The sequence below is a fragment of the Symphalangus syndactylus genome, chromosome 16, assembly GCF_028878055.3.
Source record: "Symphalangus syndactylus isolate Jambi chromosome 16, NHGRI_mSymSyn1-v2.1_pri, whole genome shotgun sequence".
NCBI classification, from domain to species: Eukaryota; Metazoa; Chordata; class Mammalia; order Primates; family Hylobatidae; genus Symphalangus; species Symphalangus syndactylus.
Genome location: NC_072438.2, coordinates 13,390,203 through 13,454,804, shown reverse-complemented (window position 1 = coordinate 13,454,804; position 64,602 = coordinate 13,390,203). Strand labels below are relative to the sequence as shown.

Genomic DNA, 64,602 nt, shown 5'->3' with positions numbered 1-64,602 from the left:
GAGGCTGGTAGCTTTTCATCTTGTAGCCATCTGATTCAGGAACTAAAAGATGGAGGCAGGTTTGTGTGACCCAGTTCCCAGCTTGACTCTTCCTTTTGGCTAAAGGAGCTTGGGGGTCCCAAAATTTAATTTCCTTTCACAGGGGAAACTGAAGTTACAGGCAGATGTCAGTCAATACATAGAAGGTATACATTGGTTCAGTCTGGAAAGGCAGGAGCACTGGAAGTGGGGGCTTCCAGATCCTAGATGGATTCAGAGATTTTCTGATTGGCAATTGGTTTAAACAGTTAGGATTATGATTTAAAGATCTAGAATCAATAGAAAGGAGTGTCTGTGTTAAGCTAAGGGTTGTGGAGACCAAGGTATTTTTATGGTGCAGATGAAGCCTCCAGGTAGCAGGCTCCAGAGCTCTGATCAGACACGAAAATGTGCCAGACTCTTAGCTAATTCTCTCCTGGATCAGGGAAAAGATCTGGGAAGGGAGGGGATTCTCTGCAGGATGCAGATTTTCTCCACCAGAGACAGCTTTGTAGGGCCATTTCAAAATATGTCAAAGGAATGTATTTTGTGGTAAAATACTTCAGTTTCTTCCAGGGCCTGCTATTTCTCATGTGATGCCAGGCTAGAGTCAGGTTGAAATTTGGTATCTTATTGCTATAAAGAGTCTGTTTTGTCATCCTTAAGTCTCTGTTTTAATGTTAACTCTGGTTAGCAGTGCTTGAATTCCAAAGGGAGGAGAGTATTATGAGGCATGTCCAACCTGCTTTTCATCATGGCCTGTGCTAGTTTTTCAGGTTTCTTTGGAATGCCCTTCACTGACTAGGGGTCGGGGGTCCATCAGCTGGGGGGCTTAGAATTTTATTTTTGGTTTATGAGCAACATGCAATAAAAATTGAACTTTTGGGTTAAAAATTAAAATCTCTTGCAATTTTATTAAGAATAAATCAATACTTTAAGAAAATTTTGTTCTAGCCAATTCTTTAGTGTATTGGTGCATTTTTTTATTTTCTGAGACAGAGTTTTGCTCTTGGCATCCAGGCTGGAGTGAAGTGACAGGATCTTAGCTCACTGTAACCTCTGCCTCCCAGGTTCAAGCAGTTCTCCTGCCTCAGCGTCCTGAGTAGCTGGGATTACAGGGGCCTGCCACCATACTCGGCTAATTTTTGTATTTTTAGTAGAGACGGGGTTTCACCACATTGGCCAGGCTGTATTAGTGCATTTTTAATATCAAGGCCTAATCTGTAGAAAGACTATTGTACATAATCTTTTAATTATAGCCATTTTAATCACATAAAGTTGATATATATATACGTACACACACACACACATATATATATAAATTCTCCTTTTATAAACCTTATTAGGACTTGCATAAACCACTTATGACATGCTTAGATCTCCCATTTTATCCTAAACATTCTTTTTCTTAAACAGTCATTTTATTTCAGGACAAAAATTTATCATACAAAATGTTTTTCTCATATAAAATTATTTTTCTTTTAACCTTTCTTGCCAAAAATGCCTCCGTATATGTATAACTTTCTTTACATCTCTCTTTTTTACTGGTTATTTTTACTTCATTTCATAAATAACCTTTGAATTAAACAAAAATTATTTTCCTTTTAATAACACTTTTTTTGAAAAATGTTTTACTGTAATATAATTTTTTTAAAACTTTAATGAATAATATGACTTTAGATTCTTAATTATATATAAATTTATTTATAAGTTTTTTTTTTTTTTTTTTTTTTTTTTTTTTTTTTTTTTTTTTTTTTTTGGAGACCCAGTCTCACCCTGTTGCCCAGGCTGGAGAGCAGTGGCACATTCTTGGCTCACTGCAACCTCTTCCTCCCTGGTTCAAGCGATTCTCCTGCCTCAGTCTCCCAAGTAGCTGGATTACAGGCATGCACCACCACGCCTGACTAATTTTTTGCATTTTTAGTAGAGACGGTGTTTCAGCATGTTGGTCAGGCTGGTCTCAAACTCCTGCTCTCAGGTGATCCACCCACCTCAGCCTCCCAAAGTGCTGGGATTGTAAGCATGAGCCACCATACCCAGCTTACTTATAGGTATTTATTCTATTACATTTACCTAATTAGTTATTATTTTTATTTTTAATAGTTTACTTAGATTACTTATGAAAACTGGGATAGTCATTATTTAAAGTTATTTTCCTGTTTCAACCATTTTTATAGACTGTGAATATCAGGTGTTTACTTAAATGAGAAACTTAAGGTTAAATAAATGGGATTTTTGCCAATAACTCAGGATTTAGCTGTTTTCATTAAATAAACAATATTAAATACTTATCAACAATTATTCAAGGGTCATTTGGCTTCAGGCTGGATTTATAGTTTTATAAACTTCATGCCAAACCTTGACACCTTATAATATCTAGCAGAGATAAATATAAAATTGATCAATAAATTTAAACAATAAGATATGCTGATAATTATGAAGACATCTCTAATTTTATTTTACTAATAATTTTAAAGCCAGCTTATTTATAAAAGATTTGCTTAAGTCACATTAACTTGAAAAGCACTAGAGCTTATTACTTAATTTTTGAGTACTTTTATCTTTAAGCCAATGTGGTAGCTTGTGGCCATAACACATACGTACACGTAAACACATCTAAGCATAAGCATACATGTATACAAAGATCCTGTAGTTTTTACTTCAGAACTCTAGCCATGAGATATCAATACAAACTCACCAGTATGCAAAAAAAAAAAAAAAAAGATGCCAACTGGTTGTTATCTCAACACCAGTAGAAAGGAAACAGCAGATTTAAAGCGGGCGGGAAAGAAAATAGAGCAGTAGGCAGAGAACTTAGGAACCCTATAGACGCAGGTCCAGCTTTGTGCTCTGAATTTTTCTTGATGAAATTTGCCTATCAGTTTAAAGTCTGCACAAGAACAGACCATCATATGTAACCAGCTGGAGTACTAGAAAACCTGGCATGCTTCTGACTTTCCCATTTTTTAAACCTTAATTATCCTCATGTTTTCTTAGGATCTGAAAGAAAGCTGCAACAACATTTAAAAAAATTATCTTTTGTAGAGACAGGGTTTCACCATGTTGTCCAGGCTGGTCTTGAACTCCTGACCTCAAGTGGTCCAACCGCCTTGGCCTCCCAAAGTGCTGGGATTACAGGTGTGATCCACCACACCTGGCTCTACAACAACAAATTTGAGAGAACTTCTTAAATTGTTGTTTGATTCTGCAGGAGTAATGTCACTTGGGGTGCCCACATAGAAGGGACCCCCTTAACCACAGCATTTACCATGACCTGGGTAATGGGTATATTCTATGGGTGAATATACTGGTCATCATAAAGCCAGTCCTACATGGCTTGCATACGAAGCGTATCAGTTGCTTCATCTGGGGTGTTCCACTTGGCGTTTATAGGAAGAGTTGGGCAGTCCCCTTCTCAGGGGAAACAGACTCCGTGGTGGCTTTCATCTCTTTGGACAGGCTGGCCGTTCCCTCGGGCATAACCTCCTGTGCAGCTGGATCACATATACTGATCAGGGAGTGTTCAATAGTGAGCTGTGAGTCCTGCATCCACCCAAACGTGCCCTTTCATTCTGTAGCATTTAAAATTAAAGATACTGTCCATGAGTAGTTACTCTCACAACCCATTTTAGTAGAAGTTTCACAGGAAGCTGATGATACCACTCTGTAAAACGGAACAATTCCTTGACACCACACCCTCTGGGTTTCATAGTTAGTTGGTTTTTCCCTTTCTCCACATGGACTGTCTTCTTGGTACCCACAGGTCTCAGAGGTACTTTCTGCTGCCCTGGCTTAATTTTTCCTTTTGTGGATAGCTTTGAGGCTGGTGATCTGAGCCCAGACAGACCACATCTGAGTTTGGTCCAGCCTCAAGGCTCCCCACCCCAGGCCCAACATTTCATTTGACTTTTAGTTTAGCTATTACAGATAACAGTAGCCAAGGGGCTGAGTATGTTGCTTTATGCATCCAGTGAACCAACTCAGCGGTGTGACCCATCTCCAAATTCCACTGGTGACTTTGACCTTCAGTGGCTGAGGCAGCCCAGCTGCAGCTCCATACCATGGGGCACTTAGTAAGCACCTGCTGTATGCTTAGCCCGGGCTGCTTCCAACTTATTTTATCTCTTCCTGCCACCCCCGACAATCTAAGCAGATGGCTCCTGCTGTCTTCCAGAAGAGGAAACTGAGCTGCAGAGAGATGAAGTGACTTGTCCAAGGTCATGCAGTGACCCAGTGTCTGAGCCAGGGTTGGGATCGCTTTGCCAGATGCTGGCTACAGAAGCTGGTGCTCTGCCTCCCATAGGCACCCCTGAGTCACCAGCCACAGTGCAGAGTGTAATTAGGCCTGACTCATGCAGTCATTATACTCCAGGTTTTAATTATCCGCCTTCTCATCCTGGTGTCCTCTTTGGGCCAGTTATGGAGGCCATGGGACAGGCCTTCTGGCTGAGGTGTCTCCTTGTATCTGTTAGGCAAAGAATTGAAAAACTGTGGGGGACATGCCCAACAGTGGCTGAAATAGAAATAATGGGTGCTGTGCAGAGTGACAGGGAGAGCTTGAGTTCTCTCCAGGAAACTTAGCTGCAATTCAGCAACTGGAATTCCCAGTTTGGCCACCAGCATGGAGGGTGGGCAGGGCCCACCTAATGACTGCTTGGATTCCAGCTGGCGCCAGAGGGCAGGGTCCAGGGCTTGGAGTCCGACAGTGGGGGTGGTTCAGGCTCCTTTCAGCTCTGTGGCCCCAGGCCAGCCCCCTGGTCTCTCTGGGGGCAAGTTTCTCCAGTGGCAAATTGAGAGGAAAAAAACCTACCTCATTGTTTGGGTGCTTATTAGATGGGGTTAAGCAGGTGAAATGTCCAATGCTCTCTAAGAGCCGTTGACAATGTTTGCCTTGCATCTTTATCCGGTCATTGCATATAAGCCGTGGTGAGTAGATACGGCTCACAGGAACTGGGCAGGTGGAATCTACACCTCACCGGGTTGCTGGGAAGATGGAGGAGGTGAGGCATGGGAAGACCTCCTCAGTAAGTGTTGGCTGCTCCCAGTATCACGAGAATGATTCCTGGTGGAGGTCATAACTGTGTTACCGTTACCTGTGATGTCTGGAAACATTTTTGCCAAAGGTGGCACTGCCTGTGCCCAGGCTGTGTGTCCTGTCCGGACCAGGTGTGTGATGGGCTCCTCAGAGGTGCATTTCACATGTTTATGTCATGTGACAAGCCCTGGTTTTATCCATCTTGTCCTCAGACCTACAACCAACATTTCCTGAATGAACAAATGAACAATTTGACTGTTTATTTAAAATTTTATTCCCATAAAGACTAAACTCAAGTTGAAGGCTTCCTGGGAAGCTTCACACATCCTCTCCCCAGCCTCTTTCTTCACATTTTCAACCAAGTTTCTTTTCTTTCTTTTTTTCTTTCTTTTTGAGCCACAGTCTCACTCTGTCTCCCAGGCTAGAGTGCAGAGGTGCAATCATAGCTCACTGCAGCCTTGAACTCTTGGGCTCAAGCGATCCTCCTGCCTTCCAGAGTAGCTGGGACCACAGGTATATGCCGCCTAGGTCCACCATCCAGCTTCTTCCCTGGAACCATGACGCAGGTGGCTTCTGCTCTGACAGGGCCTGCCATGTCCTAGGTGGAGGGGCTGCACCTTGCGGGGACCCACAGCCTCAGTCCCAAGCAAGCGGTGGGCCCTTGTGGCCATGGAGGGCCCCCTCTGTCTCTTGATTCCTACTTAAAGACACACCATGGTTTCCCTTACCTTCCACCTAGTGAGAATCCTAACTGTTCTCATGGTAAATGTCACACTTACCCTGCCTGGGGGTCCCTAAGAGACAGGAGAAGTTTCTTCCCACACTAAAGATAATAAGATGGCAGAAAGATGGTCACCTTCCCTGCCTGAGGCCACTCACGTCCAGGAGGCAGCGGGGGAGGGGAAGAGGGGAAGGATTTGAACCCAGGGGAGAGCCTGCCTCTTAGGCCGTTCTGACTGCCCAGTGAGAGCTGATGGCCTCTCCTCTGTGGCCTGCTGCGCCTTACCTGCACCCCTCTCTCCAGGCCCCTGCTCCACCATCGACCTCCAGGTTCCTGGCTCAGCCCTGGTGCATAAGAGGGGCAAGCACTTGTGGAATAAGTGGATGAAAGGATGCCTGTGGGTCTCCTTTGTCCTGGCTGCAGCCCCTCTGTGAGTGCACCGTGGGTGGCATCGTCTGATCATCGGCGTTTCTGGGTGACCGCTGTGGGGGTGGTTGTGACATTCATGAGGTGGTGACACTTATGCCTCTTTTATTTATTAAAAAAATGTTTTGGGGGGCCAGGTGCAGTGGCTTATGCCTGTAATCCCAGCACTTTGGGAGGCCGAGGCGGGCGGATCACCTTAAGTCAGGAGTTCGAGACCAGCCTGACCAACATAGCGAAACCCCGTCTCTGCTAAAAATACAAAAATTAGCGAGACGTGGTGGTGCACGCCTGTAATCCCAGCTACTCAGGAGGCTGAGGCAGGAGAATTGCTTGAACCCGGGAGGCAGAGGTTGCAGTGAGCCAACATCATGCCACTACACTCTAGCCTGGGTGAAAGAGAGAGACAGGATCTTGCTCAGTCGCACAGGCTGGAGTGTAGTGGTGTGATCTTGGCTCACTGTGGCCTCTACCTCCTGGGCTCAAGTGATTCTCCCACCTCACTCCCCTGAGTAGCTGGGATTACAGCTGTGCACTACCATGCCTGGCTAATTTTTATATGATTTCTGGAGATGGAGTTTCATCATGTTGCCCAGGCTGGTCTGAAATTGCTGGGCTCAAGTGATCCGCCCACCTCAGCCTCCCGAAGTGCTGGGATTGCAGGCGTGAGCACTGTGCCCAGCAACTCATGCCTCTTTTAATCCTCATACCAACTCTGTGGGGAAGCTCCTGGGTTCCCACGCTGTAGATGAGGAAACCGAGGCTCAGGGAGGATGAGGCCATACTGCTCAGAAGAGAAGGTGCAGAATCAACCCAGGCCTGAATGGCTCCTCAGCCGGAACCCTTTTCCTTCCGAGTGCCAGGGTTTTCGTCCAAGCATTAGGAGACACTCTTACCTTGGCTGCGGATTCTTTCCATCCTGATGTCCTCCGTCTGATTGAGGCTGGGGCCTCCCTCCTCAGCCTCCTGTTGCAGGAGGCCTGCCAGGGTGGGCCACCCCTGGGGCTGGAGCAGCCCAAGGGTCCCAGCCGGCTCCCTGCACTGGGGCTGCCTCTGGGCACAGCTTTCCAGAGTTGCAGGTGCTTCATGAGGAGAGGAGGCCAGGTGAGTGGCCCAGCATGATGCCCTGGCTGCAGGGTTGTCTCTGAGGATAAAGGGACCCCGTGCAGGTGGTCAGGTAGGCAGGGCTCCGGGCGGCTTTGTGACCTTCAGCTGAGACTCTAGGACCAGCCCCCACAAACCCCTTTCTCCTCTGGAGGGTTCTTCACACAGGGTGGGGCTGGTGCAGAGCTGGTCCTTCCCAGCTAAGAGCTTCTTAGCAGCAGGAGCTCGGGCTGCACAGACCAAGACCCCAAAGGCCTCCAGGGCTGCCGGACTGAAAGATCGGGACACAGCCCCTGCCAGGAGCCTTTGCTGACGTCCCACAGCCTCTGGGACAAATCCCAACTCACTTAGCCTGGCATTCCAGGTTTTTTAGGGGTTGCCCTGCCCATAGTCCATAACCTTGAACTTTGCTTCCCGCCGACCCCTTCCTCCTTCTTACCATCTGATAATCTCTTACTCGTCCCTTCTTGTCAAACTCTGCTGTCCTTCAAAATTCTCTTGCTCTGGGCAGACCCAGGCTGGGTCAGGTGCCACCCAAGGGTCCCCCAGAGCCTGGAGCCTCCCCCAGCCTCAGTCATACCTGGGGGAGTCATGCCCAGTTTCTGGCCTGCCCTCGGCCCCCAGCCCGTGAACCCCCAGAAGACAGGGACAGATCTGATTTGCCCTGCAGTCACAGGTCCCAGCTCCATGGCACTGAGGGACTCTTCTGCGTTTCACTGAGGAATTAGTGGGAATGTGTTGCTGCTGAGGGCGTGTGTGGTTTCTAAGGGTGTGGATAATATTGCCAGCTGTAATACTTTCCTACCTCTCTGCTATTCTAAGGAATTCCATGCTCGTGATCTCTCTCTCTCTCCCCCTCTCCCTCTCCCTCCCCTTCTCTCTCTCTCCTTTTCTCTGTCTCTGTCTTCCCCCCTCCACTGTTCCTCCCTCCTCCTGGGAAGTTAATTTCTACTGGGATTTTACAAAACTAAGATGCTCCAAGGCAGGAAAATAAAATTAAATCTGGTCATGATGGTGAGGCCTCCAGATGGAGCGCTTGATCTGGGCTTTTCTTGCTGAGTGATTTTCTGATTTTCAAAGCATTTCATGCTCTCACAGAAAATGTAAAAGTGACGGGAAAGTGTAAAGACACAGAAAAACAACCAACCACTCCTAGCTCCATCGGCCATTGGTGACCATGACTGGTGGCCTGGCATCAGCATCCGGTGCTTCCACGCCTTGATCAGAGAGTTGAGGTCCCAGTATTCTCAGTGGTTTCTGATAAACAATCCACAGTGGGATTTGTCCTCGGGACATCTGCTTTTCTCTCTCTCTCCCTTTCTCTCTCTCTCTCTCCCTTTCTCTCTCTCTCTCTCTTTCTCTCCCTCTCTCCCCCTCTCTCTCCCCCTCTCTCTCCCCCTCTCTCTCCCCGTCTCTCTCCCCCTCTCTCTCCCCCTCTCTCTCCCCATCTCTCTCTCCCCCCTCTCCCCATCTCTCTCTCCCCCCTCTCTCCCCATCTCTCTCCCCCCATCTCTCTCTCCCCCCTCTCTCCCCATTTCTCTCTCCCGCTCTCTCTCTCCCCCTCCCTCCCTCCCTCCCTCTTTTTTCCCTCCTCTCCTCTCCCCTCCCCTCCCCCTTCTCTTCTCTTCTTAGATGGAATCTCGCTCTGTCACCCAGGCTGGAGTACAGTAGCACAATCTCAGCTCACTGCAACCTCTGCCTCCCGGGTTCAAGTCATTCTCCTGTCTCAGCCTCCCAAATAGCTGGGACTACAGGTGCACACCACCACGCCTGGCTAATTTTTGCATTTTATTTATTTATTTATTTTAGTAGAGATGGGGTTTTGCCATATTGGTCAGGCTGGTCTCAAACTCCTGATCCACCTGCCTTGGCCTCCCAAAGTGCTGGGATTCCAGGCATGAGCCACCACGCCCAGCCGACACCTGCTTTTTAATGGCCACACAGCGCTATGCTGTAGGGGAATAGAATCACACACTTTCCGCCTTCCTGTTGCTGGGAGTTTCATTCATTTCCCTGTCTTTCCATCTTCCTCCTTTCCCTTTTCCGCCTGTCTATGAGCAATCATATTTGTTAACATGCCATATTATTCCTTCCCGATACTTGCCTGCAGTCAGGGCTTGATAGCTGGGGGTTCCCCCAGCCCCTCCAAGGCTTCTAAGAGACCATGTGTGTGCAGCTCTGGGGAGTGGTGGAGGTGTCAGGTGGCTTCACGAGGAGACTTTGGTGTAGCCACTCAGCAGTCCCTGTCACCTGTCAGTGACTCCACGGGGAGACGATTTCACTTGCAGGGGAGCAGAGAGCATCTCTTCTGAGACATGAGCGCAGGGAAGCTTCGCCAGCCTGTATTACGGAAAGGCAGGCCATTCACTCAGCTGCAAGGATGTACTGGGCACCCAGCGTGTACGAGAGAACGTGCTGGATACAGCAGACTGTGGTGATCACACGAGGCTTGATTCCTTCACTTTGTTGAGCAGAGAGAAGATGTGGACAAAGTCAGATCTGATCAACACAACCACCCTGGCCCTCCAAGAGAAATAGCAAGCTTATTTTGTGAGATAAGTGAATTGTATCAATTATATCATATTGAAGTGCTATCACTAATGGCAAATTCATTTCCACAGATATACACCGACAGCTTGTTACATGCAACTGGGGAGGAAAAACGGGAAAAGAGGGAAAAGAATAATGGTTAACTGAGCTCATTTGATTTTATTTAAACTTGTTTTAGTACTAAGCTTATTTCTTTTACACCTATTGAATGTAACCTTATTTAATTCTCACTGCACCCCCTGAAGATGGGTCTTCCTGCCCCTATTTTTCAGACGAGGAAACAAGCCATTCACTTTGATTAAGCAGCAGTGGCATCTCAGCCTCTGCACTTCATCTCAGCCCAGCACTTCTGTTGGGGCTGAGATGAAAGTCTCAGAAGGTGCTCTGAGGAGGTGTGACTCTCCCTGGCTGACAGGGGAAGGTTTAGCAGAGCTTTGTCTTAGAGGAGGAGTAGATGAAAAGGAAAGTACAGAGAGGGCATTCAGGCCAAGTCAGCAACACAAAGTCAGGTAATGTGGGTTAAGTGCATGGGTGATGAGTAATGGAGATGTGGCTAAATGGTGTGAGCGTGCATGTGTGCGTGTGTGTGCGTGTGTGCATGTGAGCATGTGTGCATGTGTGCGTGTGTGCATGTGAGCGTGTGTACATGTGTGCGTGTGTGCATGTCTCTGTGTGTGTGAGTGACAGCAACAGCAAAGGGCCCAGCATGAGTGGCTGAGACCAGATTTAGGTAGACTTGGAGGGGCTGCTAAGGAATTTCATAGGCAATGGGGAACCATGAACTATCACTAGGCAGGGGAGGAGCCTTCGGGAAGTAATCCTGAGCTTTATCGTTGCAATGCGTATCTCAGCAAGAATGGGCAGGACTGCATAGTTAGGGTACTGCCTTACTTTTTAAAGAAGTGGTGAAAATATTTAATATTTTAATATACTTTTTCTTTTTGGAAGATAAAAGGATTAGGTCCAGCATTTCACCCTACAGAGGATTTAAATTTTTCACCTGGAATGAGATTTGAGTGTAAGACGATTAAACGATATTATATTGATAAGACCACAGGGTTCAAAACCACCCCCTACAACCCAGGGAAGGGGGGCAGCCAGGCTGGCAAGATCTGAGGCCAGAATCGCTGGGGCTTTGGGGAAAGCAGCAAACAGAACAGATCTAGACCTATCAAGGTGCCCTAACCAGAGTCCAGAGATCTCACCACACACATTTTCTCATTCATGCAGTTTCCCAGTACATCCTTGCAGATGAGCGAATGGCCTGCCTTTCGTAATACAGGCTGGTGGAGCTTCCCTGCGCTCATGTCTCAGAAGAGATGCTCTCTGCTCCCCTGCAAGTGGAATTGTCTCCCTTTGGAGTAGTTGAGAGGTGACAGAAGCTGCTGTGAGTGGTTAGATCAAAGTTTCCCCATGAAGCCACGTGACGCCTCCACCGCTCCCCAGAGCTGCATACGGAGGGATTGGGTGAGGCCCCTGCTCTCAAGCCCCCACTATCACAATCACTTTGTCCAAGCTATTCCCCTGCGAACTTGCCTGACCTGCAGAAGCTACAGAGTGGCCCACCCTTCCTGGGCATGTCAGGAAAACTTTGACGTGGCTGCTCTGGCTTCAGGCAAGGTCTAATTTGGTGAAAATTTGAAAGCAGGTTTGTGGGGGTGCCAGGGAGAAGTGGGGAGAGAGAAAGCTGCTGCATGTGATGGATGGCAATAGCTTGGAGCTGGTGTGATGGCCTCTCTGGATGACAACGACATTGGAGTTAAAGCCAGAAGGACTGAGGTTTTCCTGGTTTGTAGTTATGGGGACTTGGCACAGACACTTGAATGAAACTTCCTTTGTCCAGCTATCAGACGGACCCCCTAATAAAGGTTGACTTTGTTCTGATCCCTCACTGCCTGCTGGGATGTTCTCAGCATTTTGTGCTTGTTGGCCAATTTAACCCTAACAGCAACCACCAGAGGCAGATGCTATTGCTGGCTATTGATATCCCCATGTGACAGATCAGAATGTGAGGCCCAAGGGGTTTAAGTAATGTGCCCAAGGGGTTTAAGTAATGTGCCCAAGGCATAGAGCCGGGGGTGCCCCAGCAGGCCAGTTGTGCACCTGTGGCTTTTCCCTTGGCCACTTTGCAGCACCGGCACAAGAGAGGCCCACGGGGTGAGCCTCCACACCACCAGCCACCCTTTGTCCCTCAGAAAGGGCTGGCAGAGCCTGCAGGTGAGGGTGGATGTGGGGAGGGGTGGGCAATGGTCTGCCCTTCATTTCTGTCATGTTGTGGCTGCCATTGGGGAGAAAATGCCAAAAAGCTTCCTGGAAGAAGCAGCTTCACCATATCCTTGTCCTGCCAACTGGCCACGAATGGATTGGAAGATTCCCACTGGATGAGAAGGCTCAGAAGCCACCACGGGGATGGCGGAGGTGGGAGAGGCATGCACCTCGCACCGCGGGGCTCCAGGAGCCAGGCGAAGGACAGGCATTTCTGTACGGCACCCCGTTCTGGGTGGGTCCTCCCAAGGTGCCCCTTTCTTTGTCTCTTCCTCTGTTGCTTTTCTCTCCTCTTCCCTCTTCTTCCCCCCACTTCCTCTTCACTTTTTCTTCTTCCTCTCTTTCGTTCCCCCATGCCTTTCTCAACCTTGTTTCCACTTGTCGCTCTTGCTTCAGCAAACGTCGGTGCAGTCACAGTTCCTGGGCTGAGGCTGGGGGATGGGAGGAAGTCCTGAGGGCAGCGCCCGCCCCGTCACTCCCTCTGCCCCGCCTGCACAGCTTCTCGCCACTTCATTCCCGCCCCCACCGCCCCTACCGCCCCTATAAGCCACCAGGTCGCTCCAGTTTGGTGCTAGCGCCTGGAGGGAGAGGCGTGGCGAGGGCTGTGCAGCCTAGGATCCACTGAGGAGCTCTCGCTGGCGTCTCAACTGCGCAGGAACCAGCGCTGGGAGGCTCGGCTGGAGGTGTGACCAGGGCAGGGACCGACCTGGCCCGGAACAGAAGCGCGCAGAGTCCCATCCTGCCACGCCACGAGGAGAGAAGAAGGAAAGATACAGGGTTAGCAAAGAGGCCTCCCTCGCCCCTACGACCCGCGCCCCCGCGCCTCGCTTCAGCCTCAGGACAGTCCCGCCGGGACGGTGAGAGCATTCAGCACCCTGGACAGCACCGCGGTTGCGCTGCCTCCAGGGCGGCCCCGGGCTGCTCCGGCTCCGCAGAGGGACGCCCTCCCCGCGGGTGCCCCGGACCCCGCACTCGCCGCCGCTTTCCTCGCGCTGCTCTGGGCCTTGTCGGCCTGCTCTGCGCCTCCCGGAAGCCGTGGGCGCGCCGCTCAGCCGCTCCATCGCCTCACTTTCCCAGGCTCACGCCCGAAGCAGAGCCATGAGAACCCCAGGGTGCCTGGAGAGCCGCTAGCGCCATGGGCCCCGGCGACGCACTGCTGGCGGGGCTGCTGGTGATGGTACTGGCCGTGGCGCTGCTATCCAACGCACTGGTGCTGCTTTGTTGCGCCTACAGCGCTGAGCTCCGCACTCGCGCCTCGGGCGTCCTGCTGGTGAATCTGTCGCTGGGCCATCTGCTCCTGGCGGCGCTGGACATGCCCTTCACGCTGCTCGGTGTGATGCGCGGGCGGACACCGTCGGCGCCTGGCGCATGCCAAGCCATTGGCTTCCTGGACACCTTCCTGGCATCCAACGCGGCGCTGAGCGTGGCGGCGCTGAGCGCAGACCAGTGGCTGGCCGTGGGCTTCCCGCTGCGCTACGCCGGACGCCTGCGACCGCGCTATGCTGGCCTGCTGCTGGGCTGTGCCTGGGGACAGTCTCTGGCCTTCTCGGGCGCTGCACTTGGCTGCTCGTGGCTTGGCTACAGCAGCGCCTTCGCGTCCTGCTCTCTGCGCCTGCCGCCCGAGCCTGAGCGTCCGCGCTTCGCAGCCTTCACCGCCACGCTCCATGCCATGGGCTTTGTGCTGCCGCTGGCGGTGCTCTGCCTCACCTCGCTCCAGGTGCACCGGGTGGCACGCAGCCACTGCCAGCGCATGGACACCGTCACCATGAAGGCGCTCGTGCTGCTCGCCGACCTGCACCCCAGGTATTGGCCCAGTGAATGCCGACCGGCCCAGGCTAGGGACTTGGGCGCTCCCTGGGCAGTTGGCTTGAGGAGCCTGTGGGCATCACCACCGTTACTCTGCCCAGAGTTCACCAGCCATAGCACTGCCCCTGCACACTGCTCGCAGGGGTTTCCTGTTGGTTCATTGGTGCAGACACTGTGGGGGCCTCTGCCTCCTGGGATACCTGCTCACAGTGCACAGGGAGCTTTGCGCAGAGCGGTGAGGTGTGCGTCTCCGGGAGGGGTTCTGCGGGCTCTGCTGTGGGCGGCCAGACACACCCCTCCTGTGCATGGCTGTGGGTCTGAGGCATCTGCTTGTTTCTGCCCACTGCTGACCCAGTGCCCTTGCGTGGACTTGGGCTTCAAGTCTTGAGCAGGGTCCATCCCCCATGCTTTCTGCTCACTACTTGGCAGGATTTGTCTCCTGAATCTCTAGCTGGTGTCACCATTGTTCCAAATTACTTCCCGTAGGTGTTTCCCTTTCCCCCTCGGCCCCCCACAGAACACCCAAGAGGCTCTCCTGCTCCTGGGGCGGGCGGGCCAGGTGACTTCTCCCTCCCTGAGGGCCCCAGCCTTGCCCCTCTCTCAGCAGGCCTGCCTCAGTGGCTTCTGTGTGGAGAAGGATGAGCCAGAGGGAAAGGAGGAGGAGCTGGCCCTTCTTTTGAGACTTCCTTTATTTCACCTACAAAACAGCAAGCCTACCCCTTTCCACTGTTCTTTCTCTCTCCCCCATCGCTCTGTCCTGCTCAGGTTCCAGGCTAAACATCCTCCTGAAACCCCCCTGTCTGCCCTCACTTCGCCCCTGGGCTCTGGGCCTGGGTTCTGTCCCCACACTGCCATCATCCTAACCACTGTCCTCTGTCCCCACAGTGTGCGGCAGCGCTGCCTCATCCAGCAGAAGCGGCGCCGCCACCGCGCCACCAGGAAGATTGGCATCGCTATTGCAACCTTCCTCATCTGCTTTGCCCCATATGTCGTGACCAGGTGGGTCCTGGCAGTCTGGCTCCTGTCGTGGGAACAGCTGGGTGGGCTTGGCCTCAGTCGAGTAGGCCTCTGAGGTCTCCCAGACAGATATCTGGAGGGCGGCCACCACCAGAGGACCCTCCTCCACACCTGACGGGCTCAGGGCTGTTCTTCAGCTCCTGGGAAAGACCCTGGGAGGGAGGTGGCACTGGCCCCCATCCTGTCCTATAAATGAGGAGACTCTCCTTGTCCAGGCACAGGCAGATATGGGGTCTGTGAATCAGCACCTGGCTCTTTAAACCTAGAAAGCTTTCAAAATCAGGCAACCTGGGACTAACTCAGACCTTAGACGCCTCATCTCCTGGGCGTGGAGTCGGGAGTCTGGGTGGAAGCTCCAGCTGGAGCCTCGGGGCAGTAACACTGCCAGGTGAGTGTTCTCTTTGCTCCTCTCTTTCCTGGAGACCTTGGCCTGAGTGCTTGTCAGGTCAGAATTACCTGGAGTCACAGGTAATTTGGGAAAGAGTGTGTGTAAAGGGCCTGCTGGTACCATCATCACAGTGCTGTGCTGAGGGGCAGGGGAGTCTGCGGTTTTTGCCTCCAGGGTTCCTGGGTCACCCACTTGGTGGCTTGGTTACTACCTTAGCTCCACTTAAGGAAATGTGTGCACCCTACCTTGCTGGAAGGCACCGTGGTTAGAGGGAGGCACGTTGTTTATTAGAGATGGTGACTGCTTGCTATCACGTTTTGCCTTTCTTGGAATCTCCATGGAATTTCTGGCCAGGCCCCTGCAGCGCTCAGGCTGTCTGGGAGGTCTCCACCCTATGTGTTGAGCCACAGCAGGAGGATGCCCTGAAGGAAGACACTCCTGGGAGGGGTCCATGGCCCTCATCCTCAAGGATCCCAGGTCCCCACCCCAGGGGAGGGAACCAGCGGGGAGTATAGTACCAGGATCCTGGCTCTGTTTGTGTAGGGTCCTCCTGGGGTCGCTATCTAATGCCCTACAAGATCTGCCGGCCTGTCCAGGATGACTGCCTATCTTCCCAGGTCACTGGGGGGCTTAGGTATGTTGTTGGGGGGGGTGGGGGGGGGCAAAAATTGTGTCCCAGGAACCCGGGAGGCCCCAGAGTGCCCATGCTGAGTGGCACCAGCTCTCTCCTGCCTGCCAGGTTCCCTCTGAGCTCTTCGGAATCAGCACTTGGGACACGAGCTCTTGGCCACTGTTCCCATCTGGCTTAGCGACTGGGAGCCAGGTTTCTTGTGGATCACAGGCACCCTCCTTCCTCAGATAAAACCTGGCAAAAGTCTCTGGTTCTTAGGAAACTTCCTGGGCACAAGTGTGGATGGGGAAACTGTGGCGTCCTTCTCCTGGGAACCAGCTATTTATCTGATTATCATGTTTGTGTGTATGTGTGCCCATGTGCCTGCACATGCATGCATGTGTATGTTGTGAGGGTGCATGTGTGTGTTCATATATGCACACACATGTACATACGTGTAGAAGGTGAGTGCTAAAATTTCAAGAGCTCCAGCATTTAGTTTTGAAATTTTAAATGAATGATGAGTGAGACTGGCTCACTCAGCCATGGTGTTACATTGATTCAGGGGTGTAACTGTTATTTTCCTGCGTGTTTACAATGCCCTGAGCACGTGTGTGAGCATGCATAGCTATGAGTGTGCACACGAGTGTAAGAGGAAGAATCCCAAACAAAGTCATGAAGCCTGCCTTTGCAGCGTTGTTTCCACGATGTCGTTACCAACTCTGGGATCTGGGCAGCTCAGGCTCTCTTCTCTGTGAAAAATGTGGGTACAATATAGCGCTAATGAGGTTATAGATTTCTTCATGCACTCACTAAGCATTTAATGAGCACCTACTCTGTGCTGGGCTTTGTGCCTGGTCATGTAGTTACAAAAGCAAATGGAACACAGGCTCCTCTCGGTTCTGATGGCCGGAGATGCAGGTCAGCAAGACTAGGCAGGTGTTTCAGTGGGGGAGGGGTCTTGAGGGCTGGAGCCTGGGAGCAGCACAGCTGGATCAGTTTGGACGGACCTGCCTGACAGGCGCCTCTCACATCATAGGAGTGAAGCGAATCAGAACCTCACTCCTGGGTGTGTGTGGACGAGGTTCTAATGCAGTTGGTGGCTTAACCCACAGGAAGTCAGAGATCCAGGAGCGTGTTTGTCCCTGCTGCCCCTTAGAGGTCAGTGCACTCATTCCAATTGTCCTGCAATAGCTAAAAATATTTCAGAGCTCTTCTCCTGGGAATTGTTTTCAGAACTGGGCTGCATTGTTAGAGTCTTCTGTGGACATCTTGAAGGTGAATTTAATCTGGTTAGAAATAACTCAAAGTCACCTTGAGCCAGTTCATGTGGATAAAGTAGGTAAAGGAGACGGGGCACATGGGATTTTTATTTTGTTTCTTGGTTGTCACTCTTGAGTTTTACTGACTTAATCAATGATGCAGATGAAGCCCGTGGGGTGTGTGGCAGTGAGACCAGGAGGTGGGGGATCACAGAGCCTCCCTTGTGGAGTCTGGTCTAGTTGGGGGGGGGGGGTGCGGATGGATACGGTCACCAGGTGTTGAGCCACAGTGGACACGTGAGCGAGCCCTCTTCTCTGCAGGGTCGTGGCTGGTTGGAATGCTGGTAGTTGACACACGAGTTCTGGTCCCAGTGTGGCTCCAGACACAGCCTCAGCTGCGTGTTTCTGATGACTTCCACCTGCACCAGGGCTTAACTAGGGGATAGACACTCTGGCATGTGTGTGGCTTTCTTACTCACCTGCAGCCCAGTCCCCTAGTGGCTGAAGGAAATGCCAGGCTCCTCAGATCCTTCGATAGGACCCTCCTTCCCACTTGCCTGCTGGTTGGCTGTGACCAGTCTCCAGTCCATGCCTGATGGTGGGCTGCCTGGACGTGGGGGTGACAGTGTACCTGATGTGCATGTGCTGGCCGGTGGCAAAGCCCTTTCCGGACTATCACTCACTGTAACTGGATCGTCACCGCAGCCTGGGGTAGGTGGTTAGAGCCATGACTGCCTTGGATCTGTGTCGCTGCCCTGATTTTTGGATTCTGGATGCCCCTGCTCTGGCTGTGCCCCCTCAGCTTCTCTCTGTCCTCACATTCTGGCCCCGCCCCTCAGCTTGAGGTGGCTGCCTGCCTGCCTGCCTGCCTCCTCATCCCCATCCTGCTGGACTGGGTGCCCTGGAGGGAGGGAGGCAGTCTGATCCATTGCTGCACCCCAGCAGCTGCTATGTTTGTGGGTGGTCCAAACTAATGAGTGACCCAGCCAAACCGGTAAATCACAGGGCTGCAGTCCCTCTGAGTTGGGGGTGGGACAGCCTGGGACAGAAATTCACTGCCTGGGAGATCATCAGGCTGTTGGGGAAAGCCCTGGCTTTTGGAGGCCCTGGATCAAAGCCAGGAACTGGGAGGTGGAACAGCTGCCACTGGTCAGCACGTGCGCTTGTGACAGCTGTCAGAAGCCTCGTCCTGACTCTGTGGCCCCCACCTCAGGCTGTGCTGCCGCTAGTCAGAAGCCTTGTCCTGACTCCATGGCCCCTACCCTAGGCTGTGCTGAGAGCGGAGGGTTCCGTCCCCCTGCTGCTTTCCCCCACGCGGAGCCCAGTCCCTTCTACTCTGAGTTCTAATCTGATTTCAGAAAAGCACTGGGCTCAGAATGTGAGACTGAGCCTTTCCTCTGGGAGTTGTGTGCCTGGTGGTCCTAGGGACACCCTAGAGCCTCTCTGAGTGATGCTTCGAGATGGTGGGTACGGAAGCACCCTGCTTGTGTGGTGCCCGTGGACATCCTGCGAGTGACTGCTATTCATGTGGGTGAGGTGGTCATGCTTGCTCAGGGTCTGGTCTACAGCCCAGGTTGACACCTGTTACTGCAGCCTGGTTATTAGCATTGTTCTGATTTGTTCTCAACATTGCCCAGGTTTGGGAGATAAATGCCAGAGGAGAGTCTGACTGGGGGCTCCCAGAGCTCACATCTGGGGTGTCTTGGTCTGCAGCCTGGTAGTGGTAATGGCTCCCTTGGTAGCTGGTTCTGTGTGCAGGTGTCCGCGGCAGGTGTGCGTGCAGGTGCACTGAGCTGAGTGTGAGGAGGATGGGAGAAGGCCCTGGTGATGGTGGCAGTGCTGCCATCTACTGATTACCTGCTGTGGGGTGTGCAGGCTGATGTCGGCTTGCACCGCAGTCCCAGGACTGGGCCTTGTAATCCCATTTTAGGAAGAGGAGCCCAAGGCTCAGGGTGCTGGTGCAGAGCCCCCTGGCTAGTGAGCGTCAGGGCTGCGGTATGTACTTGAGTGTGGTTCTAGCACCTTCCCCCGGAGCGTGAGCGCGTGGCAGGTGCTGTCACTGTGGCTGAGTCAGCTGCTCCGCTTCCCCAACAGGCTGGCAGAGCTCGTGCCCTTCATCACCGTGAATGCCCACTGGGGCATCCTCAGCAAGTGCCTGACCTACAGCAAGGCGGCGGCCGACCCGTTCACATACTCTCTGCTCCGCCGGCCGTTCCGCCAAGTCCTGGCCGGCATGGTGCACCGGCTGCTGAAGAGAACCCCGCGCCCAGCATCCACCCATAACAGCTCTCTGGATGTGGCCGGCATGGTGCACCAGCTGCTGAAGAGAACCCCGCACCCAGCGTCCACCCACAACAGCTCTCTGAACACAGAGAATGATTCCCGCCTGCAGCAGACACACTGAGGGCCTGGTAGGGCTTATCGCCCCCACCTTCTAAGAGGCCCTGTGGAAAGGGCACTGGCCCTGCCACAGAGACGCCACTGGGGACCCCCAGACACCGGCGGCTTGACTTTGAGCTGAGGCTGAAGTACAGCAGGAGGAGGAGGAGAGGGCCGGATGTGGGTGTGGACAGCAGGAGCGGCGGCGGAGAGCTCCGGGCTCGGCCACCTGGCTGCTGGGTGGCCCCGGGACAGTGGCTTCCCTCTCTGAGCCTCAGCTTCCTCACCCTTGTTCTGGGGTCATGGCGATGCTTCGAGACGGTGGGTAGGGAAGTGCCCTGTGTGGCATCTGGTACCCGTGGGCGTCCTGTGAGTGACTGCTGTTCATGTGGGTGAGGTGGTCACTCTTGCTCAGGGTCTGTTCTGCAGCCCAGGTGGACACCTGTTTCCCCAACCTGGTAATTAGCATTGCTCCGTTTTGTTATCGGCATTGCCCAGGTTTGGGAGATAAATACCGGGACAGAGTCTGGTTGGGGGCTCCCAGAGCTCACATCTGATAGTCTGTGGTCAGGGCCCGGCAGGCAGGGGCAGTCCCTGGGACGTGCCCATCTCTGGAAGCCTAGAGGTCCCCAGCTCCAGGCCTGTCCGCTGTGACTGCCTGTGTGGGCACGCAGTTGGAGCCTGTCTCCTGCCTCCCTTTCTGTGGTTTGCCAGAGGTTTGGCATCTTGACTGAGGAGGATGTGGAGTCTGTGTGCTCAGAGCCTTTTCTGGTGAAGATATCATCAGAGCATCCTCCCCCCGAAGGCCACTGCTGGGCCTCTGGATCCTAGACATGAGACGGTCAAGAGATTGAAGTGGTAGCCAGGGCCCAGGTGTCCAGAGAGGGTAGCCCAGGATGGGGAGGGCCCTTGCTCCCCAACAGCAGTGCTGGGGGAGCCAAGAGAAGGTGGAGCATCCCTGAGTAGCGGTGTGCATCACCCCCAGTTTAGTAATCAGGGGGTGCCATTCCCCGGTGGGGGCACCCACCATCAATGTCATTGAATGTCCCCGTGGGACAGTGTTGAGGACTTTTGTGCACATCTGTCCTATTTCACAGCTCAGGGAAAGGTGCACAGTGCACACGGGCCCCCGGTGGAGAGGTGTGTGTGCGAATGAATGAGCGAGTGAATGGACACGATTCTCTCTTCAGCCTCTGTCATTGCTGTTTTCTTCAAGGCCCAGGGCCATCCCCTGCAGAGGTAGGGTGGGCTGCAAGACCTCAGGCCCCTGCCTCATGGGACTTTCTGATGGGCTTCACCCATGGGCTCTTGCAGGCGTGGAGCCTGTATCGTGACACCCTACACCCAAGGCCAGCAATGCAGGGAGAGCGTGGACATCAAATTCTTTCCTTCCAGAGGCTGAATTCTTCAAAGACACATGTGGCTGTCACTTGCTCTTGGCATTAACAGTGGAGAACCCAGCTGAGGTGGCTTCACAGATTCTTCCCCAAAAACACAGGTGTTACTATTATACTTTTAAAAAACTTTTTGAGACAGGATCTGACTCTGTTGCCTAGGCTAGAGTGCAGTGGTGCAATCTCAGCTCACTGCAGCCTCCACCTCCCATGCTCAAGCCATCCTCCCACCTCAGCCTCCTGAGTAGCTGAGGACACAGGCACAGGACACCATGCCTGGCTAATTTTTGTGTTTTTTTGTAGAGATGGAGGTCTCACTTTGTTGCCCAGGCTGGTTTTGAATTCCTGAGCTTAAGTGATCCACCCACCTCAGCCTCCCAAAGTGCTGGGATTACAGGTGTGAGCCACCGCGCCCAGCCAAAACCAGGTATTATTTGCTGACTCACCAGTGCCTCCCCGAAAAGGATAAATTTAAAAGTGTGTATAACTCATGAAGTATAATTCAAATAAAACAAGTTATCATTTGGAATAATAGCAACTATACGTATGTGGTCAGGAAGCAGTTAAAAACATTAAAACACAGACCTGGCCAGTTCAATCAAACCCAGGGGTTCCAGGCAGGAGGTGGGGCAGGTGGGCATCATGCCCTGGCTCACGGAGGCACAGGTGGGCGTCATGCCCTGGTTCACAGAGGGCACATGAACTTGAGACCCTGCTGCACCCCGGTGCCCCTGTGCTTACAAGGGAGGGCACTTGAATAGCAGAAGCAGGTTGGTCCCCGTTTAAAGCTCCAGAGCCCAGGCTGTGAGCTCCTTGGCTGAGCCCTCTCCTGTCCCTGGGAGCTCCCCAGGTGCAAGGAGTCTGCCATCCGGTGGGGCCTACATTCTGTGTTACTGCGTCTCCGCCAGGCTAAAATCCTTGGTCACTACTTTAGAGCCACTCAAGGAAACGCGTGCACCCTGCCCTGCTGGAAGGCACCATGGTTAGAGGGAGGTACGCTGTTTCTTAGAGACGGGGACTGCTTGCTGTCATGTTTCGCCTTCCTCGGAAGATCCATGGAATGTTCTGGAGCAGGCCTCTTAGGGCATTCCCTCCGCACTTCTCTGCCAGCCCATGTGGCTCCCACACTGGGCTGTCCCTTGCCTTAGGCTTGTGGCCTTTTTTTTTTTAATTTGAAAAATATTTTTCATGTGCACTTAAACGTGTTGCAGAATGATGCTGGGTCTCAAGAATGCTGTGAATCAATAAACATTTTATTCAGAGGGTGTCTCATTTCCATGGAAAGGGGGGAATTCTGCCGCGCATTAGCCACAGTCCAATTACCAGGATAGCAGAGCTTTCTAGATGCCTGGGCTTGCAGGCAATCCCCTGCTGGGCTTACAAGACCTCCAGGCTAGGCCCTGCGCTGTGTGCGGCGAGCCAGGGAGCCTTCTCCCGTTGTTTTGACGGTGCAGCTGCAAGCTTGGGAGGCTTTCCCATGGGTGAGCGGGAAGCAGAGAGCCATGGGGGCTGTGAGGCTGGGAGGGAGCTTGCAGAACAGAACTGCTCATTTATTTTATTTGGGGATCCGGAGTTTTTTTGATTCCATCTGTCAGAGGGCTGCAGCATTCCATGACGGGTGAGGCAGAGGGAGGCCCTGTGGGAGCCCAGAGTGACCGTCCTCTCTCTCAGCTTGCCTTCTTATCCTTTTGAGAGCATGATCTGGTTCTCCTGAGCCTCCCTCCTGCTTACATGGGGTGCAAAACTCAGCCAGAAGGGGTTCTGAGCCAGGAGCCCTCTCTCCATCCCCTCTGCGCTTGCTGACCCTTCGCCCTCCTGCCTCACCTGGGCACCCATCCATGGCCAAGCCTCCAGAACCCTTCCTGGTCCCTGGCGAAGCAGCCCTTCCTCTCACCCACCCTCCACCAAGCAGAGTGAGCTCCTGGAAATGCAGCCGAGAGCAGGTTGTGTTCCTGCCAGAAGCCCTGAGAAGTCCCCAGGCTGTATTCTCTGCTCCTGAGCCTGGCATTGCTGGCCCTTTCTGTTCTCTGTCCACACTGCTCCCCACGCCTTTCCACGTGGCCTCTGGCTAAAGTGCTGGCTGCCCTAGTCTATGGCCCCTCCCCAGGGGGCCTGCATCCTTTCTGGGCCTTCTCTTAGTACTTCCTCCTCCTCTGCTTAGCCAAGTCCTTGCACCTGACCGAGGCAGATACAACCCTCCCTCCTCAGGCGCTCACAGCCCCAGCACCCCTCTCTCAAGGGTCCAGCCATAGGGTGAGTAGGAACAGTGTCGGACCCACTTTTATCCCCAGCACCTGCTGTGCAGCAAGTGCTGGGGATGCCGGCATGCACACATCATGTCCAGCTGGGGAGCAGGCTTCCAACGACTGACGGGCTCCTCTGGCTGCCACGCTGCCCCCACCCCATCCTCGTGATCCCCAAGGTGGGTGCAATGCTGTTTCTCAGTGGAGAGCTCCCAGGCTCGAGGCGGCCAGGCCACTGGCTCAAGATCTTTTGAGTGGTGAGTCTGTGCTCTTTTGATGACACAAAGTGGCTTTTCTCCTAGAAGCTTGTCCTGCAGGGCACCCCCCATGGGCCCACACACCCAGCCCCGGGGGCTGTGCTCTTGCAGACTTGGCTCTGGCTGCACCTGCTGGTTCACTGGCCCCACCTTGACTGCACAGGTGTGGCTGGGTCCTGTCCCCGTGGCCCATTGCCCGCTGGGCTGGCTGGACAGTGTCTGGGGATTCGGTGTGATGGGGACGACTTGGATGCCTCTTTACTCCGGGAACGATTAACTCTGTCTTGTGATTTGCCCCTGATGAACCATTTGGTGGGTTGGGCCCTCGTGGGTGAGACGCTGTGGATTACAGGCTGTCCCTTCCGACTTAATTGGGGAGGAGAGAAGCTGGTTCCAGGAAAGATAATCAAATTCTTCCCCCCGAGTCTTAAAAAGTGACACAAGCTAGCACTCAATTTCCTCAAATCTAAAATGCCATTGATTTTAAACTGTTTTATGTACCACTGGGAAGGAGAAGCCCAGAATAAGGGCTGTGCTAGGAGACGCCCGCACAGGTGGGCCACTCACGACTGAACGCTCAGCGTCTGCGAGAACTAAGCCTGCCACAGCAGGGGACAACAAGGAGGCACGGTGTCCCCACCCCAGCTCTCAGGGAGGAGGAGGAAAACCCTCCCCAGGACTGTGCACTGCCAGCTGGGGCTCGGGAAAGCATGGAGTCTGAATTCACCCTCAGACCTGGGCTGGAAACTCAGACAGGGAAGTCAAAGACCGTGGCCCTGGAGGCTGGCCGGGGCAGTCAGAGATGCTTCTGGAAGGACCCCGCTGAGTCCAGGCAGACAGGGCAGGGTTGAGCACGAGATGCCCCAGATCCCGGAGGGTGTTGAAATGGGCATCTTTGAGCAGATGGCCTGCAGGAAGCAGCACCCGCTGGGTGCCAGCGATGAGTTGGGGCCACAGTGAGTACTGTCTGCATTACCCCAGCCTCTGGGCGAAGGGGCTTGTCCTAAGTCTCAGGGCTGAGTGGCAGCTGGCTCCGGGACCTGGTACTGGTGCGCTGGTATGCTGGTAAAGGAACCCACGAGGCACATGGCTCCTAAAGGTCCAGCCACCCAGCAAAGCCCCCTACCCTGCATCCACACCGCGGACAAGGACAGAAGGTGGGCACATGCCTTCACTTTCCTCACCTGACAGGCCCTGGTCAGCTGGGGTCAGCGCTGCAGCCACAGCCCCCTCCACCCGCAGAGGCAGCCTGTGCAGGGGACCAGAGGTTCTAGGCAGGATCAGCAGGGAATCTGCAGATCAGCTCCACAGTGCACTCAGGTGGCAGATGGGGAAACTGAGGCCCAAGGAGGGGCGGGGAGCCCTTTGGACGGGGCGGGGCACTCCGCCCAGGGCAGGCAGGGGCCTTTATCTGCTGTCCTGCCCCTCCTCCTCCCCCAGCGGCATCCTCTCTCTAGCTTCTGGCGCTGCCCACTGTAACCCGACTCCGGCATTTGCGTTTGGGGCGCCCTCCCTGCGCCGGGGGCGGGAGCCCAGCGAGCGCAGAGCCCCGGTCCGCGCGGCCCGAGTGCCACATCACTGCGCCGGCCGTCCAAGGCCCGCCGCCCCACCATGCCGCCCCCACCGCCGCTGCTGCTACTCCTCACAGTCCTGGTCGTCGCCGCTGCCCGGCCGGGGTGCGAGTTTGAGCGGAACCCCGCCGGTAAGGCCGTCTCCTGCCCCCACCCTCCACCCTCCACCCTGCAACCTCCGGGGAGTGTGACCCGTCGCTTCCCAGGGGCCCGGGAGCTTTCTTCCAGTAGGTCACGCGCCTATGGCCCTGGCGAGAACGTCTCCAAAGTGGGCAGCATGTGGCCTGGGACTGGTAGGGTGACCTCTCTCCCCTGGACGGGGACACCAGGGAGGCTCTCTACCGCATCCAGGCCGGGACCCCAGGCAGCAGAGGGTCCCCGCGCCTGGGCCGGGGGTGAGATCTTTCTCCTGTTAGACACAGCAGCAGGGGCGCCCTGCAGGTGGGTCGGAGGGAGCAGGTGCCAGGACTTTGCAGGACAAAAGGCCATCCAAGGTCCCCGGGTCCTTCCAGGAACGGGGCAGTGTCTCTGGGCTGTAGCAAACTCTTGACCCCTCCCTCTAAGCTGGGGCTGTGATGTGGACAGCAAGTCTCCGGAAGTGGCCCTGAGGGCTGGGAGGGGGCGTGGGCCCCCTGGAGGGATCTGGGGCCGGGAGAGGGAAGGGACGCAGGGACCCTCTGGGAGGTCTGCCTGCATGACGTCACCCAAGGGGTGTGCAGCGGGGGTGGAGAGCAGGTAGGTAGAGGCTGGGGACCGGATCCTGGGCTCCCGCCTGGCCTCACAGCCTCTTCAGGTGTGGGGGTGCATCTAGCCAACCGTGCTCAGGACAGGACTCTCATCAGGAGCAGACACCTGGGCTCCTTCGGGAGTGGGGCCCTGTGTGGGTTCAAGGGTGTACGGTGTCAGGTTCTGAATCGCTTGTTCTCTGGGGTTTGTGGATACCTGAGAACTGCCTGAGCCCTGCAAGTGGATGTGTCAGGACCACGAAACCCCACCCTAGTGCGCTTTCCCTTTCCGTCCTGTTGATGCCTGGATTTTCCCCCTACCTCCACTCCTCGCCTTACCTCTGGGCTCTTTTCTACCCGCTGCGTGTGTGCTCATGCAGGTGTGCAGGTGGGGTACTGCTGGAGCTTGTGCCGTGTTGTGGGTGGGCCTCCCCTCGGCCCCTGAGAGCCCAGAGAGTATCTAGAATCATAGGCTTGTTGGAGACCACAGCCCCCTCCTCCAGGAAGCTCTCCTGACCTGCCCTTTCCCAGGAAGAAGTGCGGCCTCCTCCTCTGCATGCAGGCAGCACAGACCACCCTGTCCTCACCCAGCAGGATGCACAGACAGCCCTGTCCTCACCCAGCAGGATGCATGGGCTAGTCTCTGTCCCTGGCAGGTGCCGAGCACAGCCGTGCCATCGGCAAGTGTTTCTGGGAGAAATCACTCATTCTCCAGTCCAGTCTCCCCTCTTACGGACGAGGGTGGAAGTCAAGGACCTTTCCAGCCCACAGGCAGAAGTGGGCAGAGCCAGTCAGCTGCAGTGCAGGCCCCACACCACAGGCTGCCATGTCCCTGTCTCGCCATCTGGGTCTTGCACAGAGCAAGCCTGGTGCCCTCTCCCCTCTGCCTCACCCTTCCCTGGTGGAGGACTCCCTGTCCTCACTGGAGGCTGGGGACGGAGGCGATTTTCATGTCCTAGGGTCTGGGGTTCAGATTCTGACTCCTTGACTCTGCTGTGTGACCTGGGCAGATGGCCTGACCTCTCTGACCTCATTCAGGTCTCATCCCTGACCCAGGCATAGCCGCTGGTCGGTTTAGGAGGGGGAGGACTGACGGGCTCTCACTCCCCTGTTGAAGAAATGCTGCCACCTCATGGTTAAGAGGCTTAGAACTATTTCAAAAGCGGCTTTCAGACCAGCGCCGTCCAACAGGAACACAAAGCCATCCACACACAGAATTTCATAGTTTCTAGTAGCCACACTAAAGAGGTAACAGAAACATGTGAAATTGATTTTAATAACAAATTCTATTTAACCCCATATGTCCAAAATATTCCAGCATTTTGGCATTCGTATAAAAATTATTAATGAAACATTTACACTGTTTTTAGTACTAAGTCTGAAATTTGGTGTGCATTTTACACATCGCACACATTGGTTTGATCTTGCCACATGTGAAGGGCTCAGTGGCCACGTGTGGCTCGTGGCTGCTGTAATGGAGAGTGTGGCTTGAGAGACTTCTAGGGGCACAGCCTTTCACCCCGCTGTGCATTTGCAAGTCTGCAGGGGGATCCGGGGATGTCTGGGTCCCACAGTGGTTGGGGTGGGGAAGCAATGGTGAATAGTCTAACCACCCACAGTCACCCTGGCTTTGCTCTGTGGCTGCCAGGGCAGATGGGGCCTGGGAGAGGCAGAGAGTGGGCTTTGGGTCAGCAGGCCCACCCCCGTGTGGTAAGGGGCAAAACCAGAGGCCTACGGAGGCCAAGCCAGGTGGCAAACGCCCAGCCACATCATGGGACTAGCTGTGTGGTCTTGGGGCAGTTGCAGCCCCTAAGGGCTCCTCCCAGGCCATCCTGACTCTCTTGTGGCCACAGCAGCACCCACTGGGGCTTGCTGATTGTTGGGGGAAGAATTGTGTCTTCCAGAAAGGACATGATGACGTAATCCCTGGCACCTGTGAATGGGAGCGTACTTGGAAACACGGCCTTTGTGGATGAAATCTGATTCAGATGAGGCCACACGGGATTAGGGCAGGCCCTAAGCCAATAACTGGTATCCCTAGGAGAAGAGGGAGATTTGGGCAGAGACAGACACAGGGACAAAGTTCACATATGACAACAGAGGCAGGGACTGCAGTGCTATGGCCATGAGCCAAGGAGCACCTGGGGCCACCAGGAGCTGGGAGGGGCGGGAGGGTTCTTCCCTTACAGCCTTCAGAGGGAGTGCGGCCCTGCAGACCTGCAGACTTCCAGCCTCCAGGACTCTGAACTGCTGTTGCTTTTTTTTTTTTCTAGACAGAGTCTCTCTCTGTCACCCAGGCTGGAGTACGGTGGTGTGATCTTGGCCTACTGCAACCTCTACCTCCCACGTTCAAGTGATTCTCCCACGTCAGCCTCCCGAGTAGCTGGGACTACAGGTGTGTGCCACCATGCCCGGCTAATTTTTGTATTTTTAGTAGAGATGGAATTTCACCATGTTGGCCAGGCTGGTCTTGAACTCCTGACCTTGTGATCCTCCCACCTCAGCCTCCCAAAGTGCTGGGATTACAGGTGTGGGCCACTGCACCCGGCTGTTGTTGATTTAACCCAAGCATGGTGGGCACTTTGCTAGGGCAGCCCTGGCAAACAAACCCACCCCTCTCTGTGCCTTGCACATGGCGGCCAGTGGAAGTGGGGGTGACCCAGCCAGCAGACACTCTTCCTGCCCCTTGGGAAACCCCGCTGGGGCTGCACGGCTTGTTGGGGGTCACAGGGGATAGTCCTGCTCTTGCCTACCGTGTGTCCCGAGCTTGTGTGTTGAGCATTCACTGGGCACCTCACCCTTCTGTCGTATTAATCTTGATGGATCCTCCAACAGCCCTATGAGGTAGACATGATCATTATCCCAATTTACACGTGAGGAAACTGAGGCACAGGCAGTGGTTCATCCTGGAGTCTTAGTGCCCTCATCTGTGAACAAGGGAGACTCAAAGCCACAGGAAGCCAGGAAGGATCACCTGTCCAGTCCCTGTGTGATGGTCCAGTCACTCGTGTGGGCGCTTGGTGGCTTTGGAGGAGCAGGTGCAGGGATGGACACCTCACCTTGCAGCTCCCTGAGGCCAGCAGAGGCCCCAGGGTCAAGTCAAAGTTAGTTCTTCCACTCATTCATGTCTGCTGAGTGAATAAACAAAGTTCCAAGTTCACCCAGGCTCGCCAGCTCAGGGCCAGGCCACACTCAGTGCCAGCCGGGTGGGCACCGTCAGAGCCCTGTGATGGGTACCCAGGGAGTGGAGCAGGGGTGCCGGGCTGAGATCACCTTGACCCTTGAGCTGACTGTACTGCAGCACCTGCCTCGGTCCAAGCTCAGTGCAGGATGAGACCACGGGTCAGCTGAGTGCAAACCCTGCTGCCAGAGTGGCCCCACTGGCGGCCAGCTTTGCACACCGGTGCTCCCTCAGGGCCCTGCACAGGATGGGTGCTCACACAGGGCCCTGTGTGCATGCAAGCCTTTTATCTGCTCTTCCCAACATCACCCAGTTGTCTTTAGCCACACAGACAGGCAGGTGAGGGCACAGTATTTCAAGCAGAATCCCGGACCAGCTTTTTCTTCGTTCCTTTTTTCCTAAAGTTCAAGCTGTCATGCCTCCTTTATGCTGCAGATTGGTGAAGTCTGGGGACGCTCTGGACCATGAAGGCCTGGGAGTCACGTGAGGGTGCCAGGGAGGGTGCCTGGACAGCCTCACGCCCACAGGCCCGTGACAGCCATCCAGGGGGACTCAAGCTCCTCTGTGCTCATCCCAGCGCACGTTGTGGGCATCCGCGGGCATGGATGGGCAGGTGGGCACACTGCAGTACCTCTCTTGGGTTAGGGCCGCCCCACTCCCAGATGCTTTAGGAAAACAGTGCCCTTGCCTGTTGCTCTCCCACACTTAGCACAGCACGGGCTCTTGCAGCTTGTCTCCGGGTTGTTCTGAAACCATCGCAGGAATGATGCACACTGTGGCTGATGGAGCCTCTTCCCCCCCGGGAGATCGTGTGCTAGGCTCGGACCATAGGTCATCTCATCTCACAGTATCCCTGCAAAGTGATTACCTGCTGTGATGTGGGGGTTGGCACCTGGGCCCAGTGGTCTGGGGCTGGGCGTCTTCCCTGCCCTACACAGCCCTTGTGGTTCATAGTCCATGTTCCCTGCCAGCTTGGACAGGGAGGGAGAGCGAGCCCAAGGGAGGCCACGTCTTCCCCAGGGCCGCCTGCCCACGCCTGTTCCACACCCTGAGGCAGCCGCGTCTTCCCCAGGGCTGCCCGCACACGCCTGTTCCATGCCCGGAGAGCACTGTGTGGACCTCTTTTGTCGTCTGTGATGAGGGTGGAAATGGGAGCTCTCCTAGGAGTGCCTGGTGGAGGACCAGAGCCCTAAACACCACCTCACAAGAGCTCTGTGAGCTGAACGGTGTAGGGATCCAGGACCGTGGCTGCCCAGTCACCAGTGGGGAAACCGAGTCCCAGGAGGTTCCTGAGGGTGGGAGCTGCCGGGCCACAGAGCAGCCCAGGTCTCTCTGACCTTTGGAGAGTTGCCATGTGCTCAGCCAAGTTTTCACAGCCCCCAGATCCTAGGGTGAGCTCCAAAAAGCGGCCTGCACTCTCCTGGCTTCAAGGTTCTGTCCCAGGTTTTGGCTGGAGGTGAAGTCACAGCCAGGCAGGCCTTTTCCTCTGCTCCAGCCTGCTTGCCCCCTTCTCCCTGGTCCCCCGCACCCACTCCACACGTCCTGCCTGTGGGTCACGTCCCCTTCTCCGGGTGCCTGGTGTTCCCACTGCCCGGCCTGCCCCCTCTCTGGCCAGGTGGACTCCGGCATGGGCCCGTCCCAGCACTAGCCGGGTTTTAAATCTGATGCCGGGTTCCCTGCCTCAGATGCATTCTCCCCGCTTGATGCTTTAAATCTGACGCCGGGTTCCCCGCCTTGGATACGTCCTCCCTGCTTGATGCACACAGAGCCTTGGGTCCTGCTTCATACAGGGCCCTTAGCAGCCAGCATTGCTTAGGGTTGGCTGTGTTTGGCCTTCCCAGAGGCCTTACTGTTGGGTTCACATGTCTGGGCTTTGGAAAGGGCCCTCAAAACCCCACGATTGTGAGAATGGTTTTGTGTGTTGATCCTTTTTTCTTGGAAGAGGGCCCCTGACTTAGGAAATGGGGAGAGGCCACACCCTGGCGGTGTCCTTGGTGGCACGGAGCCTGCATGGCTGACTCTGGGAGGGGCCTGGGTCCGGGTGCGGCAGTGCCTGCTGGTGAGGGCCCCGGGGGCTGACTATTAAAACTTTTGGAATCTTCTGAGGACTCAGCGGCTTACGGTGGGAAGATTGAGGTTGGCCACGGTAGAGGTACTTGCACCACGGCACTCACAGATGCCACCTCAGGGCTCTTCTGTCCTGGACATCAGGCTTGTGGGCACCACAGCCCAGCCCGGAGCTTCGAGCCAAATGGATGCCACTGAGCCCTGCTGCCACCCAACTGTCTGTCCTTAGGCAGGTCATGTGACCTCTCAGACGCGGCCTTCACACCTGGGAAATGGGGATGACTGTGGCGTCTGCCTCAGGGGCTGGTGTGAAGACTCCATGAGATGGAGCTGGTGGAGGGTGGCCCGGGCTGGTCCCTACCTGCGCTCAGGGCCCTGGCCATGTGTTGCCCAGTGAGTGAAGGACGGCGAGGCAGGTCACTAACAGTGCCGTGTCTCTCTTTCCAGGTGAATGCCACAGGCCGCCAGCTGCAGACAGCGGTACAGTACCGGGACCTCCCTGGCTTCTGTTCTGTAGGAGGGCTGCAGCCCCCACACTGTCAGAGCACTTTAGGCAGCTGAACCCGTGATTTCAGAAGTGGGTAATGGATAACACAGCCCATTAATCAAACCAGAATCCCCTTGTAAGCAGCCAGAGAAAAATTAGACACAACAAAAAAAGACCAGCCAGGAAAAGGTGCACTGGCTTCCCACCGGGCTATGCCCACCCCAGCCCCTGCAGAGACGTCCTCTCCGTCCCTCCCCTCTCCTGCCTGCCCCCGTCCCTACTCCAGTCCCCACTGCAGTCACACATCCTGCGTTTGGGCCTTGTCCACATGCATTTCGTGGTCACTGGCTCTGTGCAGGGTCCCCGCTGAGTCTGGGGTTTGGGTGAGTGGCCTCCCACGCCAGGCCCCGATTTCCTCTCGTGAAAGGAGGAGTGCCAAACCGATCTTGTGAGATGGTTTCAAAAGTGACGTGGGAGTCAACCAATGTGAAGTGCCCAGGTCAGGGCTGAGGGCAGGGCTTTTTCCCTGAAAGGGGCAAACATTTCATCGTCGCCTCCTGATGGATTTGGGCATCTGGTGTATTCTAAGGGGAGGCTTTTAAAAAATCAGGAAAAAAGTTCCAGGTACAAAGTCAATGACATATGTAAAATGTCTATTTTATTTTTTATTTATTTCATTCATTTTTATTTCTAGAGATGGAGGTCTTGCTGTGTTACCCAGGCTGGTCTCAAACTCCTGGCCTCAAGCTATCCTCCCATCTCGGCCTCCCAAAGTGCTGGGATTACAGGCGTGAGCCACCTTGCCCGGCTGTAAAATGTGGTGGGCAGGGCAATGTGAGGCAGAAAGAATCCTGTCCTTTCTAGACTTTGACATGAGAAGTGGCAAAATGTCACGACTTGTCCCATGCAATGCCACAACGGGAAAGTCCAACTGAGGAAAAGAGGAGAAGGCCATCTGGGGGTGCAAGCGTGGAGCCAGCAGCTGCGGGGACACAGTCCACTCCTGAGGGGGCTGGAGTGCTCTGCTAGGCCAATGAGGTCCTTAGAGATGGGGCATTTGGAGCTAAACAAACAGCTGTGATGAGGAAGCAGGAAGGTGTCCAGCGACAGTGAGGACCCTACCCCCTGCCTGGGCTTAAGGCATCCCTGAGAGCTGCACAGCAGAGATGAGCCGGCTGAGCTGCATCTGTCATTATCCACTCATCATCCAAGTCCTGAGCCCCACCTGACCCATTAGTGTCCCCAAAGACACTAGACGCCCAAAGCAGGGTGCGTCTTTTGGAACGTCTTTGTGCTGCGGCTGTGGCTCCTGGGTGGTTTGTGCCTGTCCCTGCCTAACGCAGTGTCGGCTGGCTGCCTTCACGGGCACTTGTGTGGCACAGCTGCTTTGCAGATGGAGACGCTGAGGCTCAGGGCAGCCTGCTGCGGCTCGCCTGCCAGTGGGTAGTTGAATCTGGTTGGTCTTAGGCTCCTTCTCTGGTCTCTCACAGGCTCTGATTCCTGCACAGTAGCTGTTGTCCTGGTCCTCCCCTGCCACACTGTGGGTGCCCCCTCCCTGCAGGCCCTGGCCCTGCGTGGGGTCCCCTTCGTAAATGTCTGACGCGTGGCGGTCAGGGCCACTGCGGGAGGGACTGACCTGCCGACCCTGCCTCCCCAGCCACCTGCGTGGACCTGCAGCTCGGGACCTGCAGCGATGCCGCCTACAACCGCACCACCTTCCCCAACCTGCTTCAGCACCGGTCGTGGGAGGTGGTGGAGGCCAGCTCCGAGTACATCCTGCTGAGCGTCCTACACCAGCTCCTGGAGGGCCAGTGCAACCCGGACCTGCGGCTGCTGGGCTGTGCTGTGCTGGCCCCCCGGTGCGAGGGTGGCTGGGTGCGCAGACCCTGCCGGCACATCTGCGAGGGCCTGCGGGAGGCCTGCCAGCCCGCCTTCGATGCCATTGACATGGCCTGGCCCTACTTCCTCGACTGCCACCGCTACTTCACGAGAGAGGACGAGGGCTGCTACGACCCGCTGGAGAAGCTTCGGGGTAAGGGAAAGTGGCGGCGGCCTGTGTGGTCACGGGGTCCAGGTGGTCATGGAGGGCCAAGAGCCACACTGGAAGGAACTTGAGGCCTTTTCCATCGACGGTGACGGTGCGGGCATTGGTAGAGGGTGGGGCTGCTCCCCGAGGCAGCATGCTCCCCACAAAAGGGTGCCAGGCAGGATCGGGGGCTCAGTGCAGATGGAGAATCCTCTCGCTGCCCAGGGCCCCCTAGCAGAAGCCTCCAGCCCCTTAGGGGCAGGCTGGGGTGGAAGGGCGCTGAGTCCAAGTGGGGGCAGTGCCCCCGCCTGGGGTGCAATGAGGAGGCCTCGTGTGGGGGAGCCTGGGCTCAGAGTGCAGGGCTGGCCCTGGGGGTCCCGTCCTCACCCGCAGACCCTCCAGAGCCGCAGTGCTTACTCATGGTCGAGGGTGGGCGGGACATTTACGTCCCCCGGGAGGCCTGGCGGGCAAAGCTTCACGATTGCTCATCGCTGAGCCTGGAAGATCACACAGAAGGTTTGGCCTGGAGTGACTCCTCCAAGCAGGGTCTGCACCGCCCTGTGGGCTCAAGGAGGGAGAGGAGCTGTGGAGAAAGGCTTTGGTGTCTCTTGCAGATAAACAGTGGAGGGGGAGTGGGCAAGCCTGGGCCACCATGGGCCACTTGTCTCTGAGGTGTGCAAAGAGGTCCCAGAGGGCCACTTGGCAGCAGGGCTGGTTGGGGGCCCTGCATGGAGCCCCCTGTGTCTGTCGTCTCACGAGTCGGTGTCCACCAGAGACCCTGCACGATCCGCAGCAGCCCTGGCCCATTAGACCTTCCTGTGTGAAGGAAATGTTCGGTTCTGTGCCGTCCAAGACAGTCACCACTGGCCACATGTGGCCCCCAAGGCTTGGGATGTGGCTCTTGCCACTGAGGCCTGGATGTGGGCGTTTCATCACATTTGAATGAGTCTGAACCTGTCTTTGAAGAGTCCAGGGCCAGCGTGTGCCACATTCACCCGTGCAGGGCAGTGTCCGCTCGTGGGTGGGTTCAGAGGATCTGACTGCGGGTGCCACACATGTGCTAGCTCACGCGAGTCTCACGACAGCCTTGCTCCATGGAAGAGGAAGTGGAGCCTCGGGAAGGGTGACAGGGGTGGGGTCTTTAGCTGGAGTGGCCCGAGCCCGTCGCGGATGGAGGGATGGATTTGGCCATTCGTCAAACAGCTACCGAGCACCCACTGTACATGTGGCTCTGTGCTGGGACACTGAGGAGGGCAGGAGAAGGAACACAGACAGACACCTGGGCTGGGCTCCTGCAAGCCCTGGGTTCCGGACTATGTCAGGTGCTCAGGGCTGATCCTGGCACGTCTTGCAGCCTCTGGCTCCCAATCTGAGAAGGGCGGACCCTTGGCTTCCATGTGATGCAGCAGTAGGGGGGTGCCCTTTGCCAGCAGGTGGGAGCCGTCCGTCTGCAGAGCTCAGTCCCTGTAGCGGCGGTGGAGGTGCCTGTGGGAGGCCAGGGAGGCGAGGAAGGAAGCCAAGCCCACAGCCCTGGGAAAGCCCAAGGAGTCAGTTTGAGATTATTTTGGGCATCTCTACCGCCAAATTGCTGGCTTCCTCTGCTAGTCTTTCCCCTGGAGAACTGTTTTGAGCAGAAGCAAAACCACAGGGCGAGGAGAAGCTTAGAGGAACACATTAACTCTTGGTGGACCCAGGAACAGCCTGCAGGCACCTGTGTCCTGCTCCTATGGGCCTGGCTGCTGCAAAGCCCCTGGCGGGGTGGAGGGAGCTCAGGGTCACCGGGGCAGCCCTCAGGGCGCCTCTGTTCTAGTGGATGACAGGATGGTGGGGAAGCTGGTGCATATGTGGCGTAGAGACATTCGTATTCTAGATCCAGAACCCCTCCCTCTTCCCCCCGCCCCCTTTCTTCTTCCTCCCGCAAGTCCGTCCCAGAACCCCCGTTTCTGTCTCCTTCAGGGACAGGCGCTCGCTGTTGTACTGATGAGGTTGTAAGAGAAACACTGGGAGGCCTCACAGCAGCCGGAGAGGGCGCTGCAAGGAGCCCCCATTTCCACCATTAGCCAAGCAAATGGAGCAGAATACCGAACTGCCTGAGCGCCACTGTCATGGAAACACACCCAGGAAAATCCCCTCTGCACACCCAGCAGGGCTTTGCCTTGGGGGGTCCAGGACCCCATAGATCTCTTTTCCTTTCTGTTGTCCTGCTCCGTCTTTTAGGAACTTCCTACAGTGGCCCCAAGTACGTTTATTCACAGTCACATTAGGAACCATGGCGCTGTGCTGTGTACATACCTCGGGTGCCGTTTGGCTTAGATATCGTTGTAGGCACTGCAGAGGGAACTCTAATTAAAGATAGAGATGTCCAAGCATGGCTGTCATGCAGAGGGGGCTAAGGGTGCTGTGCGTGGTCAGCGTTGCCAGGCAGTGGTAGGAAGCCTCGGGGCCTGACACTGACTGAGCCCCCCCACTGCTCCCCCAGGAGGCCTGGAGGCTGACGAGGCACTGCCCTCAGGGCTGCCGCCCACCTTCATCCGCTTCAGCCACCACTCCTACGCCCAGATGGTGCGTGTGCTCCGGCGGACGGCCTCCCGCTGCGCCCACGTGGCCAGGACCTACAGCATCGGGCGCAGCTTCGACGGCAGGGAGCTGCTGGTCATCGAGTTCTCTAGCCGCCCCGGCCAGCACGAGCTGAGTGAGTGCCCTTGGGAGGGCCTGGCCTGGCCCGGTTTCGGGAAAGGGCTCAGGCCGCTCCACCTGGGGGTGCACAGGTTGGCGGGGTGTTTGGGGTCCTGGGCACGGCTGGGGGCCTCAGGGAGCTACTTGGTGCAGGCCACGTCCCGCTGGGCATGTGCAACCACTCTATGTATAATGGAGAATTTCTCCAGATATCCATCTTACTTCAAAATTTAGGGTGGCAGACTAGGATATTTCATAATAATGGAGACATTGATCTAGTGGCTGAAAAGACACAAAGTAAACAAGAAATTTTATTTTATTTTTTTGAGACGGAGTTTCGCTCTTGTTGCCCAGGCTGGAGTGCAGTGGCGCGATCTCGGCTCACTGCAACCTCTGCCTCCTGGGTTCAAACAATTCTCCTGCCTCAGCCTCCCGAGTAGCCGGGACTCCAGGCATGGGCCACCACACCAGGCCAATTTTTGTATTTTTAGTAGAGACAGGGGTTTCACCATGTTGGCCAGGCTGGTCTCGAACTCCTGACCTCAAGTGATCCGCCCAGCTCGGCCTCCCGAAGTGCTGGGATTGCAGATGTGAGCCACCATGCCCGGCCAAACAAGAAATTTTAGACAGAAAAGATGATGTTGGGATGTGGGCTTGCAGGGAGATAGCAAGGTTGTCTGGGAGTCGCCTGGGAGGCTGGAGGGAGGAGGGCACCATCCCTGCATATCACAGGCATAAGTCAGGGAGGAGCAAAACAATGGCTATAGGAGTGCCGGGCCCTTCTGCACTTAGAAGGAGTGTGTGGCCTTGCGCTGCATTTTGCCGTTTGAAGACCTTGTCCTGGCACACTGGACCCCAAGCAGGTCTGTACAACCCTTGTCCTTGGGCACCGGCCTCTCCTTTTCCAAACTGTTCCAGGAGTGTGACACCACAGAATGCTATAAATAAAGAGATTTTTCTATTTTAAAAATCCAAGTCCGTTTTCATTCCATCAGGCTTTGGATTGATCCTGTTCTGAGGTGGGAGCGGGTAGTATGGAAAACGCTAGGCATTTCTGTTCCTTTAGAGGGGTCTTCCCGCAGGGCAAATTAGGAAATCAAATTTTATTGCTGTCATGATTTGCTACCCTAAGTTGCAAAGAGCCACTCAGGCTGGTAGTGTCTAAGAATCCAGGATGTTCTAGCAAACACCCAGACCTTCTGGATGGGTGGCCTCTGTTTCCCTCGTGGGGAGGTTCCCCTCCTCCAGGGCACTGAGGGCATTCAGGGTTGGAGTCCAGGGCTTCTTGGGGGTCAGTGAGTCCGTCCGAGTCCTGTCTGGGCCTCAGCCCCCAGCCCCACCTGTCCTATGAGCACATTACTCAAACAGAATCGATCATTTTAAAAGCAGCCTCCATTTGACCCTTGGTCCTCACCAGTTACTGAAAAATGCACCTACTCTTTGTTTATGGACTCAGGGCCTTTTCAGGGCTGGCAGCCTCAGCCAGTCTTCCTCCTACTGGTCTGGGCAGCATGGACACCATGAGCCCAAAGGCTCTATTTCTTACCAGGAGCCAGAGGCCACCTGGCCATACCCTGGCCCCCAAGGTTCACTATGTTCCCTCTCCAACTGTAACATGCTCTGGGCAGGAGGAAGAGGCTCTCCCTACAGCACTGGAATTTGAGGGCAAGAGGTGCCCCATGCAGAAGGCCAAGGGAGGTAACCAGTGCAGAAAGCTCCCAGGTCATTTATACCCCGGGGTGTGGCATCCGAGGAACACGGATGTTTCCTCTCATCCCTGGATGTCCCTGGGCCACACCCAGCCAGGGAGGGAGACATCATTTTTCCAGGGGAGCAATGCGAGGCTTAGAGAGGAGGAGTGACTTGCCTGCAGTCCCACAGCTAGTAAGGCCATGGGGCCTGGTCCTCTCTTCTTCCTATAGTCCATTCATTTATCCATCCATCCATCCGTCCATCCATCATTTATGCATCCGTTCATCCATCCATTTATTCATTCAGCCATTACATATCCATCCATCATCCACCCATTCATTCATACATCCATGCATCCATCCACTCATCATCCATCCATTTATTTATTCAACTATTACACACCCATCCATCCGTCATCCATCCATCCATGCATCAATTTATCCATTATTTCATCCAGCCATTATTCACTCACCCATCCATCATTGATTTATCCATCTAGCCATTCATCCATCATTGATATATCTATCCATCCAGCCATCTATCCATTCATCCATCATCGATTTAGCTATCCATCCATCCATCATCTATTCATCCATCCAGCCAGCCAGCCATTATTCATCTATCCATTCATCCACCCATCCATCATTGATATATTTATCCATCCATCCATCCATCATCGATATATCCATCCATCCATCCATCCATCCATCCATCCATCTATCCATCCATCACCCATCCATCCATTCACCCATCCATTCATCCACTCAAGGGCCAACCACCTTCCCAGCTAAGTACCAATGTACACCTTACCTTATTACACAAACATGAAGAGAGACCATCAGTTAAATTTGCATGAATCAGTGATAACATATATTATTCATATTCTTGAGTTATGCTAACCAAGAATTCTGGCTAGGCATAAAAAATGAGCTTAACAAAAGTGATGCCCTTGATGAGACCTCATTATATACAGAGATTCTTGAGTCAAAACAAGTATGAATTGGTCCCAGCCCATCTGGTCATCCTTGCTGAGTGGGGGAGCCTCATGCCTTTGGGGACCCCAGGCTTTGAGATGATGCCCCAAATCTCTGTATTTGCCCCCAGTGGAGCCCGAGGTGAAGCTCATTGGCAACATTCACGGCAACGAGGTGGCGGGCCGGGAGATGCTCATCTATCTAGCCCAGTACCTGTGCTCTGAGTACCTGCTGGGTAACCCCCGCATCCAGCACCTGCTCAACACCACCCGCATCCACCTGCTGCCCTCCATGAACCCTGACGGCTATGAAGTGGCAGCTGCTGAGGTGAGCGCCCAGATGCCTGGATCCTGTGGGCCACTGCCTGAACCACCCCCTCATTCATTCATTTACGAGTAGTTTATCCCAGCGGTGCTTTGTTCCTGCCTCTCTAGGAGAGGAGCATTCAGCAAGTGTCGATACTGGCAAACCCCTGCTTCAGGGGCTGGGGAGAGGGAAGGCACTGAGAATTCTAGGTGTATTAAAACGGTGATGCATGCGATAGAGGAAAATGATGGAAAGGGAGTCGATGGTGCCGGTGTGTGTCAGTGGGGGGTCAGGGGAGCTCTCGGGGAGGTGGGCAACAAGCAGACCAGGTCACTGTCAGGGGCGCCCCACTCAGGGGGAGCAGCCAGGGAAGGCCCCGAGGCTGTGGCATCAGCAAGGAGCCCCGGGGTGGAGAGGAGGTCAGGTATGCCCACGAGCTTATCACATAAAGCCGGGAGAAACCGAAGCCCCTGGCCTTGACCCTCAGCCCAGCGTGAGACCCATCTGGAAGGGGAAGGGTGGGGTGTGCTGACCCCACCCAGTCGGGGGTTGGCCGTGTTTTCAGGGAGCCGGCTACAACGGGTGGACGAGCGGGAGGCAGAATGCACAGAACCTGGATCTGAACCGAAATTTCCCGGACCTGACGTCCGAGTACTACAGGCTGGCGGAAACCCGCGGCGCGCGCAGCGACCACATCCCCATCCCCCAGCACTACTGGTGGGGTAAGGTAGGAGCCGCCACTGCCCACGCCGGTCGCTACCAAGGCATCCAGGGGTCCCTGGTTATTCCAGGCTCTCCGGAGTTGTCCTTGCCCGGGGACAGGAGAGCCTGGTGCTCCCTCCCTGCCTCAGTTACCTGTCTGTGAAATGGGAACACCTCCTTGCTGGGGTGTTGGTGAGATTCAGAGATTCACGTTGGAAACGCCTAGATCCCCTCAGGGGCCCAGTGACGGGGGCCGAGTCCAGCTGGTGCGTTGATGTAGAGACAATTAATGGTCTGCACCATTGGAGCCCAGAGGACTGCCGAAGCCCAGGGCATGGCTGGGGGCCGGCGGGGAAGCCCAGCCCTGACGGCGGCCTTGTCTGTCCTGGGCAGGTGGCCCCGGAGACGAAGGCAATCATGAAGTGGATGCAGACCATACCCTTTGTGCTCTCGGCCAGCCTTCATGGGGGCGACCTGGTGGTGTCTTACCCCTTCGACTTCTCCAAGCACCCCCAGGAGGAGAAGATGTTTTCTCCCACGCCCGATGAGAAGGTGAGAGGGCTGCAGGGTGTGTGCAGGGGAGGGAGACAGTGTGCGCGGTCCCCTTGGAGCTGGTGCCCCTCCAGTCCTGATCTCAGTGAAGACAAAGCTCCTAGGAACCTCTACTAAGAGCGGGTCAGCACCACCTGCTCCAGGCCCAGCTCTGCAGAGAAGCCCCTTCCTCCTGGAAGTCTGCGGCCTCAGGAGCCGTCGCTCCCCTGATCTCCCCGAGGCTAGCTGCACTGCCTTTCACATGTCCCCATCTGGGAGCTCCTGGGGTGGGGACCCTGGCTCAGCGCTGCTGTTCCTCTGAGCTCCGCCCCGCACCTGGCGGGGTCCCCGGTGCTTCCCACCGCAGAGGGGTGCGTTTCCGGGAGGCGCCAGCAGAGGGCAGTGCTGCAGCGCGCATGGTGCCCGCCCGTCCCGCTTCCCGGGGGTCGTGCTTGCTTCTCACGTGCTGGGCTCCCCCAGATAGGGAAAGAGTTCTTGTCCCACCGTCCACTGGGGCCTTAAGTGAGGCCCCCCCTTTTCCGGTCCTCAGTTTCTCCTACTGTTCGTAGAGCAGCCGGCGATGAGACCCGTGATGATGCTGGGACCCTCCCAACCCACCCTAACCTTAGGACGACCTGCTGGGGGAGGGCGTGGAATTGGTCCATTTCCACACTATGGATGAGAAAGCGGAGGCTGAGGGAGGGGTTGTGATCTGAAGTGGGCCCCAGCCTCCAGCTTCCAGCCCCCAGCCCCCAGCCCCCAGCCCCCAGCTGCGGATCCTGGAGCTTAGCTGCCTGAACTGCCCCCAGTGGTCCCCACTCCACGGGAGGTTGGGCCTGCCCTCCACCTGGCCCCTTGATGGCCCAGAGTCGCTCCCTAGGCCTCGCGTGGAGAGCCAGGCCTGCCCTCCCCCTCCCTCCCCGCACTTTCCCTTGGTGTTTGGGGGAAGGGGCAGGGAGAGAGGGACTGGCCCTGGGTGAGCAAGTGCCAGGTGCCAGGCCCCTGATAGTGGCAGTCACACATCGTTTGTTCTCCTTTCTGAGGCCACCAGGCTGGGCACATAGCTGGGCCCCTGGTTGGCACTCAGGTATCAACCCTGCCTCACCTGGCCCCTCCCTGTCCTGGGGCCATCACTGGGAATGCAAACAGGACTGGTCCCTGCGCTGGGGGTCCTCAGTCTAGGGTGGGAGAAGGAGCCAGAAACTGGCAAGGAGAAGATTGCCAGGGCTGCAGGAGGGCTGTGAGTGCACGTGTGTGGATGGATGCCTGTGTGTGCATGCATGTGCACATGTGAATGTGTCTGGGTGGGGAGCCCCCAGCCTGCTCTGGGATTTCAGGAGGGCTTCTCTGAGGTGGTGGTTTCCCAAAAGGACCCCACAGATGAGGTAGAGATTTCCAGCTGCAGGGTAGGGGGGGCACTGGAGGCACAGGCCACCTGATGCAGAGACCCAGGGGAGCCCCAGGGAGCTGGGCGCAGGGGCCCATGCCGAGTGCTGTGGCCCAGCGGGAACGGGGAGAGCAAGCTGAGCACACTGCGGACCAGGGGCAGTGACAGCAATACCTGGGCCACCGGCGCATTTGTCCTGCATTTTTTCATTCTTCCACCCATTCACTCCTTCACTTGTTCATTCACTGACTCACTCCTTCACTCACCCATTCACTCCTTCACTCACCCATTCACTCACTCACCCATTCACTCACTCACTCACTCCCTCCCTCACTCCCTCCCTCACTCCCTCCCTCACTCATTCACTCACCCATTCACTCACTCACTCATTCACTCACTCCCTCACTCACTCACCCATTCACTCCCTCACTCACCCATTCACTCACTCACTCACTCATTCACTCACTCACTCATACACTCACTCACTCATACACTCACCCATTCACTCACTCACTCACCCATTCACTCACTCCCTCACTCACTCCCTCCCTCACTCCCTCCCTCACTCATTCACTCACCCATTCACTCACTCACTCATTCACTCACTCCCTCACTCACTCACTCATTCACTTACTCCCTCACTCACTCCCTCCCTCACTCCCTCACTCACTCACCCATTCACTCACTCACTCACTCACTCATTCACTCACTCACTCATACACTCACCCATTCACTCACTCACCCATTCACTCACTCCCTCACTCACTCCCTCCCTCACTCCCTCCCTCACTCATTCACTCACTCACTCATACACTCACCCATTCACTCATGCACTCCCTCCCTCACTCCCTCACTCACTCACTCATTCACTCACTCACTCACCCATTCACTCACTCACTCACTCACTCATTCACTCACTCACTCATACACTCACTCACTCATACACTCACCCATTCACTCACTCACTCACCCATTCACTCACTCCCTCACTCACTCCCTCCCTCACTCCCTCCCTCACTCATTCACTCACCCATTCACTCACTCACTCATTCACTCACTCCCTCACTCACTCACTCATTCACTTACTCCCTCACTCACTCCCTCCCTCACTCCCTCACTCACTCACTCACTCACTCATTCACTCACTCACTCATACACTCACCCATTCACTCACTCACTCACCCATTCACTCACTCACTCACCCATTCACTCACTCCCTCACTCACTCCCTCCCTCACTCATACACTCACCCATTCACTCACTCACTCACTCACTCCCTCCCTCACTCCCTCCCTCACTCATTCACTCACTCACTCATACACTCACCCATTCACTCATGCACTCCCTCCCTCACTCCCTCACTCACCCATTCACTCACTCCCTCCCTCACTCCCTCACTCACTCACTCACTCACCCATTCACTCACTTCCTCACTCACTCATTCACTCACTCACTCATTCACTCATTCACTCACTCACTCATTCACCCCCTCATTCACTCACCCATTCACTCATTCACTCACCCCTTCACTCATTCACTCACCCCTTCACTCATTCACTCACCCCTTCACTCACCCACTCACCCATTCACTCACTCACTCATTCATTCCCTCATTCACTCACCCATTCACTCACTCATTCACTCACTCACTCATTCGCTTATTCACTCATTCATTCACTCATTCACTCGCTCACTTATTCATTCACTCATTCACTCACTTATTCACTCACTCATTCACTCACTTATTCACTCAGTCACTCATTCACTCATTATTCACTCATTCACTCACATTCACTCACTCACTCATTCACTCACTCATTCTTTCACTCAGTGATTCCCTCACTCTTTCACTTGCTCACTCATTCACTCACTCATTCACTCACTCACTCATTCACTCACTCACTCACTCGCTGGGCCCTGCCTGTCCACCCTCTAGTGTCCTCCACTCCTCCTTTCTGACAGAGGGAGCCCCCTCCTCAGCGCAGACCTGTCCTGCTTGGTGGGGCCCTGATGAGCTCATGCAGGGGGAGCCCTTCGCCTGCCTGACCCACGAGGAGCCTCTGCCCAAAGTCAGCCTGGGACTTACAGATGGTCGAGAACCCCCACAAAGGAGGACCTGTGGACTCTGCCTGGGGATGGGCACAATGCGGGGAAGCTCTGGGCTGGGGAGGGGAGCCTGTGGGGAGGGACCCAGTATCCCAGCCACACATCCAAACATGTCAAGGGTGGCAGATCCCGTGAGCTGTGTTCTATCCCTCTACCAACTGCAGTGGAAGCTGGAGGGTGGGCCGGTCAGGGAGGGGCTTCCTGCAGGCTGAGTCCTAGCCTCTGATGGTGCTGGTCAGCCTGGAGGTGGAGCGGGGTGGGGAATGAAGCAGTGATTATTCATAGAAGAAGTCGGCTTTGGAGATGAAGTCAGGGAACATGCAGCCCACCCTTGCCTTCACTGCCCCAACAGCCTGAGCTTTATAAACTGTCAAGCCAACCTACACACAGCCTGTAGACACCATGTCTGTGTGTGACGTCAGGAGAGAAAGCCCACACTCCCCAGCCAGGTGTGCAGAGGCTCGGTGACTGCCCCAGGTACCCATGGGACCTGGCCCTGAAGTCCAGCAGTGCCAGACTGCCTGTGACCCACCTCCGGGCCTTCACATACACTGTGTCCTCTGAGGGACACCGTTCCCCTCTCCTACCTGCAGACACCATTCCCCTCTCCTACCTGCAGACACCATTCCCCTCTCCTACCTGCAGACACCGTTCCCCTCTCCTACCTGCAGACACCATTCCCCTCTCCTACCTGCAGTGCAGGTGTTTGCACGCATCGCTCCTCCCCTCATTGACCCCAGCTCGCAGGACGTCCTGCAGGGGACCCTTTCCTTATCTGAGCCAGGTCTCTTTTCCAGATGTTCAAGCTGCTGTCCAGAGCCTACGCCGACGTCCACCCCATGATGATGGACAGGTCGGAGAATAGGTGTGGAGGCAATTTCCTGAAGAGGGGAAGCATCATCAACGGGGCGGACTGGTACAGCTTCACGGGAGGTGCGGCTTCCACAGGGCAGGACTGGGGTGGGGGTCGGGGGTGCGGGGGCTGGGTGGGGCGGGGGCAAGGCGTAAGTAACTCCACGGTCTGCTGCTGGGATCCAGCTGGAGAGCCCGGAAGACAGGGTGATGCCTCACCTGGTGGAGAGGAGGCTGGCTTGAGTTTTGGTTTCTGTCTTGATGAAAAGCTGTTGTGTGACTGTTGTGGAGGACCCAGGCCTGTGGCTTCTGTAGTTTATTTTATGAACGCTTACATTTGACGGTTCCACCCATGACCAATCCTTTCGTGACATTTAGGGAAGTGGAGTTGCCAGATGAAATGCTGGACTTCCAGTTAAATTGGAATTCCAGAGAGACAGTGAGGAATTGTTTTTAGGACGATGTAAGGATGTTCCAGTGCGTGGGATATGCTTACGAGAACCCCCATGGGGTGGACTGATAATACAATTGTATCTGTGGTTTCTCTGGAGCCCGACTTTAAGCATGTACATCTTTATCTGCTAAATTTGCCCTGGGGGAGGCTGCAAGGGAGCAATATAATGGGCACATGCCACTGTATGTCCCGAGGGGCACCCGCCAGACCGGGCACACACGCTCTGGGCCCTGCCTGCACCTCTCCATGCCGGCACAACACCGATGAGAGCGCTGGGCTCAGCTGACAGAAGGACTTGCTGGAGGCTCAGAGCCACAGGTGGCAGAGCCAGGACCCACGTGGCATCCCCTTCTGCCCCCTCCTCCCATGCAGGCGGGCAGAGAAGGTGGCACTTCTTGCACAGTCTGAAGCCACCTTCGCAGCCCGCTCTGAAAACTTTTCTCTCCTGCTCGATGGTTGGCACCTGTGGTCTTTCTCTGGTGTGGCACAGCCTCTCTCCCTTCCAGAACCCAGGCAGAGGGCCGTCAGCCCCGGTCATAGCCCTGTGACTGGGGTCTGCAACAGACACCCAGGAGCAGAACTGGGAGAGGCCCCTCTCTGTCCCTTTTTTTTTTTTTTTTTTTTTTTTGAGAGGGAGTCTTGCTCTGTCACCAGGCTGGAGTGCACTGACGTGATCTCGGCTCACTGCAATCTCTGCCTCCCGGGTTCAAACGATTCTCCTACCTCAGCCTCCCGAGTAGCTGGGATTACAGGCGCCCACCACCACACCCAGCTAATTTTTGTATTTTTAGTAGAGACGGGGTTTCACCATGTTGGTCAGGATGGTCTCGATCTCCTGACCTCATGATCTGCCTGCCTCGGCCTCCCAGAGTGCTGGGATTACAGGCGTGAGCCACTGCGCCTGGCCTCTGTCCCTCTTGCACCTGACACGGCCCTGGGAAAGCATGAGGCCGGGGACCAGAGCTAGCTGGACCAGAAAGATGGTGACTGTGGCTTCACTGGGGTCTGGGCAGGGACCGTCAACAGCAGCTGCAGGCTCTGTGGTTCAGGAGCCTTGAACTTCGGAAGGGTATGGGCTCCCTGCGACCCCCGACACAGCCAGCCCTGTGGGTGCCATCGCCCTAGGCCTTCCTTGGAGATGGTCGTGGCTTCTGCTGAACAAGAAGCTCCAAGAGCAGAAGGCACAGAGGGCAGAAGCGGGTATGGCTGGGGTCGACCCAGCTTGCTCTGAGGCCTTCTCGGCTGGCCAGGTGGCTGGTTGTCACCCTAGCCAGGGCCCGTGGGCTCCCTGGGAGATGGAGCTAATAGGACCACCCTCCTAGACTCTGGTCAGGACAGCGTCTGGGTAAATGGACATTGTCACCATGGGGTCTCCAGGCCAGCAGCTGGGATGCCAGGGGCCTGTGCGGCTGCCCCATGCTGCGGGCTTCTCTGTGAGAAACCAATTCATCCCTGACCTCACCAGAGACAGCATGGGGGTGGGGAAGCCTGTGGACTTTGCCACCAAGCGGCCTGAGCTCAAGATGCAGCTCTGCCTCTTCCTGTCGTGGGACACTTAAAAATGCCTCATGCCTCCATCTGCGCATCTGCAAAGGGGGGATCATATGGCCCACCTCACAGTTGTTCAGCCCCTCAGCTGCAGGAGGGGCGTCTGTGGCGAGTACCTGCTGCACTCACCTGCCTGCTGGGCGCTTGGCTGACACCCCTGACGTCCTGGCTGTCTCTGTGCGGCTGACACCCCTGATGTCCTGGCTGTCTCTGTGCGGCTGACACCCCTGACGTCCTGGCTGTCTCTGTGCGGCTGACACCCCTGACGTCCTGGCTGTCTCTGTGCCGCAGGCATGTCTGACTTCAACTACCTGCACACCAACTGCTTTGAGATCACGGTAGAGCTGGGCTGTGTGAAGTTCCCCCCCGAGGAGGCCCTGTACACGCTCTGGCAGCACAACAAGGAGTCACTCCTGAATTTCGTGGAGACAGTGAGTTCTGATGGCCTCAGGGCTCTGGCCCAGCTGGGGCCTGGGTGGGGTGGGTCACATTCCGGGCCCCAGGGCGGCTCCCGCAGCCTCACTGCCCCTTACGCACATGCTCCTCTCGCCACCACTTGTTTTGGGATTAACTGTCCACCATGCACAACTTGAGATGCAGCAGCCGGCTCTCCTCTGCGTGCCCTGTGGGTGCTGGGGCGGCAGTGCCATGTGTTAGAGTCCCTGTGAGCAAGGATGTCAGGGCCTAAAGCAGCACAACTAAACAAGGGAGCACGGGCCTGGGCAGCCCAGCGAGGCATCTAAGCCAGCCTCAGAGGCCGGGGGGCTTCCTGGAGGATGCGGCTGCAGGGCTTCATCTTGAAGAAGGGTAGGAGAAATCAAACCACAGGGCAGGGAGAGCTCCCAGCAGAGGGGAGCATGCTAGAACGCCAAGGGGCCTTGAAAACCCCTGAGAGCCGCTGGGGCTGCGGTGAGGACTCGAGCCGTGGGATGGGGGGGGGGCACTGTGCTCCAGGAGGCGCGGGAGTGAGGGCTCTGGGCAGTGGGGTGGCTGTGTGGCTCAGGCAGGGCTTTGGGGCCTCAGAGGGAAGGGTACAGGCAGGAAGTGGCTGGCAGAGGCGGGGCAGGGCGTCCTGACTGAGGGGTGACTACTATCGTGAGGCTGAGGTCACCCAGAAGCAGGCAGGTGGGAGGGGAGTGGGGATGGCTGAGAACGTGTCTAAAATGACCCCTCGCTGCCCCAGAGAGCCAAGGTCTCCCTCAGTGTCAGAGTGGGGACTCTGTGCCTGTGTCTGCTCCCCTTCCAGCACAGCTCACACCGAGGGTGCTGGGGACCCCAAGAAGGGTCCAGGATGTCACAGGGAAGGGAGCCTGTGTTCGAAGAAGCTTCTGCTATGTTTTCCCCAAGCGTTTTCAAAAATCACATAAATTGCATATGAGCACAGATGCCCAGTGAGAAGCAGGCCTCAGAAGGAGGGTTGAGCTGCAGCAGCAAGGAGAGGTGAGGGCACAGCACCGTACAGTTGGCGCCCACTGACACAGGGCAGCCGGTTCTGACACCAGGCCGTGCAGCAGAAGGGACCGTCCCATTTTATAGATAGAGTTAAGGTCCTGGCCTGGGGTCTCTGGGCCACACACAGGCTCACACTCCAGGCTCCCAGTGTCTGTGAGACAGCCAGAGGAGGAGACAGAGGGTCAGAGAGTGGCATGGCCTGTCTGGTGTCACCCAGATCTGCTCGTTCCCAAGCCCCCTGTCCATGAGCCCCCTCCTTTCTAGAAAAATCAGGAACCTTCCTCCAAGTAAGAACAGAGCGAATTCCCTAGGGCAGCAGCTGCCGAGGTAGGAAAGAAACAAAGCCCGAAACGAAGTAATAACGGAACATTCTGTCACTTGAGTTTCTTTCCGATGGCTGTGCCGCAGCCCTGCGCCACCTGCGGCAAGTCCCATTCTTCTAGGAGCTCTCGCGCCAGGCCTGCGCACGCTGCGTTTTGCGGCTGTCTGGTGAACGTGAGGTTGAAGGAGCCTCGAATGTGGCTGGCATTGCTCCTGGATATTACACATGAAGTCTTGGGATATGAAGATTTACAGCGAGCATGGACCTTGGAAGGCCGGGCGGCTCTTGAGACCGACGTCTTGCGGGAGAGCCGGGCGCGCGGCCTCCTGATAAGGATCAAGCCTGTCGCGGCTAATTGAGGCTTTTTTCATAGTGATCCTGGCCAGGCCTGGGGTGGGAGTCTACATCACCCGGGGCGAGGGGAAGGGCGGCGTGGCAGCTCTCCTTCCCTGCCAGAGAACCGCATGTGCCCCGTGTTTCGTGAAGGTGACCCTCGGGCCCAAGAGCAGGCACAGAAAAAAAAATCCATCGAATGCAGGCCGATGTTGAGTGAGGGCCCCTGTAAGAGACCCTCCTGCGAGAGCCCCTGCTCTCAGGTGGGGCTGGGGGAGGCAGAAGTGAGATCAGGGCTGGCAGAGAGGACGCCTGGGGCTGTGGGACCCTGGGGTAGGCCCCTAGTGTGGCTGGTCATCAGGGAGGGCTTCCTGGAGGAGGAGGAGTGTGGGCTGTGTTTTGAAGGGAGGGAAGGAATTGTCCTGGTGAGGGGCTGGTGAGGGTATTCTAAGCAGAGAGGGCTCAGATGCTGTCTGGGGGTGAGGAGGAGCCACAGGGTGGGGTGGCTGAGGGGCACGGTGGCTTCTCAAGCTGTCCGGTTTCTCCCCATCACCTTTCACACAGGAAAACCTTACTTTTTATGCTCTCCCTCCCGCTAAATGCGAGTCCATGAGACATTGTTTCAGGAGTGCAGTTCCATTAAGCAGCGAAGTGTGGACAAGAGCATCCAGGGTGGGGGTCACGAGCCCCAGAGGGCAGCGGGCAGTGGCCGTCACTCCCTCTCGACCGCGTCAGGAGGGCTGGGACCCCGTGATGTGCTCACCAGGGATTCCATGTGCTCTGGGTTCCCGAAATCCCTGCGGCACAGAGATAAATGCTAGCATGTGCTTTGTGGAGCTAGACTGGATACCCACCCGCCTCTTTAAGCTGCCTGCGCCACTGAGGGCTGGGCGTGAGCCTGGAACAGCAGTCAGGAGCCGTGGGGCCTGAGCTTACCGGCCGCGTGTGTCAGGCGAGTCGGTTTCTGCATCGGTCACAGTAGGGGTCAGCCATGGTGGGATTAGAGTTCACGTGCTTGCTAAAATCATCGGTCCTGCAGAAGCCAGAGCTGCTTTGGTCTCATGAACGTTTTACAGCTGAGGAAACTGAGGCACCCAGAAGCAAAGGTTTGTCTGAAGTGAGGAGTCACTGGGGCAGAGCTGGTTCTCTGGCCCAGAGAAAAACCAGCCCCTCTCGGGCTCATGTCCCTGGGCCGGGGAAGGAGGATGCTCCTGTTGCCACGGCTGTGTCCTGACCCTGTGGGCCCAGGCTCTTCGCTTCTGTGGACTCCGGCCTCCATATAAAGTATGTAAAGTTATACTTTTACAACTATCGACGTAAAGACGAATATATAGGAAAACAGTCTCTCCAACCTAAAATGCTTTGCTTTTATCCTGATTTTAAGAGGAGCGAGACCATTTTCATAGTTTCTGGAAGCACAGCAGGGCCTGGCTGGGAGCCCTTTCCCTGGAGGATCTTTGCTGCTGAGCCCCCGTGCAGGGCCCGGGCAGGGGGTAGCCTCGCTGGATGGACTCCTCTCCCCACAGGCATCCTGGTTCCGCTCAGCGTGACCTTCAGCATCCTTGGACCCCGAGTTGTTTTCTGCTGACTAGAGCAGGGAACATGTGGGTGGTTTGTCATCAACTGTTTTAGAAGAAATGTGGACAGGATCAGGCAGCTCTGGGAGGGCTTTCCAGGGTGAAAGCACTGGAGTTGTGGGTGTGCAGGGAGCTTGTGTGTTCAGGACCAGTTCGTGCCAAGGCCAGGCGAGCGGTACCAAGGCAGGGCGTGTTATCCGCGTGTACAATGAAGAAACCGCGCTGCTCTAGTGAGGGTCCAAGCACTCAGTCCTTGTTCTCTCCGATGCCCACACTGCTTTCGGGAGCCTCAGCTCAGAGGGAACCAGCGAGTCCGGCTGGGAAGGCAGGGAAGGAATGCCTATCAGTCGGAAGAGTGGCAGGAAAGGGTTCTGTGCTCAGTGCCCGTCAAGATAGAGTCAGCCAGGCCTCGGGCGAGATGCAGGGTCATTCGAAAGCCCGGAACATGCTCAGGTCAATTGCCAGGGAGGAAACTGAGGCCCAGAGAGGGGAGTGACTGACTCGCTAAAGATGGCAGAGCGAGGGCTGGTGGAGTGGGGCTTTGTGGGGTGGTTCTCCCGAGATACTGAGCTCTGAGGAGCATGTGGGAAACGAGCTGACGGCCTCCACGCTCATCGGGAGAGCTCGCACCATCTCCCTGCCTCTCCTTGGTCTCTTCAGGTGCACCGGGGCATCAAAGGTGTGGTGATGGACAAATTCGGCAAGCCAGTCAAAAACGCCCGGATCTTAGTCAAAGGCATTCGCCACGACATCACCACAGGTGAGCACGTCCCTGGCTGTCCCCTGGGGCCCACGTCTGGCAAGGGAATGCCACACAGTGGCAGCCGGCGCCCTCAGGCACTCACAGTGTGCCCAGCCCTCAGCAGGATGGCTCTATTCCTCCCCAGGCTGGCTGGGTCGGGGAGGGTGGGCAGGAACCGGGGTCTGCGTCTGCTGCAGGCTGCGTCTCCTTACAGCATTTGGTGAGGGAAGAGCTTGCCCGGCCGTGGCTACTGAATGACGGTGGATGCATGCTCTGTATTTCTAGGAAAATGCCTCCTTCTCCAAGGTTGCTGGGGAGAGCCACCTCCACCAATAAGCCTGTTTGTTTCTATCCCAAAGTTCATACCCCATTGATAAGCTGGGGTGTCCAGCCCTGTGCGGGCTCTGGCTGTCCTTACGGAGATTTCACAGCCGATGAAAAATGACAGTATGCTGTGATATGTTACCTGGCAGAGATGTGGTCCAGAGAAGAGGGGGACTTTTGCTAACTGTGGGCTGGGTATGGGGGGTGGGAGTGGTTATCAAAGGTTTCAGAGAAGAGGGGGTGCCTAAGTAGGGTTTTGAGGGATAAATAAGAGTTTGACAGAGGAAAGAAGTGGGAAGGACATTCCAGGCCCATGCAGAGGCAAGTGCACATTTAGCGCCTGCCTCCCATGCTAACCTCTCCCCACTCATATCCATCTCCCATCACCCCGTGGCTGGGTCTGCAGTCCTCGTGAGAATCATTTTTAATCTATTTGTCCACAGCCCCAGATGGCGACTACTGGAGACTGCTGCCCCCAGGTATCCACATTGTCATTGCCCAAGCCCCTGGCTATGCCAAGGTCATCAAGAAAGTCATCATCCCTGCCCGGATGAAGAGGGCTGGCCGTGTGGACTTCATTCTGCAGCCTCTGGGGATGGGACCCAAGAACTTTCTTCATGGGCTGCAGAGGACTGGGCCCCACGACCCCCTGGGAGGTGCCAGCTCTTTGGGGGAGGCCACGGAGCCCGACCCGCTCCGGGCGCGCAGGCAGCCCTCGGCCGACGGGAGCAAGCCCTGGTGGTGGTCCTACTTCACATCGCTGAGCACACACAGGCCACGCTGGCTGCTCAAGTACTAGCCCCGGCCCCAACACCCGCCCGGATGTGGAGACCCAGGCCCTTCTCCGCGTCCTGGGCTCCTGGCTCTTGATTTTGTCTGCCACAGACATCCCACAAAGCCGCTGCCGTTTCATTAAAGTGTTTTTATCCACTTTCCACTGGAATGAGAGGATCTGGGTAAGGCACTTTCCAGGGAAGGCTGGGGACTGACCCTTGTTGCCTGAGGGCAGCTGTGGCCTGGGCCCCACAGGGCAACCCCGGGCAGCTATCCTGCTGCCCACAGGTCCAGATTGCAGGCCCGAGACTCCAGCCCATCTGTGCTGGGCCAGGTAGACTAGCTGGCTTTTCCCAGACCACCAGGCCTTGAACTGACTTCAGATGGGAAACTGAAGCGGGCCAAGGGTGTGAGCCTCTGTGGGAGCTGAGCTCTGGATCCTGCAGCTGAAGCTCGTGTGTTCTGGAGTGCAGAGGAGAAGGGGGGGTGCTGGATGGGAGGATGAGGGTGGGCAGCAGGTGACCCCAAGGTAGGGTCAAGAGCTCGAGGGCAGGAGAGCTGGCCAGAGCCTGGGGCCTCATGGCATGGTGGGGGGACCACACTCAGGCTCACAGGCTTCCAGGGGGCCTGGCTCCATGGGCGTGGATATTCCTGGGCCCTCCCTCATCCTGATCATGCTACTTGGGTCCAGGGACCCTCTCCTGTTCCCTCTCTCTCCATCGAGAAAGTCTGTCAGCCCCGGGATCTTCCAGGAAGGGGTCCCATAGCCTGAGCAGAGAATGCAGCAGAGAAGGCGCCTGAGCCGGCCACGGCTGCATCAAAAGGCAGCAGAGACCTGGCGCTTCGGCAGCAGAAGTGTGTCCTCCTGCAGCCCTGGGGGCCGATGTCAGAGCCATGTCAGCAGGGCGGGCTCCGTCTGGCGCCACACTCCCTGGCTCGTTGGCGGTCATCTTTCCCCTATTCTTCCCATCATCGTCCCGCTACGTGTGTCTCTGTCCACATTTCCTCGTCTTATATTGGGCTAGGGCCTAATATAAGACCCTAGAGACTCTCATTTTAATTTAGTTACCTTTACAAATATGCTACCTCCAAATAAGATCACACTGAGGACCCGGGGCTAGGACTTCAGCAGATGAATTTTGTGGGAGGGACACGGTTCAGCCCCTAGGAGAGGGCAGCATCTCCCACGCAGTGGCTCCTCATGTGCTCCTGGCTGTGCCATCGGCCGCCCTGGTTTCCAGAGCTCCAGGCCTGGGCAGGTCCCTCCATGGAACTGGGCATCCACTCTGAGCAGTGCCTTGACCTCAACTGAATGACAGCATGGTCCCCACCAGCACCCTCAGCCTCGTTCCATTGCCTCCTGGCAGCTATGCCCTGAGGCGAAGGCCTCGGGGTTCCCAGCTGAAGCTCAGAGGAGCAGGCACACCCCCAATGCTGGGTGGTGTGCTCTGGGGGGAAGGCATGGGGAGGGCTCAGGCAGCCTACAGCCCTCAAGTCTTGCATCAGCAAAACAGCACTTGGTTTGCGGAGCAAGACACGGGTAATGATCTGGAGTGTTTGGGGAACATCTCACAGCCTCCCGAGCCTCTGCACCCTACATTCACCCATGCACCTAGTGACTGGAAGGTTTACATTTATTTGGCTCCACTGCATACAGGGCACCGTGCAGGGGTCCTCTGAAACCCCGGGAGGCCTGTGGAGCAGACCTCTGCTGCCTGCTTTGCTGTCGTGGGTGTGGAAACAGTGGGCGCAAGTTGCCCAGGACTCGGGGTGTGCAGGTGGGCGGTCAGTCTCAGTCCCCCCGTGAGGCACCTGCACGAGGCCTTCCCTGCACTTCATTCTGTCCCCACCCGTTCACGTTGTCTAGGGAAGAGCCTGCTGCAGCGGGTGTGTGGGGTGGAAGGACTCATTCCAGGGCCCAGTTCATGTCAGGGGCCAAGGGCCAGGCCCCCAGCGTAGAAACTGGGATGAGGAGTCAGTCAGGGAGCCTTGGGGAAGGCTGTGCATGGGGGGCCATGGCAAGAGTGGGGGCTGTGGAGGGGGAAACGAGGAGACAGCATTCTCTTCACACACCACCCCGGATCCAGCCAGCTGGGGGCCCTTCTGCACTTCCATGTCCTTTTTTGTTTGTTTGTTTTGAGACCGAGTCTCACTCTGTCGCCCAGGCTGGAGTGCAGTGGCACGATCTTGGCTCACTGCAACCTCCACCTCCTGAATTCAAGCAATTCTCGTGCCTCAGCCTCCTAAGTAGCTGGGATTACAGGTACCTGCCACCATGCCCAGCTAATTTTCGTATTTTTTTTTAGTAGAGATCCAGTTTCAACATGTTGGCTAGGCTGGTCTCAAACTCCTGACCTCAGGTGACCCACCCGCCTCAGCCTCCCAAAATGCTGGGATTACAGGAGTGAGCTGCCATGCCTGGCCCCTTGTCATTTTGCTAGAACCTGCGCAGTCCTTAGTGACATCCTTGCCTCTGGAAGGACCCCCTGGCTGGGCCCTGCTGCCCCCTGTCACTTTCTGCAGTCCCTGGCTTCCAGTGTGAAAGCTGTCCGAATCAAAATGGAGACACTTGTGTTAAAAAACAAAACAAAACCAAACCAAACCCCAACCAATAGAGCTGGGAACAGCCCCGATGCCGTTCCCCATAAAACCATCACAGAAGATGGCACCCACAATTGTAAGCAAAGTCCATCACAACCTCACAGAAAAAACACTTCTGTGAGGACGCCTGCCCAACCTCAGACTGTTACCACCCGTGTTCTCGATTCCTGTGGCAAGGACAATTATCCCAAAACAATTATGTGATTCTCCTCACTTTCCCATTTAAGCCTCTGTGCTTTTACCTCCCTGCATACGCACAGTGGACTCCAGCATACACATTTCCACTGCAATGCCCGACTCCTGAACGAACCTCGTTTTCATCTGGAGAGCCTCTCTGGCAGTGGTTCGGGTGGATGCTAGTGTGGACATGGCATTGGGAAAACGCTGCCCGTGCACCAGGGCTGCCTGTTGCTCCAGGGGTGCTCACTGCTTCCGGGCCCGTCCGTGGACAGAGCTAGATATCCAATTGTTTTTAAAGGGAAAACACAAGGCCGGTCGCGATGGCTCACGCCTGTAATCCCAGCACTTTGGGAGGCCGAGGCCAGTGGATCACCTGAGGTCGGGAGTTCAAGACCAGCCTGGCCAACATGGTGAAACCCCATCTCTACTAAAAATGCAAAAATTGAAAAAAAAATTAGCTGGGCATGGTGGCAGGCTACTCTGGAGGCTGAGGCAGGAGAATGGCTTGAACCCAGGAGGTGGAGGTTGCAGTGAGCTGAGACCGCGCCACTGGACTACAGCCTGGGCGACAGCAAGACTCCATCTCAAAAACAAAAACAAAAATAAAAAACACAGAGGGTTCATGTTGCTACTTCCAATTCCAAACCAGAATGACCTTCTCCTGTGCAGAGAATCCCAGATTTCAGGGCAAAGGAGGGGAAGGACAAAGTAGAAAGTCACACAACTGTGCCTGCTTTATCCGAAGCACACACGACAGTCTCACAGCCCATTGCTAGCCCGCTACCCACAGTGCAATCACTGCAAACAGCTCCAGTTGTTTCCTCAAGTTCCTCTGGTTCGGGATATAACCCACTAGGGCTATATTAAGCTCCGATGATTGGCTTTTAATATTCATGGCAGCTGAGAAGACCAAGGTGCCGTGAAGAGCCACAGCCCCTCCAGAAACTGCACCTGGCCAGGGGGCTGTGTGGCCAGAGCTGAGATCCCGAGGAGTGGGTCCCCAAGGGACTGGTCTCAGGGAAAGGTGCTGCCTCTTAAAACACGACAGACAGAAAGACAGATGGATACGTTCAACAGCAGCATAAACAATTTCTGGAACTAGAAATCATTATTTGTAAAGGAAAAACCCATTTACGAGTTGAATCAGAGGAGAGGCTTGTGTCTCTGAGTTCTGAATTCATGCTGGGGAGGAATTACCTGAAACATAAAGAAAAATATTGCCTCGAGGAAGTTATGAGGGAAAAGAGACTTTGAGAACAGATCCAGTAGCCCCATGTGCAAATAATAGGGAAATAAAATATAATAGAAAAAAGGCCGGGTGTGATGGCTCATGCCTGTAATCCCTACATTTTGGGAGGCCAAGGCAGGCAGATCACTTGAGGTCAGGAGTTCGAGACCAGCCCGGCTAACATGGAGAAACCCCATCTCTACTAAAAAAAAAAAAAAAAAAAAAAAAAAAAAAAAATACAAAAAATTAGCCAGGCGTGGTGGCAGGCACCTGTAATCCCAGCTACACTCAGGAGGCTGAGGCAGGAGAATCACTTGAACCCAGGAGGCAGAGGTTGCAGTGAGCCGAGATTGTGCCACTGCACTCCAGCCTGGGCAACATAGTGAAACCCTATCTCCAAAATAAATAAATAAACAAATAAATAAAAGAAGACGGACCGATGTTTACAAAGCATTCAGAGGAAAGGGCTCTGCCCTGACATTCTATACCCCAGCATGGATAATAGTAATAATAATAATTGATATAATAATAGCCGATGCCCACAGACTGTTTTCCCTATCCAGGCACAGCTTAAATGTTGTCTGAGCTTGTTTGTTTCCTCTCCTTAAGGAGAAGCATATTCGAAAGATCGCCATCTCACAAGCACAGACAGGTCAAGTGACTTGTGCACCATCACACAGCCAGGGTTAGAAACCAGAAAACCGGGTTGGGCGCGGTGGCTCACGCCTGTAATCTCAGCACTTTAGGGGCCGAGACGGGCTGATCACGAGGTCAGGAGATAGAGACCATCCTGGCTAACACAGTGAGACCCCGTCTCTACTTAAAAAAAATACAAAAAATTAGCAGGCATGCTGGCGGGCACCTGTAGTCCCAGCTACTTGGGAGGCTGAGGCAGGAGAGCGGTGTGAACCCAGGAGGCAGAGCTTGCAGTGAGCGGAGATCGCGCCACTGCACTCCAGCCTGGGCAACAGAGCAAGACTCCGTCTCAAAAAAAAAAAAAGGAAACCAGAAAACCTGGCTTTGGGATGGGTCTGTGTTCTCAGCCACTCTCTCACTGCCTCTGCAGATAGAATTCATGGGTCACAGAGAAAGAAAGACATGTCCAGATTGGCAAGGATGAAGGGAAGATGGCCTCTTCTGAGCAGACGAGGATGGACTTAGCACAGAGCCGGCAGGAGGAAGAGGAAGCACGGGCTACCCACCTCCGTGAGACATTCGAGGCCACCTGAGAGCCACCGGAAAGTGAGGTTTGAGTGTGGAATCAGGAGCATGCGATAGACAGGCATCCCACGGCTGACCTCCCAGGCCTGGGGGTGTAAGTGGCCGGAAGCCACCGGGGGCTCAGGCGCGGTGGGGAGAAGGGGCTCCCAGTCCCTGGGGGAGGGTGGTGTTCTGGTTCCTGTCCTGCAGGACTGGGAATCTGATGCTGAGGATGCAAGGGAACAGCGCCGCCTGGTGGCACCGGAGCACCGGGACCACGCGGGGACCCTGAGCAGGAGAGAGACCTCGGTGGAAACCGGGAGAGAAGCCTGAGCCAGCTGCAAACCCAGGGAACCGCAAAAGAGCCACAGGAGGAAGAATGGGGAGGAGCAGGAACCGGCAGAGCGGGAATCGGATGCAGGCTGCACTCCTCGTTAAAAGACCACCCGACTGGGCTGAAAACAGTTGCATGCGTTTTAAAGAAGCATGATTATGGGCCGGTGATAAGGCTTCGAATAAAGTGATGCCAGCTGGGCTCAGTGGCTCACACCTGTAATCCCAGCGCTCTGGGAGGCCAAGGCGGGCGGATCACGAGGTCAGGAGATTGAGACCAGCCTGGCCAACATGGTGAAACCACGTCTCTACTAAAAATACAAAAATTAGCTGGGCGTGGTGGCGGGCACCTGTAATCCCAGCTACTCAGGAGGCTGAGGCAGGAGAATCGCTTGAACCCGGGAGGCAGAGGTTGCAGCGCGCCGAGATCATGCCACTGCACTCCAGCCAGGCCGACAGAGCGAGATTCTGTCTAAAAAAAAAAAAAAAAAAAAAAAAAAAATATGGTGGTGCCAAGCAGCCGCAGGTCAGACAGCAAGGCACGCTTTAGTACAGAGGAGGCAAGGTGAAGAGCAAAGCGTGAAGTGGGAAAGACATTGTGAACAAGTGGTGAGTAAGATAAAAAATAAATCTGTATTATACGTGAATCAATTCAGCAGCTAACTCTATAAAAGCCAAATTATTTAGAAATACAAGAACTTAATAAAAGCAGGATCCCGGATGGTCCCATGCTAGGTGCCATCTTCAGAATCAGACTAATTTAGCAGATGATAAATAAATAAATTAGATTTTAGAGAACTGAGCCACATAATCAGCAAACTCGATTTAATAGATGTGTAAAACATCCCCTACTTCACATCGAGACAGTTTGTCAAAGTCCCATTGAGCATTTATAAACATTGGTGATGTTTGCAGTTGCAAAGAAAACCTTAAGAAAATTTAAAAGGTAGATTTTTTTTTAGTTGTATTCTAGAAAAATTAGAAATAATAAATTTTTGCTCCTCTACCCCCAGAAACCCTCACTACGTGGAAAGTAAGCAATATACTCTTAAACGGCACTTTTTATGTTACAGAATAGGTTTAGCTGCACGGCTGAGAACAACCAGAAGAGTGGATCACCACGATAGAAATAAAGATGACTTTTTTGTTATTTCTAACACAAAAGTCTGGGCTGTGTGGTGGGCGGGGAGCTGGGTGCTCTCTGAGCACCTAGGCTTCATCATGCTGCTGGTCCACAGTCTCAGGGGGTGTCCTCCACACGGTCCCAGCTGGCTCACCATCACCCCTGTACCCCAGCAGAAAGACATGGAGGGTGCCATCACTTCTGCTCATACCCCATTGGCTAGACATAGTCACATGGCCGTGCCTGACTCAGGGGATGCTGGGAGATGCAGCTTTTGTCCTGGGTGGGAGTGGACCCAGTAAACACCAAGGCTGCTGTTACTGCAGGGAAGGGGGAGAGGAGATTTGGGAAGGGAATCACTCTGTATGACATTCTTGGAATTAAAAGAGAATGAAAGCTGGAATTAGAAACTAATCTGACAGCCACGAAAAGGGAAGCTCCTCAGTGAGAAACAAGAAAGCCTTAAATACATTCAGTATTGAAGAAGAAAGACTATAAGAAATGAATCGATGTATCACTTTAAGAAAGTATTAGAGGCTGGGCGCCACCCCCGGTGGCTCACGCCTGTAATCCCAGCACTTTGGGAGGCTGAGGTGGCCGGATCACTTGAGGTCAGGAGTTTGAGACCAGCCTGGCCAACATGGTGAAACCCCATCTCTACCAAAAATACAAACATTAGCTGGGCGTGATGGCAGGTGCCTATAATCCCAGCTACTTGGGAGGCTGAGACACGAGAATCTCTTGAACCTGGGGAGGCGGAGGTTGCAGTGAGCCAAGATCATGCCACTGTACTCCAGCCTGGGCTATAGAGTGAGACTCAATCTCAAAAAAAAAAAAAAAGTATTAGAAAAAGAGATGAAAGTGACAGAGATAAAAGATGAAATAAAACAAATAGAAAGCAAATGAAAACGGGAGAAACTACTCAGAAGTCCCCGAGTTGGTTCTTTAAAGACACCACAAAAGAGACACATCTGTCATAAACCTGATTAAGAAATAAAGCAAAAGAGACACAATGAAAAACAAGAAAAGAGTTGTGACTAAAAAACAGGAAGAGATTTAAAATATTTTTTAAAGAAACTTCATAGAACTCTTTAACTTTCCAATAAAGTTGAACACCAAGAAAAAAGATGACTTCCTAGAAAAATATGAATTAAATATGTAACATATACTAAAATATAAATATAAGTGGGTAAAATTGACCTAAGACAAAGTAGATGGCGTGAGCAGCTCGTGTACCATAGAAGAGATGAGAACGTGGTTGCCAGGGCTGGAGGGGTGTGTGACTGTGATGGACATGGAGTTTTTTGGGGGACGATGAAGAAGTTCTGCAGTTAGAGAGTGGTGATGGCTGTACAAATGTGAAATACAAAAACCCAAAGAATAGCACTTTAAAATGGTTAAAATGGTGAATACTATGTTATATGAATTTTATCTCAATTTATAAAAAGGAGTCAGGGAGAGGGCTCTGTGGAAGAGACCAAGACGGAGTCTCCAAGGAGGAAGAAGTGAAACCAGGCAACAGTGTCGACGGGGGCGTTGAGGACGAGGGGATTTGCAGACAGTATGCGTGTGGGGTCTGGTGCGCACCCAGGGCTTCCCATCATCCCGGTCACCGGGTACTTAGCTTGGCTCACAGAGTGTCCTTGCCCTGTCTGGGGTCCCTGCTGACCTGTAAGCCTGTGCGGGAGGGAGCAGTGAGCTGTGTCCGTCTGACACCCTCTGCATCCCAGGTCTGAGCAGAGAGCTGGCCACCCCGATGCTCCCTGGGCAGAGAAGAGAGGATGAATGAAATGAATGAATGAATGAATGAATGAACAAGAAATAGGATGAAAACTGGAAACCGGCCGTCGATGTTGGTGGTGCGGATGTCACAGAGACTTGTCAAAGGCGTCTCTGGGGCGTGGTGGAGGGTGGACTGAGCCATCTGTGAGGGAAACAGGGTACCAGCCCTCACTGGGGTGTGGAGGGAGGCCAAGGGAGGGTGCTTATCCTCTGGAAGGGGAATCAAAACGATTCTAAATCACACGTGTCTGGAGCCCCCAGTCTGAGTTGGGAAAGGGAGGTGGGGGGGTAGGTAAGGGGGAGGGGAGGGGTGGGCCTCCGCCCCTGCAGGGGCTCGGGGCCTGGGGGGCTGGAGCAGCAGGAAGGAAGGTGAAATGGGTGTGGTGGCTGGAGGCTGGGAAGTGGAGACCCTGGCTGCCTCCTGGCCTCTGTTTTCTTTGAGCAGTGAGAAAATAGCTGTTGTGGGAGAGGGAGGGTCGGGGGAGCCACCCCCGGAAATGGGCAGGAGCTGAACAAGACGTGGGGGCCTTGCAGGGCCAGAGGCTTCGCTGAGCCCTGTCCTGGGCCCCTCCAGCTCACTCCCGGCGTGGGCTTGGCTCTCTTGAGGCGCCTGGACTTTTGATTTTGAAACCACCTTGAAGGGCACCTAGAGACACCTGCACCCAGCCCAGTGTCCTCTCTGGCATCTCGGGCAGGGGGGCCTTTCAATGACCTTTGCTAGCCACCTTCACCTAGACAAACCTGCACCCAGCCCGATGCCCTCTCCGGAGTCCCGGGGGCTGCCCTCACCACCCTTCCCAGCTGCCTTCAGCTAGACACACCTGCACCCCGCCCGATGTCCTCTCCAGGGTCCCTGGGGGCCGCTCTCGCCACCCTTGCTGGCTGCCTTCAGGGATGGGGTGAAATGGAGTGATCGGCCCCTTGGGAAGCTGTTGCTCCTGGATTTTTCTCGTTGTGAAAAAGCACTTCCTTACATGGATCCCATTTCTTCTTTGAACTGTCCACCGAATGTGGCCCTTGGCAGCTGCACTGGCCACATCCTCTGTCTTCCCTGTGACAATGTTTTGACTGCTGGGCAGATCCTGTGGCCTTGCAACTTTTCTCTCTGCTGAGCGCCCGGTTCTCTTCTCCCAGGTGGACGGGGCACAGGGAGCAGAGAGAAGCCGTGTAGGGCCGGGTCCCGTGTTCCACCAAGCATGACACCATAAAACACTGGCGAATGATCAGGGCCAGGCCCCGTGTTCCACCAGGCATGACACCAAAAAGCACTCCCAAATGATTTTATGAGAGTCGTTTTTTCTCTTCCATTTTCGTATACAAATCTAATCTTTGGAGAACCCTCTCCCTTCTAACTCACATATTATGGGCTTTCATCAATAATAATATACGATCAATTACCCAAATGTAATTGATTAGTCGAGAGAACCGTATTTCCCCTGTTAGTTTGTGTCTGACTGGTTATAAAGCACAGCCATTGCTGTGGGTGCTGGCCCCGCCCTTTGGCCCTGGGCTATCTTTACCTTTTAGCTGAGATTCAATTTATATGCAATTTACTAACGCTAGCTTAAGAAAAATCCAAAAGGGCACTTTGCGGCCCAGCCCCGCAGAGGACACCAGCCCGGCTTTGCTAAGTGGCCTGCGAGGCGGGCCCGCGGCTGAAATGGCCTTTTGCGCTGGCTCTCAGCTTCGTTCATCTTTATTTGGCCACGCAGATAATTTTTTGTCATCAGAAAGTTGAGTTCCACAAATCCAATATCCTCCAATTCAATAAAGAGAATCAGAGCCTGTTTTGACCAGTCTGCGTCTCTCTCTCGGCTGAAACAAACCCGTGGTGTTTTACAAACATGGCAGCGATGCCCAGACGGCGCCCAGCACAGCAGCACGGGGAACGGCAGGCCCCGGCCCAGGACGCCGTGGCCTCCCATGTGCAGGGAAGAGCGGGGGCTCCCAGCACCCGGGCTTGTGCCTCTCTCCAGGGCTGACCTGCCTGCCCATCTCCAAGTTCCCGCCTGGTGATGTGGTTGGCTCAGGGCGGGCAGGATCCTGGGAGTGCAGGGCCTGTGCCAGAAGGCTGGAGCTCAGCCTGTGCGGTGACGCTAACCGCGCCTCTCTGGCTTCCTGGGAGAAAGGTGGGTGGCGGGCCCCGACACTGGGGGCTTAGGAGGTGTCTGCAGGCTGGCCACGTCTGCAGCCAGGTTGAGACTCCTGAGGAAACAGAGTAGGAAGAGGGGCTCCTTTGAAGGCCCATGTCCCCCAAGGCCCCGTGCAGATGCTTCCCGTCCACGTCAGCTTCACCATCACCCTGGCAAGGATTAATTTCTCCTTCCCACCAGTCCCACAGAATGGAGCTGATACTTCTCTTTAAATCTTATCAGACAGGAAGAGAAGAGCAGGAGGAAGAAGAGAAAATAGCGAAACCTGCACCCATCAACTCACAAAGCACATCAGGGTCATTGTCTTCAAGGACCCTGGGAGGCCGGTGGTGCCATCTCTCTGGCGTCGCCTCTCCTCTGTCCTCATCACACTCGAAGGCCAGGAAAGGATGGCTTTGGTGAGAAGAGAATTCCTCACTGATGATCCACTCTCTCACTTCCCACGCGTCCCTGTCTGGGCTTTGACTTCAGGACAAGCCAACAAGTGCCTGTTCTGGTTTCACAGCTGCTGGCAGGAGACATGAAGCTTCCGGGTCAGAGATAAAGAATGCCACCACTCCCAGCGCAGCAAGCACAGGAGTGTCACTGCCCCGTCCATTTCCCTGGCCCCTGAGTCCCACAAGAGTGACTCAGAGGGTGACGCTACACACGCAGGGGGTTTGCTGCTGAGGAACACGGGGCTGGGGCGTCTGCTGCTTTTAGAGCAGGCCTGCCCTTTGTCCAGGAGGGAGGTATCGCTGTATCCTTCAAGGTTGCTGCTACAAACCAATTCTGAGAGATGGTCTGGGGACAGGGTGGTCAGGGTCTTGCCTTCCGGGCACCCCAGCATGAATGTGCAGGACCGCCAGGGCCACGGTGGAGTGCCTCACCCAAGCCCTTTGGCCCCCAGGCCCTGCAATCTGGCTTCTCCAACACCCTGTGGCTTCTTACCAAGTCATTCCGCTCCTGGTTCTTATCCTGCTGGGTCTTATGTGTTGATGCTGCTGGCCACGCCTCCCCCCTTGGATTGGGGTCCTCTGTTGGTCTTGGGACATCATCCTCCCGACCCCTGCCCATCTCTCTCGCTGCTTTTTCTTAGTCCCCTTCAAGTTCAAGTCTTACGTGCTGTGGGCGCAGGGTACCCCCCAACACTGGCCTGCTACTCTCCTCTCTCCCTGGAGGGGAACATCCACTTATAGGGCTACAACCATCGTCGCGTTCTCCTGCCTGCTGGGGAGGCTTCTTCACCCTCACGCCACCGTCAGCTGGACCCGCAGCCTCCCAGGCCGTTGCTGTGGGTGTGCTACCTTCTCCTGGGCCACCCACATTTGCCTTCTTGTCTGCCACCCACCCCTGCCCGCCCAGACCAGGAGCTCTCTGAAAGCCTTTCTGGAACAAAGAGAGAAATAACATACACCCATGTGTGTGCACTTGTGTATACACACACACACACACACACACACACATGCACACTCCAAGCTCCCTGAGGAAGGACTGCTTCTTGTTGTCCCCAAGGCACCTTCAGCATTTAGTACTGGGCACTGAGTGGTCCAATCATTTCCAAATTACTGAATCAACTCTTGAGTACTTACCGCAGCCAGTTGCAGTGAGATTAGATAAGATAACCATGTGAAGTGCTTAGCAGGAGGGCTGGCTCCATGGAGCCCCCCCCACCCAGTAACCACCATCTCTAAAAGTGTTCTCAGGAGGTGAGAAGTGCAGGTGCCCCTCCTCCATAAGCC

At 55.1% G+C, this 64,602-nt stretch overlaps 2 protein-coding genes across 3 annotated transcripts; both read left to right on the top strand.

The window, feature by feature from the left end:
* The first annotated feature begins 12,660 nt into the window (after nucleotides 1-12,660).
* Nucleotides 12,661-22,234, top strand: GPR78 (G protein-coupled receptor 78). Its single transcript, XM_055246317.1, has 3 exons — nucleotides 12,661-13,919; nucleotides 14,808-14,921; nucleotides 19,294-22,234. Exons 1-3 carry the CDS (start codon nucleotides 13,252-13,254, stop codon nucleotides 19,601-19,603), a joined length of 1,092 nt encoding a protein of 363 aa, XP_055102292.1. The 5' UTR covers nucleotides 12,661-13,251; the 3' UTR covers nucleotides 19,604-22,234.
* A 2,781-nt stretch (nucleotides 22,235-25,015) lies between these two features.
* Nucleotides 25,016-52,441, top strand: CPZ (carboxypeptidase Z). Of its 2 annotated transcripts, XM_055245764.1 has the most exons (11): nucleotides 25,016-25,174; nucleotides 31,464-31,496; nucleotides 33,161-33,535; nucleotides 36,009-36,221; nucleotides 39,002-39,198; nucleotides 39,743-39,904; nucleotides 40,273-40,431; nucleotides 44,701-44,836; nucleotides 47,049-47,188; nucleotides 51,102-51,201; nucleotides 51,951-52,441. In XM_055245764.1, exons 1-11 carry the CDS (start codon nucleotides 25,084-25,086, stop codon nucleotides 52,304-52,306), a joined length of 1,962 nt encoding a protein of 653 aa, XP_055101739.1. In that variant the 5' UTR covers nucleotides 25,016-25,083; the 3' UTR covers nucleotides 52,307-52,441. The 2 variants fall into 2 exon arrangements, with proteins under 2 accessions (XP_055101739.1, XP_055101740.1); XM_055245765.1 differs by lacking the exon at nucleotides 31,464-31,496.
* Nucleotides 52,442-64,602: the final 12,161 nt, after the last annotated feature.

Bases quoted from the DNA above. Each gene is read 5' to 3' on its own strand.
- GPR78 (XM_055246317.1), top strand. From the start codon at position 13,252: ATGGGCCCCGGCGACGCACTGCTGGCGGGGCTGCTGGTGATGGTACTG. The intron at 13,920-14,807 runs GTATTGGCCCAG...CTGTCCCCACAG, and splicing joins CTCGCCGACCTGCACCCCAG to TGTGCGGCAGCGCTGCCTCA. The intron at 14,922-19,293 runs GTGGGTCCTGGC...CTTCCCCAACAG, and splicing joins GCCCCATATGTCGTGACCAG to GCTGGCAGAGCTCGTGCCCT.
- CPZ (XM_055245764.1), top strand. From the start codon at position 25,084: ATGCCGCCCCCACCGCCGCTGCTGCTACTCCTCACAGTCCTGGTCGTC. The intron at 33,536-36,008 runs GTAAGGGAAAGT...CTGCTCCCCCAG, and splicing joins CCCGCTGGAGAAGCTTCGGG to GAGGCCTGGAGGCTGACGAG. The intron at 39,199-39,742 runs GTGAGCGCCCAG...CCGTGTTTTCAG, and splicing joins ATGAAGTGGCAGCTGCTGAG to GGAGCCGGCTACAACGGGTG.